Raw genomic sequence first — 53,085 nt, forward strand, 5'->3', positions numbered from 1 at the left:
CTCTTTGTCGAGAGCTTGATAGGACAAATACGGGTCATAGAAATCAATAATAACAGTATAAAAATATTTTTTTGTGGCCTAGCAAATGACATTTTAATTTTATACGGCGAAGAGGAAATTACAGTATCGCTCAGTTAAGACGTTGTTATGACAGTAAGCAGACATGTATTTATGTGTTCTTGTTATGCCAACGAGGTTTTGGTGAAACTTTATTATTGGCCTGACGTTTCGACAAACTCGTATCGAAGGCCTGAAAATGTTCCTAGGTCTTCTACTGACGAGGCACGGGTTGGTGAACCACCGCGTTCTTGCGGATTGTCACAAAGACGAGTGATATAGTAAACAGACGTTGCACTAGCAGTGGAACTAACTTGGAAATTGGCAAATCTAGTAGTAACGCGAATGCAAAAGTAACGACTGAAAGTGTCGCACACTGCATTTGTGACGTAAATGCGGCAATTTCGTTAAATCATTTAAGAAAGTCGTGTCACTTTTAGTAGCATTTTCGTACGAAGATCGATGCCAAAAACTTTACTTTGTTATTTCTACATCCAGGTTTAGACTACATGATGTTCGTCACATGCCTAATTTCCAAGTTTAAAGGCATCACTCCACGAATCTGAGGTGGTGCAGATTTTAGGTGGACTATTCGCATACGGGATAGTAGATTATGGGGAGGGGATGATTCCGTCCATTTCTTTCTAATTGCCGTAAAGATACGGCTTCGGGCACACTATTTTCTAGAAGGACTTCGACTGGAGTGCGCCAGCCTTGTGCGGCGCCGAGGTTACTATCACATGATCCCTTTTAAAAATCTATTCACTGCACATGGCTAGAGTTGTTAGTTTCCAGGTTCCGTTGACTAATATGGTCACAATTATAATTTAAGATTGTTTTTCTAGCCTCAATTCGAATATATTAGTTTCTTATGTGATACAGGAAAAATTCATGGACTAGTAGTTACAGCTTCAGTTTTCAAACATTACGTTATAGTTGCTGGTATAGTTGTTTCTTTCAGGAGGGATATGAGTTTGGTTTAGTTATATAGTTGCGTTTATTTAGCTTTTTATTTGTTCTACTCAATATTTGCATTTCATGGGCGAAATATATCAAATTGTATAAATGTATATAATAATACATATAGTGGAAAAATATGTTCCCATAATACAAATATATGTGACAATACGGAAACATGATAAATATGAAATGTACATAATGGAATATATATATATATATATATATATAATGAAAAACAGCAAACAATATGTTCTAGGTAATTGAAAATTTCAATAATTTCTCGGTAGTTACATTGATTTAAGAATTCCACTACCTGTAAATGCAATCAGTAGCACTACATAACCTTGGAAACAAGGAAAAAGTTTTTGATTTCCATGTAGTTTTTCTGGAACATTTTTTTATTTTTCTTTAGAATGACGAACACAGACCTGCAGTAGCCGAAGCAAATCTACTCTGCCTTCCACTGATTCCATATGCTATGGGACCAACAAATAAATCATGCAGTGTGTGTAGTAGTTTTCTTGAGCAGAAACCAAGATTGTTATTGATTTTGTTATTGATGTTTATTCTGGCTAAGGTCGGCGTTGTTGCCTTCTTCAGACCCTGTAAAAATCCAGACACGTGTAATCTATCACTCAGTTGCTCTTGTTTGTAATTTTCCTTAACCAAAACTTCGTTTAGTTTACTATTTCCTAACCATTTCTTTGCAGCAAATTCCGGAGATTGTGCTCGAGTTTTAAAGAATCCGAAACAGCGATATGAAATAATTACGAAGTTTTTGCAGAAAAAGTGGTCTTATCAGCTGTATTTTACAAAATCTCAGTAGAAAACTTCTTGATTGTTTTCCAATACATTGAGATTGAAAAAAGTAATTATTTTGATCAAGAGCGAGACGAGGGAAGAAATGGCACCATTGCATTTTATACTTCACATTAATACCTCTCAGATGTACCGTTTCGGAAACAGCCTCAATTGTTCTCTCACTCTATGTAATGAAGTAAGGCCAGCTATGGTTGCCACTCAATCACTCAAAAGGTCTAGTCAAAAATCCTTCGTTTACGGTGCAATATGTCGTGGGCAATCATGCACAAAAACAAAAGGTTTAAATCTGTTTTTTTCGGACTATACGTGCTTCTTCGATGACTGCACAATGACTGACTGGAACTTCAGAGCACTGAATAAAGGAATAGTAAGCAAACTGATAGGTTTCCACAGTGCAATGTGGCCGGGTGTTGATTTTCGTGCATAAGAGCATCGGAACGGTCAAACCTGTCCTTCACGCTGTTCGCTGGTTTCCGTAGCTCGTCCGACGTGCTTTTCGACCCCCATCGATTCATTTGGAGACGGTGGATGCTGAGTGCTTAGTGGAGCGTCGCTAATTGCAAAAGTAAATGTTGATGTCCTTGAATGATAGTTTTTCATTGCCTGGATATGTCGTATGTTATCCGTTCACCTTCAAATGCGATTCCTTTTTTTGGATACGAAGCTAGTGTCTCATTACCCACAAATGAGATCGCCGTTTTTAAAGGTTCGCGGCTGGCGCCTGAAATAAATTATACCGTAATCAAGCTGCTGGTGCGTTTCCGATGATATTAGATTTTTCAGAATTCCAACTACATCCTGAGAAGAAGATTTCTTTCAGGACCTATATTTTTAGGTAAAGGTGTTTAGCAGGTATTTCGACTCCTCTATCTCTACATTTTACTGGAAGATATGCAACAATTTTCACTACAGCTCCCTTACCGTGCACATTCTCAAACTTTCTACTTACTCCCCTCTTACGCTTTTCATCCCCTTTCTTTCTGCCTACGCATTCCTATGTATCCGCTATAATCCGTCGCTGTTCATGGGCGGGTTGATACAAAGGTGTTCACGATTATTCAACATAAACCTATGACGGTAATTGCCGACATTATTGCCTATTAGCGCGACCTCACCGCGATACAGTACCACGCCGTCGATGCCGTCATGCCATCACGATAGTGATTGTATTAGACGCGAACCGAGATAAAATTCTAGTTCTGATAGTTCTTCAAAAATATCGGAACACGGTATGGTTATGAAGATTTCTCTATGAATTAGGAAGTGGGATCCCCTTACAGAAAAAGAAGCGGTTTTCTTACTATTCTCCGAGATCTCACAAAACTAGCAAAAGAAAAGCACTTGTTTTCTAAGAAATCAACCTCAAGTGCCCAATTCTTCGGAATAATCAAACAAATAAATAAAGCAAGCATTTGGAAGGAGGGGCTTGTGGATATCTTGCCCTAATATTTGAAAACGAATTAATAAGTGGAAGTGAATGACAGATCACAATTACGACAAAGAATTCGCACCGGAAACGCAAAAATCTTCCCTTCCACTTCTGTTTCCAGTTTCCAGTCTGTAGTCCAGTTTCCACTTTTCAGAAGTCATTTCTTTACCACCTGCTACCCACTCATTGTTTATTAAAGTTGTCCAGAACACAGACTCAAGTGGAAACTGTGATGCTACGGTAGCTACCAAATGCCCCTATCCTCAGCTGCTGAGTTTACGTAATTTTTAATAGTCTGAATGCCATAGTTTGCACCTGCGTCAAAAATTGTATAAGAAGAGTATTATAATGAACAAGTGTAAGTGACATGCGGATATGACGAATCGATGATCCCGCTGCAAAAAAACATTTGTTTTGTGCTTGTAGTTAGAACTTATGGTGACATTACGGTAAGTTTCTCTACTACTGGCAAATCTGGATCTATTCACTTCCTGTAAGACTCTAAATAAGTGCCAAAAATTCATTCACTTCTTAGTGGGCGGTACTATCAATAGAATTTTCACTCAGAGCGCAAAACCTATTAATGTTCGACGGCGATGAGAAGACGCCGCGTGTAAAACATCAAAGGACCCTGGATTAGGAACGAGTCCATGTGCCAGACCTCGTTGAGATGTATTATACCTCCTTCACCCTCAGATTACACCAATTAGCCAGACCCTGTTGCTTCATCGCCTGGTGAGAGGAACGGCACCAGCTGCCGTGTAGCATGCCATTGGGAAAGTATGAACTTCCCGACGAATGCTGTTCTTAAAGATTTGCACTCCTTATGGGCATTTTTCCGTATGCGCAGGGTGTGATTGTTTGGACGAGAGAGAGAGAGGGAGTCATGCGCAGCTGAGTTCAATTGCGTTCGATTCAATCATTGAAACCATGTTCCCAGCAGCCTCGTGCATGTCGAGGAACAATCGAATTCTTACCGCGTGCATTCATAACTCGCTGTCCCTTCTGCTACCACATAACAACGTCCGTTCGAAATTTTCCCCCGATCAGTGAAGCATCAGCAGTCGAACTCTCTCGATGTCTCAGAATACGAGCTGTGTCCCCGTTCACCGAATTAATGGAGTTTTCGGAAGGACTAAGATTTGTTTTGTGTGAGCGTTGATTGTGTCATTGTTACTCAATTGACGGGACTTGCGAATTCGCCTCCATTCGAAGACTCAAATCCACATTGAATTGCCCCTTTCCGTTCAACAAACTAAACGACTCTAAGAAGCAGGCGACGGCGAGTCGGCCAGCTCACCCAACTTTCCGGGTGTCGTCGCCTTGTTTCTCCAATGTGACTATAGTAGTGATTCCCTTGGAATCACTCCAGATTGTGACTATAGTGGTTGTTCCTTGGAATCTTCACTGTTCTCCGGGAAAGTAACAGCGAAGAATGTAGTAGTAATAAGTGCTGGCTGCACCTTTAGGAAAAGTTTTTGATCTAGAACCGCATTTGTTTTTACACTTAACATCTTTCCGATCCTTATTCTCCGGATCCTACCCATCATGGATTCGAAAAATTTTTGTTTATGTTAACCCGCGAACTGTAGCCAGTTATGCTTGATGTTCTCCGAAAGTTTATACCCTAATTATTTGCACCAATTAATTAGTTACACCAACAGTGAATGACTGCCGATGTTAGTGCACCATCAACTCCACAATGGGAAACTAGATCCAAGCTTTTTAATTTGAGAAACTAGGTTTTTATTCTGAAGAGAGGAATTGTTTCATTCCGGTGGAGCTGGATAGAAAATTCAATCGCAGTCTAAATTTTTGTTTTCTTCCTCCAGTTTATCCCAAATTATTTCACCTAAAGTTCAATTGAATGTGCATAATTCATCTCTTACGATCACTCCTAGTCAATCGAAGATCAAAACAATCAATTTCGTGGCTTCATTTTCATATTAGGAGTTATATAAATCGCTTCTCTTCTTTTTTATGTGTATAAGCAAAAAAAAATGCGTTCCATTTTCCATCTGAAGTCTAAAAATTTCTTTAATCATCATGAGCGAAAAACTTTCCACTACCGCTGTTTTTTTAGTTTATTTCTTTTTATTTCACTTCTGTTAATGATTCAATTTAGAAATTGCTATTTTTGCGTTCTACGTAGTCATCGCACCTACAACAAAACTAATTGTTTTAAAAATAGTCAGCTTTTTAACTACGAGATTTTTTTCTAGGATCAAAGAAGATTATGCTCGTTTATCGTACACACATTGTGTCGGACGATCTGCCGATGGTCCTTATCTTTTCCTTGTTGAGCGCTGGCTGTTCTGTTGCGCTTCTCTTGGAATACTTCCCTTAGCTCAGTGTCGGGTGCTCATATCAACAATATAGTTCCCCAAAATCCTATATGGGAAGCTAGTATAGCCAGAATTTTCTGTCAATTGCTTATTCGAATATAAGCTTATCTACATTCTATCGTTGCTCTTTTTTCTTTTACGCTTGAACGTTCGAAAAACTCCTGGAATTGGAACGACTACATAGATTTGTGTTGTTTGAACGTGCGAATTTTGTGACTGGCACTAAACTCGGCCAGTTCGGCTCCCTATAACTACCACATGTGTGACATTGGCAATAACCGCTCGTCTGCTACACATATCCAACACAGAGAGCTGCGAAATAAAAGCGCCAAATCACATTCAGCTGCTGCTAGCAAACGATTGCATCATTAGCATCCTGGTCTTGTATAAACACATACGCGCACGTTTCATTTCATGAGCATTTTCAGTTTTCACAAAAAAGTGAAAGTTTTTATGAGCTAAAAATGAACTAGAGGAAATCGACAGGAAATCCTTGGATGGCCATGGATCGCTGAATGATCTTATGATTTTGGAGCAAAAAAATGGTGACGCGATCTAAAATTAGACCAGAAAGGAGACAGCCGTACCAATCAGACTTCCCACTAGTGGAACCAGAGTCTGGATTTTGAAAAAACCTCATCCCAATAAAATATAATTTCTAGCAAAGTCCATGGGCTCTTCCTATTCCTTTCAGCGTTTTTGTGGGAGAAGAAGGTGATGGCCCACTTTAAAACAACTTAATTAATTCTGAACATAAAAATTCCCCTGTCAGCACACAAAGGCATCTTGCCGAGTCAACAACAGATTAAGGAGCCAATTCTAAAATTTCTGTCAGTGGCAGGGGAATCGTTTCCAAATCTTACCAAACCTGCAGACTTGGAAAAAAGGGGCACATTAGCCGACGAAGAGCCTGAAGACGCTGTACTCTCCTGCTGGTACGACTAATGTTCTCCAATATATCGCTGGACAAACACAGAAGTAGATGGAGTGAGCTTTATCATATCAGACATTTGGGAAAATTTTTTGATTCTTTCAAATCAAGCCTGTCTTCAATTGAATAACTTTCTATTACTCTTTATTACATCTTTATTTGAAAGTCAAAGGTAAGGAGGCAAAACGTTTTTTTTTTGTTGATTTCAACATGTCCATACTGTTTTTTTCTATTAGAGAAAAATGAGTAGGACTCTTACCATTTCGTACTTTTGGTACATTGCTAATACCCATTTTCTGTGGTTAACAATCTGGTACTAAGGGAATCGTCCCGGCTAGCGGATAATCAAGCAACTTTTGAGCCTTCTCTCTCAAGGCATCATTTTTTTACGACAACCCCAAGGTATTCATAGGCGATTACCAAGGAGCTCATCTCGATGCGAACGACGCATTTTCTGTAATGTACCCTTTTCGTCCCACGGAACGAACAGCGCTAGTCTGGTTCGTCCATAACTCTTCTGCCTATTCGGAGCACCCATTTCAATTACATATTAGTAATTCGGACGCGATCGCTATGGTAATTTTTATGAGTCGCCGGTTTTCGGGCGTTCGTAATAGGTCCTTGGCTTGCCTCTGTCCTCTTCCTACCATTCACAACCTTGTGAATTAGGCGGAGAGCGCTGACCGGACAAATTTCGCCTACTTCCCGGTTGTCCTCAACTTGCTCGATTCTTATCAACGACATCTACGAACTTTTTTTTGAAGCTTTTTTGAAAATTTGACACAAACACATGCTACTAAATGTTGGTTTCTTTAATATTTGCTTTAGGTCGATTTTAACATTCATCGTCAGCTCCTTTATTTAACGATCTCAAATGCAAATTAAGGATGGAAACGGCCAGTCTGTCCGTAACCTCCAAGTTTCGTTATCCCTAATCTGTCAATTACTGTATTCCACTGAGTGATACATGAAGTGCTTTCGCTTGGCCGCCGTCACTCTTGGGCGGAGCAACCCTGTGATTGGTCGGCGTAGCCACGCCCATCTAAGACGCTTTTCGTTGATCTGCTTCCGACGTCTTTCGCTACTCTATCATCGCCTAATATTCCGTGATTTGTTATGCAGCGCGAGCGCTGCCCTACGCGGCGATTTATTACGTGTATAGGGGTCGTTACATAATTTTTTGTATACCAACCCTGTAACTATGACGTTATTGAATAACATGTGAAATACTGTGGAATTAATGTCTTTCGAAGCATTTCGCCGTGCAAATTATTAAATTGAATGATTGTCGCGTTTACGGGCAGAATTTATGATAGTTTTCTTATGGTAGGTGCTACTGCTGTTGTTGACGGATAGTTCCATTAGATTAGTTCTTACTTCGCAACGGATTATCGGCCACGAATATGATACCGCGATGCCTTCTCAGTAGTATATCAGCGCAGTGTTCTATGAGATCAAATGGATTTGTTCGTGTAGTTCAGATGCATCTATCAAGTTTATTTATTTAAAAAAATCAAAGTAAAAATCTGGTCAGTAACTATTGAAACCTTATTCATTGCTTGTTTTTCGCACCATCGAGATATTATGCAGCGTTGGTCATAAGAACAGACAGTGTACGCTGTTTCCAGGAGCTTCTAGATTTATTGCAAACTCACCGTTGTAACGGTTTTGTTACTAGACATATTGTTTGTTGCTTGCTTATTATTTCTGTCACTGCTCTAAATATAGTGATACAAAGGAGGTGAAATGCTTGTATTTTCCAGAAATCCTATAGTAAGTCTTGAAAACCGATGTCTTCGGTACAGGAACTGTTACCCTATCTGTCTAAGACTAAGTGAATAACCGACAATCTATTAAATTTTTGCAAAAATAATGGGGAACTCGCCATTATTCAAATTCGAGTAATATACTTACTTATACAATAATATCCTCTTCCTACATATGTCCACATGAGGATGTTTCAGTCATAAATATAAAATGACAAATGAGCTGACCCAATTATGTTTGCATGTGTAAAATATGGAGAAAAATGTGAAGTTTTGGATCTTCGCATCTTTTTTCTATTTCAAACGAGTAAAATCCGAAAACAACGCAATTTTCAACTCGTCAAATGCACGTGGATAGACCCATAATGATGACTGTCATTCGCATTCCTCACATCTCATTGCTTTTACCTAGTGTTCAGTCTAATTAGTTAACATTTACTACATACAAACGCTTTTTCCAACCATAATCTATGCCTCTTTACCTCATTTTCTAATAATGCCATGTCTGCGTCGTTATTATATGTTCTTGTTATTGTGCTGAGCATTAACTTAATTATCTCAAAACGTCAATTAAAGTGAAATATTGGTTAGCTTGTAATTAACTTTTTTCGCTTCGAGGATATGTTCATTGACAGAGGAGAAAATTTTTCTACCTTTGGGAAAATGAAGGAAAGTGGGCGGAGTCAACCATTTCAATTGTCTACGTCAAGAAATCCCGCTACCCAGCAGCTATGCAGCGTTCCAGCGGCATTCAACATCAACCCTTCGGACGGTGTAATCGATACATACAGTAATCCTTTGGGGTGTTATTAATCTATTTCCTGACTCATAGTACGATGCGCGGCGGTTTTCTTTATGTAATAGGCATGGAGAAGGAGCGAGATATGAATATCACAACAAAATGACGCAAAGGGGAGCAATTTCGGTGACTTGTAGGTGCAATGTGGATCGTTGCGGTTCTTCCGCAGAGCTCGGAGAGATGTGAGGCGAATCGGTTCCATTCCATCCAACAACAAGCTCATCAACGATTGCAATTCGCTGAAGCGACAAGCGTTGCCGGGAATGCTGTATGCCGCTCATGGATAAGAAGCCGCAGATATCAATGTCAATACGACTATCATTATTTTGCTATAAGCTCTATTATGCGGCTTCGGCTTCGGCTCGAACACAGCATTGCTCATTACTCGATCAAAGCAGGGTTTCAGATCAAATAGGAGGCGGAGAGAAGCTTTCTCCTGCTCTTGTCAAATTTTTTCCTCACAGAGATATTTGTTCTTTTTCTCTGAATTTTCTTGGAGTTCGGCTCCATATTTCACTCTACCTTTGTCTTCCTTTACAACAAAAATTTATGATTCTCGTGAAACCAAGTTCCGAAGTCGAAACGTATTAGTGCCCCTTATTTGGCTGTAGAAGCACAAGAAAAAAACAGCTGGATAATATTTGCAAAATTATTTCTCGATTCACGGACCGTCTAGAATAACTCGCGAGTGGAATGCCAAGAGTTCAAAAATGTATCTTAAATTTTTCAAGTCGTATGATGGCATTTGATTCACTTCAGATAACTCCACCTTATAACCACACTTTATACTTATTACACAACAAGTGCAATATGTTTATCTTTTTCTACAGTAATCCACCACTAACTTGGCTTCAATTGTTGCGATGGTTATCGATAAGAAAACACTTCTCTTTCTTTTTCACTTTACAGCGATAGAAATGTAGAAATGATAGCAAATTTCTTGCTTAAATGGTATATTTCCTTTGTGGATGCAGAAGGCCCCTAGGGAAGACTAGGTGAGTTATACATAAGGTACATAGCCTTTAGCTGAAATCTATGAAATCCTTCAAATGCTTAAATTTTCTGAACCCACTATTTTAAGGTTGTTTGTTTGTTTTTGTTTGTTTCACAAACCCTCGTTGCTCTATCAATCTAGCTCACAAATGCAGCGGTGCATACTTAGCAGCTCTTACAGGATATAACTCAGAAAATGATAGTATTTAGGAGTGAGACTGAATAACTCTACTCTGAATTTTCTGTTGCGTTGGCAAATAATCGTTAGACGGAACAGAAGATTGCTAAAGGAAAGATGACTGTGAAAACTATTACCACAGAACAGAAAGAAGGTTTTTCTTACAATAAAAATTGTCAGCAATGAGAGATAGATGCTTGTTTTTTGAAACAATTTTTGGATAAGAAATCTAACACATTTCTCATTAAGTCTCCTCAGAATTTTCTTCAGGGAAATTTTTCCAGAACTAAAGTGAGGACCTTCAAAGCACTCAGTACAATACTCTCGTAGTCGTGCTTCCTTTGCTTAACTTTTTTGAGTAGTTATTTATGAGATTATTTCAGGTTATTTTTTATCTTCACCTTCTTACTCTTCATTCTCCAGTAATTCCCCAGTCGCTCGTCGCTCAGCGGCATAGTGCTTGTAGCTCCCCTCTCTAAATGATGACGCTATGGATATTATTGCAATATATCCATAGCTAACTATGTACATCAATTAGACTCCATTCAACAGCTCAACTCTTCTTTATTTCAGTAGCTATTTGTTACTGTATCATTCGAACTCGTTCCACAATCCTCCTCCTAACCTGTGCACCCTCTATCCGGATTTGCTTCGGCCTTCCATTAGGCGGAAACAACTCTTCAACGACGATCACATAGCCTAATTAAGTGAGCTCTGCACATGTAATCAGTTCGCAATTAATGGTTGGTATCATAACTGGTGATTACTAGCATTCGCGTTCGCTTCTCACCTGCTTCAATGAGGTTATTATAGCTCCTCATCTGGCTCTATAACTAGCAACTATGTATTTCCGTTGCAAGAGACGTTCAGATGTAGGTTTTGATGGCCATTTTTTGTTCTTGAAGTGTTTGCAAGAAGCCAAGGAGATTCAAAGACCTTCACTTTCCAAAGTGTGTTCCGTACATCCTTTCCTGCTATTATGTTACTGAAATCCATGCTGGTCTTACCTCCTCTGCTCTTTGAACCTTACTCAAAACATACTTGTGTCAAGTACATATAACACTAATTATACTCTCAAAGATAAGTAACATTTTATCAAAATCAAGAAAATAATAGAAACCAAAACACTGCTTAATTCTATTCCAATCATTGGCAATTACTTCGTAAAATTTGATCTATTAAAGTGCATGAAAATGTGCTCCGGAGGCAGTTTGCACTATTCCTCAGCATAAAGAAACCTCTTTTGAGGAGTACCTCAAAAGCTATCCCGTATTCCTGAAATACTCAATGGTATATATGCGTATAGAAACTTTCTTATCAAGCTTTTACACAAAAAAAGTTTCAATCTAATTTTCCCATTCGCTTAAAAGGTTTCCCAGAACTACTCAGCACTAGTTATCATATCCGGAACATAAGACAAAAAAATTCCGGAAAATCTTACGGAACTGAAAGAATTTCTCATTGTTTCAGCATCTTGTCCACGTTCTTAAATCAGAAAAGTTTTGATTTCTTCAGCTATTTGTTCTTCACTAGCTTCTGCTGCTGGAAATATTCGGTGTAATATTTTGTGTTGAAACGCGTGTAAATACAAAATAGTTTTTTAAACAAAACAAAGGACATTATTTTTGCCTTTATTGGTAAACTAAGCCACAGAATAAAAAAAGATCTAAAAAAGGAAGATGGGTGCAAGGGACATCTTAATGAGGTTTCGCAGAGTTTTCGTACAGACCTACTTACAATTCATTAATATGAATGTATTACCTACTTCAGAAAATCCGATGAGGGGGAGGATGGGAAGGATCTTGTAGAAAAGCAGGCCTATTAAGATGGATTGTACGCTTTAATAACTGCTCAAGGCGTTATCCCTCACTGATCCCTCCTAAATATTCTCCTTGAAGGGGCGTGTGCTACTGTTCACTCTTCCTGCTGAACGTGACTCCATCATGAAGCTAAACAAGATCCCGTGAGGTCTCCAGCTCATCCACCAGTTGGACATTTCTCCTGTATGTTCCTAGACATTCTCTATGCATTGGAGCATGGAATTATCCTCCAGATTTTATTCTCTTTGTCGTTGTCAACATCAAGCATTAAGATCGCTTGCAATACAACAGCCCTCTATCCATAGAACAGAATGTTTCGCTCAATCATTCACACTGGGGCTGTTTATTGAATGGGAATCGCATTTCATCACTTTATTGCTGCTTTCAATGAAATCCTCCGAAGCTCGTGTGCTGTGCCATAGTATTCTCCGTAACACAGAACAGTAGCTCAGTTCTGAATCTGAATCTGAAGTCTGGGCATTTTTTGTGAAGATTCTCTCTTTTTTCCTCAAACCTCGTCCGATCTCCCTTAGTAGTTCGTCTTCATTTGATTTTTGAAAGAGATTCGTAATAACATAATTTATTTTGCACTGTTTCCGAATGAGCATCTTCCTCAACGGAAGTCATCTCTCGTCACCGGAAAAACCACAATTCTCTTCTGCCGCCACGTTGACCTCTTCACCAGGTCCAGTGACGGTAAGTACTATAGTGAAACGCTCATGTATTCAAGGATGGACAGCCTACATTCCGAAGCTGCCATACGATTTCTGAGCCTCTCTAAAATGTATTTTGCACGAACTATTCTGCTGTTTGTGAATTGATTTCAGGAGAGTTTTCTCATCCAAACTGTTGAAACGACGGTTTCAAGCCTTCTTTAGAGGGTGAATATAGAAAAAAATTTCAAAAAAAAGAAGACATATTGATTGGATGTTTTACACTTGAAGAAGGGACAGAAACGTTCTGTACTTTTCAAATGTTCTTCTCGTCGTATAGTTATCGACGGCAGCTCACTAAAAGGTGTTTCCACTTTGTAGCACTTTGAAGAAAAAAACATTTTTTAGTTTGACGGCTTCAAAAGATTCTAAGGGATATTTTTGCTTGTCGAAAATATTTTGATGTGCTGGGTTAGAAAATGCCTTTTCTTCGCAAAATCTTCGTTTCTCTTTGACGAATAGAACTTGAAATTTCCTCCTTAGCATTTGTTGGACGTTGTAAAGTTGTTGAGAAAATCCTTAAAACTGTCTTATTGGCACTAGAACAAGGTTGAATAGCTTTATTTTATGTGAAAACGGATTTAGAAGAATTACAGAATTTCTCTACGCCAAGTGCTTTCAAGACTCGTCAAGCGTCCGAGGATCAATCGGAGAAAAAGAGCGCCTACAGTATTTCAAACATTCTTGACAAGAAGGAGAATAGCCCAACGGCGAGGTGAGTTTCGCCGTGACTTAAAAAATCTCTTCTCCAGATTCAATAAGTAACATATAGTAGCGTTACGTTAGTCCAAAGTCAACATGGCTGCTACCTTACCGCCAAGTACTGGCTATACATTGTCAGTAATAGCGGTATCGATTGATGTCGACAAGAAATCCCCTTCGATTAAGCTGAACGATTTGACAGTATCTCATGAATATTGAACAGATCCGCACTTTTACAATGCAAGCGCAACTTTCACGTAAAAGTCTAGAAGAGTCGAGAAGAGAATTCGAAGGAGAAGTCACCAAATAGATACGATTTCAGCAGCTCGTCTGCAGCCAGTGATGATGATACCGGTTCGCCGCGGTGCGGGTCTACAGAAGAGGAGCACGGGTTGGTTGAAGTTTCTCGTTCATTTCTATGTAGGAGTACCGCCACGTACTTTTGTTACTGTACTCATACAAATTTCTAGGAAACACAATGACAACAAAAAAGGAAAAACTGGTATTGCTGAGCTTATATGAGCAAAATACGCCAGCAGTCGATAAAATTTCTGAAATAAGGAAACTTTGAAAATTTTTCCAAATACAATTAACAAGTCGGTCAAAACTAACTGCTCTCCAAAAAAATTCATGATATCCAAAAGCCAAAATTTTAATGCTTTATTATTTCTGACAAATCACTTCCAATACAAAAATTATGCAAACATTGGCCCTTTTCTGAACTTTCAAGTAACTTTATTTCCGTACTGATTTCTAGTGTTAGGAAAAATTTAAAACCATGTAATAAGAATTAGACATTGCTGTTTATTTGCGGACAGGGAAAATGTGTAGGTGTCATGCAACATAATCATAGCAGAGTTCACTTTAATCCAGATCTCCGGGTTTTCCAGGTCTATCCCATCCTACATCCACAGTGATTGGAATGGACTCCCACCAATTACATAATTACTAGAGGGGTGGATTGCCTTAAACTTTAGTAAATGCGCTTACCCATGAATCTCCTAAAATCTGACTAGGATGCCAGATTTATGTAATAACATAATCCGATTCATATCGGATATCCCTCGCATGATATTTTAAAATCCGCAAAGAATTAGTTTTTAATGCTCTATCGTGGACGACGCGATTTATAAAAACAAAAACGGAACTGATTCGCCATAATGTATTTCTCAGTATGTATGTCAAGTATGTTAAAAGATTGTGGTTAATAAAATTCTAGGGTCTTACTGGAGGGCCGACAAAGACGATTGCTCTGAAAAGATCTAGATCTCTGAACAACAGTTCTTGATGAAAACTGCTGTTTCAGCTCGACATCCGCTTCCGAAGCTCCACCTGCCTCAGTGTTCCCACATTTTTTGTTTCCTGGCTCCGCATTTCCCTCTCCATCTACAGTCTCCGAAATCTCTTCACCGTTGGTTATGCACAACTCTATCGATATATCTCCTGCGCAAATCCAGGTTCGATATTCGCTCTCTCTTCATTATACGATAGTACGCGCTTCAGTTGCTGCTGTTAATAATGAGTCGGAGTGAGACTGATTAAGCTCAGGGATTCGTTCTATGTGATGAAACCAGATCCGTCGATTAGCTATCCAATGCTCATTAAGAACTTTATGAGGCTAAGCTCGGCAACGTGCTGACATAAAAACATATGATGAGATCTGAACTAACATTCGCACTTTCAGCAAGCCTACCTCTCGTTCCTAGTCGGGCAACAATTGAACTCCGCAGCAGCAGCTGCGGCAGTGACGAATCCGTTACGTATCCTAGCACAAGACCAAGGTTTGTGTTATCATGCCGTTTTGCAGAAAAATTGGAAGTGAATTGTGTTCGCGCGTGTAGGTGTTTCAAATCGCTAAGCTGTCGAAGATTATCCCTTTGAAGAGGGGCTCACAACAAGGAAACGACTATGAGCTATAGCGCAGTATTGAAACAACAAATCTGCGGCGATAGTTAGGAGTTCCGTGAAAAGAGAAACACCACCGGTGTGGACCATCATTTTTCTCTTTCTCTTTGGTTCAGAGAGTTTTGAAAACTACTCCTTAAGATTCACAATTGAAAATTTACGTGGCTTTTGCATTTCTAATTTATGGATTAGTTTTTTGGAGTCAGATTTAGGCACTCATAAATAATCCTCATTAGGCAATTCTCAAACTGAATTTTCTGCTAAAGAATAAGAAAAGACAGCACTCAAAAGAAGGAAGAGTTTGGGAAAAGGAATACAAGTTTGAATTAAATAATGTGCAGCGCGATAATTGCATTTGGAAGCGCTCTACCCGAACTTGAAACAATTTTCGGAATAATTGAAGTACTAACAATTTTGCATTTAAGCGAAGCACTTTTGTTATCGGAAAGTTAAAGGAACGTCGACGGCTATCACAAATTTTGCATCCGTTTTTCCAGCTGAACTTGTCAAATGTAAGAAAAAGGTAGACGAGATGAACAGCATAACAGTTTCCCTTGTTCTTTTTTAGTGATTGCCTTTAGTTCTTGATTGTGATATCGACGATTCCGTATAAGAAGAGAATCAGAACAATGAGCTAATCATTGGCAGAGTTTTTAATTGGCTTAATCCGGATTTCATCTGCAGCATCTCATTTTCTACGTCCTTTCTTGGATAGTGTATTGTTCACACTGGAACATCATACATAAATTTTTCTCCTCAATAGCCAGTAGTTTCCCGAAATAATAGAATTTTAGTAAATTCTAAGCTTACTCCCATCTGGAAGAGAATCACTTTTACATCAGTTCTTCTGTGCAAAGCTGAGCGACAAATGCCCGACTTCTTAGTAATGTTCCTGAGGATTATGAAACGTACAGAATCAGGTCAATCATCTCGAAACGAATGTGAATGAGTCTCTATGCGGCTAAAAAGAACTTTAGACATCTACTTTAGTCGCCGAACGGTTCATTGCCGATTTTCATACACATTCGTGTCGTTCGTCCAATCGTAGTCTTCGTCCTTAGATGGCCACAATTACGGTCATCCAAATGTCGGCTAAATTATCGTCGAAGATACCGTATATGAGTGTAGGGCAATTAGTCAGTCAATGTTACAGTTACAGCTGCGAATAGTGCGATGTCCAGCAGTAGCAGGTGGCTAAGCGCATCATTTCACATTCTACGCAATGTCTTAGCCTATTAGCGTATTCATAACATATGATAGAGGCATAATGTATGTCGTGCCTACTTGATATGCACGTCATCCAAACACGCCATACATTGTTTCCGGTCGAAGCACAGTCATTCGAGGAACTTACACACAAACTGGCTACTCCGTCCAAAAATAGGGATGCGCTCGTAGTTTTTTCTGAGTCAAAAAGGAATGTTCTGGAGCACTACGGAAGTTTCATTCACAGTAAGATCTGGACAGAAGAAGTTCAGATGGGATTTGTGAAACCTTTTTTCTTCGCCTTTTTTTCTTCAAAAACACAATTTTTCTGATGTTTTGTGGTAAGAAGTTCCCTTCTCAAAAAATTGAGCTTGAAGTTCTTTACAGTTCTATTGGATAACCAAAATTTTAAGAAATAAGATAAAAAAATAACTTTACATAATCAGCATTTTGAGTGGAGTTTTGCATTCTGCATCAACGACCAAGACATTGCATTGGATAGTAATAATTTCACTTCTACATCAATATTCACCGAAATTCATCTTCAAATTGTCACTAGATTTTAGCTTTAAATCATTAAGAATTAGTTTGTATTCTCGTTTCTATTTATGTTATTGCAATTGCATTATACTGTACATAGGTACTATCAGGAACACTATATCAAGTTCATATTTCACTCACATTGTTCTTGAAGTTTATAATTGATTGTATGGCTCAATTAAACAACAGTTCATGGTCTGCATTGCCTTTTTAATTCTGCAAGAGGAATCGTTAAGTAGTGATCTGAAAATGTTTTCCTTAAGTGGAACGCTACAACTAAAAAATTTTTAGCCAAACGTCCTTAAGTGTTTTCCTTAAGTGCAACACTATGTGTCTATGCCTATGTTGTGTTTTGTCCAAAAATTCTATGCAAAAAGAATTTTACCTATTAGTACATATTTTCCTCATATTATGGACAACCAACATCACCGCTATCACTACATACATGTAAGCATTCCATCAGAATAAATGTTACTGCTTCTCACATCCAGGATTAAATCAACTCACTACGTCTTTTAGTCCACTCAAAAAAGCCTCTGATCCTATTTGGTGCTATTTTTAAGTGACATATATTCTACTTCTTTAGATCTTCAAAGCTTCACTGCCTTTGATCAAGAGTTTTTTTGTGTTTGATGTAGTTTTTCTGTATGTGCACCATGCTACCAATAGGCTCCAATGCTTTGAGATTTAAGACGAAAATGAACCAACTTAAGTTAACTTAGCTTAAACAACATCAGTTTGGGATTCTTTTATTCAGAAAAGAGATACATGTGTAGGTCGAGAATTTTTGGCACATGGACAAGGAGGCAAAAGGAAATAAGTGTTTTTTCTAGTTTGAGCCTAAATGTTCCGAAAGAAATCATAACGTACTATTACAACTCTAATTTACTCCAATTTTAGCCCCTTTCCAGTCATTTTTCATCATATTCATATTTACATACGTATTTTGAATATCCCAGTGAAGGTTATTCTCACCGCAATCTACTATTTGGAAGCTTTCCATGAAATCCACGCAGAATAGAGGAGTATGTTACGAGTAAATATTATCGAAAAAGCTGTATAACTGTCAATTAAGGCGTTCAAACGGTGATTGATTTCGGCATTAATACTTATATTTGCGATTACGTCCGTGCTTTGTGTGCGTGTATGCGTCTGCTGTCTGCTGTCGGCCCTCTGCTAGTGGGGCGGTTATAAACCGTACAACGTACATTGTTCAGCATACTGTAGTTTCTTGTGATGATGGCCTAATAAAATGGAAGCAACATTTGGGTTGGTGAATGGTTATGGAAACATGTAGTTTTGCGGTGGAACTAATAGCTGCAGCGGAGTGGCACTCAATGGTCGTTTTTTTTACTCTATGGAACTGTTTATCATTCGCGGAGAAATATAAACGCAACAAATATGAGAGTTCAACGCAGCGACTATGCCACTTTAAAATCTGGAGAACTTAAACAACGATTACTGTATCTTTCCAGAAGAAAGTACAAGAAAATCTTAAAGATGAAGCGCTCGGCATTGCACTGACGAGTCCGTCCAAAATGCGCTTTCGACTTCAAAACAACATCGCAATGTTTGTACACAAAAATCTGACTTTCTAAAAGGCTGATCGGGCAGGTGATGTGAAAAAATTATTTAAGCAGCTTTCACGTAGAAATTGGAATTCCACTTCAAAATGCTTCCAGTTTTGCGCTCACTGATACCTGCAGTAGTTGATAACCAGAGTTAAATATTCTGATATTCTCATACACGAATCCATGAACTTTGTTGTGTTGTGGGATTCGAAACAGTCATAAATTTTACCTCTCAATCCTAAGAAATGAAATTCATTTGCACCAGAATCTAGCATTTCTTGGTTGCTTTTTTAAATTATTTTTTCATTCATTTTCGAACAACCGCCTGAATCGTTGGCTGTTTCAAGAAAATCCTGCATTTAATTGTTTTTGGCTCAATTGAGAAACAACAAACGAAGCAAAGCAGGAACGATCTACTCTGAGAGGAAGCCAAAAATGTGATGGGGGCGAAAACTGCACACTAGAACATATTTGGAGAAATTTTCAGAAAAAAAGTAGACGTGTTTGTTACATCTCATGATCATGCATGCATTATGTGTACATCATTCGTGTATCATGCATGCATCATGCACTTCCATCACGTCATCAGCTGTTGCTTGGCTTCCACATTGAGAACAATTTATTCTAAAGCTTCGCTTCTCACTTGGAATGCCCATTTAGTGCGCTATAGCAAGTAGAGATTATATATTCGCGCTAGGAGAACAAGCTCTTGACGATGTTCTTCATTCTCCCCATGTTGCGCGTAATAAAGTGATGGGTTTCAATACGCAATAATCACGCCAGCACAAAGCGTCGACTGGAATCAAAACGAGTTATGTGAGGCTCTTTGTGATAGTTCTTTTCTTCTCCATTAGTAGACCTCGTCCTGTCAGGGACATTAAGGAACATTTACTCTTAATGAAAACTTCCCTTCTATGGTATGCAGATTCTCTTTGTGTAGGAGCAGCCGAATTTGAGTAGCTGAGGGGTCTTTGGTAGAAATAAATAAAAACTAAAAATTGCTTAGATTTGATGACGAATGGTTTGTGAAAACTTTCTCCCTCTCGAATTATCAAAGTGGTTTTCCTAAAAATATTTGCTGTGAGCTATGTAGATTTCTTCCTAATATTTAACAATGAATATTGATATTATCGGCTTACGAGGAAATGTTATTGCCTGGAAGAATCAATTTTCCGTTCCGATCAAAGCTTCAGAAATTAGACTTATATCCGTATACATATCCTTCATATCATCGTTTGTGTCTAAGGTTGGCCATTTAAAAACATTTCGAACATTCTAAATCCCAATATATATTTTGGCGGATCATTAGTTTGGTTTATACTCCTCGGATTGGTGTGCAGCTCTTACTTACTTCTTATGTTTTTTTATTTTCTTTCTAATTATTTATATATTCCTGTGTTCAAGATGCTCTTAAATTAAACAAACAGTGAAAACAAGCTGTCTAATAGTCCCTAAATGGAATACGCGATATAAAATAAGTAAATAAATAAAGCAAAAATGCGCGTTTTGGTTAAAAGTGAGTAAATTACATATGTTCTGTTACTGAGTGTGGTTGCGAGATTTCACTGGGTATGGTGGGTGGAATGACCACTGCCTACTTTCTCCACAGTCAGTTCAAAGAGGCTATTAAACGGTGAATGAAAGATTCTTAGGTGATTCTCTAGTGATTGGTCATTAACGAACTCACAATCTTAGTTTACTCCTGCCCGAAGAATTTTACGCTGAATATTTCAGCCCGAGCTGCAGCCGCACTAAACCCATTCGGAATGCTACCATTGCCGTCGCAGACTCCGCTACGAATGCCAGTTGAACTTTCTTCGAATCCATTAGCATTACATAAGAAGCAAAGCCGACCAACGTTTACTGGGCATCAAGTGAGTGAAATTTCACGCAAAATTATCGTTCAGTGACAATTTTGCGTTTATTGTCGAGAGAAGACAGCGTAGACATCGACGATTGTTTTTCAAGAACCCTATATCGGTAATGACAGCCTTTCATAACTCATGATTACTCATTATACATCACAAAAACATGGCAATCAAGACATCATTCGTAATACGCAATTCTGATATATTTTAATGATATGCCATCTTCACATAATCAGATATAGCAGCGGCAAATGTTGAGAGCGGGATTGTGTCTTTCCAGATTTTCATGTTGGAGAAGAAATTCGAGCAAACCAAGTATCTCGCGGGATCGGACCGAGCTCAGCTGGCACAGGAATTGAGCATGAGCGAAAGTCAAGTGAAGGTAAGGCACACTCATTGTTCACGTCACTGAAACTCTAAAAAGATACTTCAAAATGAGCTTCGAAACCTCATGGACAACGATGCTAATAAATCAAAATGTGATGCCAGTCGTTCACATTCGTAAGTGCGAATTTGCTTGAATTATCAACAACGATTGTGGATTCACTGGAGACCGCTTAAGCCTGCTAAGCATGAGTCGATTATGAAGCTAAGAAAGGATAAAAAGTTCGCTTCAGTGTAGCTTCTCTGGAAGGATTATTCCTTGTCTCTCCAAGTTATTACGCAAATTTTTGGAAAACAGTTTTGAAAGCACTCTTCTTGGAGAATTACATAAATTAGAGGATCGCTGATAAAGAGAACTTGGTTCCGATTTTTTTTTTCCTGAGAAAGGTCGCTTTTTTGTTTTGCCATTGATATCACTGTTCTAGTGGTAAAATGAGATGAATACGTTGAAATTTGATTCACAAAGGTGTCAAATCCTGATGCGTATGCATATTTTGTCCTCAGAGCTCGGAAAGTGATGCATTTTTCTTTGAAAGAGAAAACAGATTAAAATTAAACGATTTGAGATAGCGAACTATTTTTGGCATTCCCGGATATCTAATTCCGCTGTGTAAACATCACAAATGTTTTCTGTAACTTTAGTTGTATTAATATGTTTCTGAGAATAGTATGTAAAACATAATCCACGGCCATATCAACTTTAGGTGAGAACGTCCGATAAAGACATCCTTTCCAATTTCGAGAGTTAAAGGCATCACTCCACGAATCTGAGGTGGTACGGATTTCAGGTGGAGTATACGTATCGTATACGGGATCGTAGATTATGGAGAGAAGGGTGACTCCGTCCATTTCTTCCTAATTGCCGTAAAAAAACGGCCCGAATGATTCGGCTTCGAGCGATCCGGTGCGCTATTTTCTAAAAGGAGTTCGATTGGAGCGTGCACACGCCGAATCGTCCGGACCGTTTTTTTACGGCAATTAGGAAGAAATGGACGGAGTCACCCCCTCTCCATAATCTACTATCCCGTATAAGAATACTCCACCTGAAATCCGTACCACCTCAGATTCGTGAGGTTATGCCTTTAATTATCAAAAATTCAACTAGATAATTTCATAAGGGGGTCATTATATTTCCTCATGATCCGTCACTCGTCAACCACATCAACGAACCTATGCGAGAAATCGATTGCATAGTAACAGCACTGACTTGTCGTCCGGGTTCGCAACAATACAAAGGCTTCGATGTTTGCGCGTGAACCGTAAAACGTCAAAGCGAACAACGTGGTGAGGTGAAGGCCATAATAGCGGTCGCATTCATCGAGGACATCTTATCAAGTTCAACGCGGTATGGGACCTATTGGGAAACAGGATTCTCCAGTGTTGTTATCCTGGAAAAATGTTTTCTTAACGGAAATGCAAGTATTAACAATAAGACGAGCTGTAAGATGATTATTCTGCCGCCATACCAGCGGAGGCACGTACGCGTATCGCATACGTGCGTGCGTGGGTATGGCGGCAGGATAGTCATCTTTCAGCTCGTCCTATTGATGCGCAGACGTACCAGTCATCATAAATTTGCTATTCATGCTATGTCCATAATTCGGAATCATACGATGCAGAGTCAGTCAGCTGGCTGCGATTATGCGCATTTGCGTGCTGCCCCTCGAGACAAATTGAATTTTGAATTTGGCGCTTCAATGACCGGCAATCGACTACGGTAACTCAAGAGCAATCATAGTATCCAAACTCAAACGCAATCAACAGGGATTCAGAAAAATTCTGATGATGTTCTTTGTTGATTGGGAGTGCGCTTTTCTCACTGGTTTTTTTTTTTCACTATATGGGGGATTTGAGGTTTTTCGACTTTACTGCAAAGTTCCAGCTAATGTAGTTCCTTCATTCCTTCATTAAAATCGTCAGAATTCCAGAGAGAATGACAAAATTTAATAACTACCTGATGGTCGAGACAACACAAACAACATACATATTGGTTTTGGGGAAGAGGTCATGAAGAACTGACTCCGTAACAACCATCTGCAGTTTCCTTTCTGCCTTTCATGTATAATGGTCTTGTACACCAATATAAGCTTTGTAGATGTCAGTTTTCTTAAAGTTGAACAATTTTTGCGTAGTTTTCGAAGAAGAAGAATTTTGGAATGTTGTGAAAGGCGCTAGGCTGTACTAGTGCTTTCTCTCAGTTTTGTATATTTTGCTTTCAGGTATGGTTCCAGAACAGACGTACGAAATGGCGCAAAAAGGAAGCTGCTGACAATGCCTTGGGGAAACGTCAAGAAGACCTCAAATCGCCCGGTGAACAGATCCAATCAATCCAAAGTATCCCGTTCATAACCTCACCAAATTGAGCTCACTTTCTTGAAAAAAGCCATTTCAAGATCCTGTAACACAGCGATCTAGTAAGACTTACACTGCTCCATTGAGATCACATGTTTCATTTGAGGTTGTTGCTTTTCATCATGGAAAGCGGTGCTGGAATTGCACACTTTTACGTCCACATTATTTCCACCTAGAATGTTCCTAGGTCATAATCACTTTTAGAGGTCCAATTTGTGTGATATCAGTTTAGTCTTCATTTCTTATTTGTCAATCTAATGGTTCACAAACAGTGGGACCAAACAGGCTTTACTCAACAATACTCAAATCGTAAATTTGCCATTGTCTTGCCCCGACACTATGGGTGAGAAGTTCCGTACTTTTCCGTTATCTTTCCTTGTTCCCCCATATGTGGTCGGATATCCTTATACCAGCATACTCGACAGGCCTTTCCGACGTCCCAGCCCTTGATCTCCGTTATTTTTTTTTCGTCACGTCTTTTAAGTCTGTTCCACTTTTGCTACTTGTACACAAACTTTATACAAAATTTTATTGTGTCTTAGTTTCTTCGATATACAAAGATCATACGCTTAATAAAATTGTAACATTTGAGTTGTTATTATCAAATCGTGAAAAGAAAAGAGAAGAAAACGATATTGATTGTTGTTCAGCACGTAAGCCAGAAATGGAACTCTCGGATCACCTCGTTGTTGTAGTCGAGAACACAAAGGACTCGGATTCTCATATCACCACGAAGATATCTAAGTTAATTTAAATTTTCCTTTTGAACGCTTTTAGAGACCATATTGTGTAGTTTGTCCTACGGTATCTGCTCTGTGAAAAAAAAATAGCAGCGCAACACTTCCGTGCTAAAAAGACCGTAAAGGGCTTGAATCGTTTCAAAAAACACTGACTTTTTGTCCATATTGCATCGCCATTCCAGTCGCAGAAATGAAGCTATGACTTTTTTTTTCGAAAATAACGAATGGAGCGTAACACTCCATATTATGAGGGATAGTTAAAAAGAGACGAGTTGTAGGCTTCAAAATGTTCATTTACAATCAGAATATGAGCTGTCATCCATGACTAATATCACCAAAGCCGTCATACAAGGAACATCTTTTTCCACACACTTGCGGGCATTTGGTTAATGGCAAATAAGGAACGTCTAGGAAGATTCAAATCCAGGTCATGGACATATTAACGAAGAAAAAAGTGATTGCGAGATCAAACAGTTCAAGAACGTTTGAAAAGATGAACTAAAGTGGTGACGGTGCAACGCAGAACAAGGCATCGTTGTTAGAGAGGCAAAACAGATATTTAGAGCAAAGAAGATTAAGCATCAATCAGCATCATAAAATAGAAGTCGAGGCATTTTCTTCAAACAAATTGGCTGTCTGATATCATTGCCTGATGCAGTTGGTTGCACCTTTGCCGCCTTTGAAAATAGCCCTGCGCCCAAGAACAGTTCGCAAAAATCATCTTTCGTTGCGGTCCCACAACGCGCTTCTCGCCTCGTTTGAACCTATAAGTACCGAAAGTCCTAAGGTTTTGATAATATCCTTTCAATGTGACGATACGGACAGTCGTTGCCTACACATCCACGTTTTCTCTGGACATTCAACTTATCTGGGCTGGAATTTAGCGGTGCCCTGGATGACAGCACATTTCTTCAACATTTGCATGATCTCTGCAATATTATGGTTACATAATTTACATATTGCCGTGCTAGCGATGTGTTTAACTCGTAAGCACCTACAACTTATACTCATTTACCTTTCTGGGATAAGTGAGTGTGCTCCGGTTCCCTCAGCAGTCTATTGTTGCCTTTACTTGGATATATTACTGAGGAGATCTCATCGATTTTCGACAGCTTGCTCGTGGACGCTGCGAGGGTGGCGCGTTCCAAAACGCGACCGCGCCATGGTCGTAAACTAATTGTAATCTCCGAACTCTACATTAACCACATGAGATCCAAAGATTTGACGACAAGCGGCCATTGAGAAAATCAAAGAAAATGACAAAATTCTCAGTATTTTCATATCTCTTCGCAAAATACTGTGGTATTGAGGTGCATAATCTGCTGCAAATCCTACCTCACGCCTCAAAGCGGCGCAGCGGTGGCCCTGGCCGTCGGGCAGCTATGGTGGCGAGACTTCGTCTCGGCAGGTTCAACCATGCCACAAAGGTGTCCCGCTAGTAGCCCGGTCCTTGGGCCAAGGCTACAGGCTAGCTAAGTGAGGAGGTAGTACGACGATTCTGGATTGACGAGTGCCAGGCTGCTAGCTTGCTAGTGCGACAAGCCGACCAACGACAACACCCCCGTCGCGTCATACTGCTAATGTCTACTATGTGTTTTTCAGAAGCTAGGGCGTACCCCAGAAGCGACGCGCATTGTCCTCGCCTGGGCAATGTGGCAAATATGCGAGGGCTAGAGGACGAAGCCGGCCAAAGAAGTTAGTCTGCCATCGCCAGCAACATCCAGTGCGCTTGGCAACACTTAACGTTGGGACGCTTACTGGAAGAAGTCGTGAACTGGCAGACAGTCTCAGAAAACGCCGTGTTGACATATGTTGTGTATAGGAGACTCGCTGGAAAGGCTCCAAGGCAAGGGAATTAGGCGATGGCTACAAGCTGATCTACCACGGCACATCAAATCGCAATGGCGTTGGTATCATATTGAACGAGTCGTTTAGAAATAGCGTCACAGCGGTGGATCGACTATCGGATCGCTTGATGGCTGTAAAAGTAGATATAGAAAAAGTGGAATTGCGAGTCGTCTCTGCTTATGCGCCACAGGCGGGCTGTAGTGAAGAAGAGAAGGCAAGCTTTTGGGAGGATCTGGAGCAGTACGTCCAATCCCTGGAAAGCGAAGAAATACTTTTAATCGGAGGAGACTTCAACGGACATGTCGGTTCTCGGAAAGACGGATTCGAGAGTTGTCATGGTGGATACGGCTATGGAGCTCGTAACAACGACGGGTTGCGAATCCTGGAGTATGCTGTTGCAAGTGATTTGATCATTGCTAACACGCAGTATCGAAAAAGAAAATCGCATTTGATCACGTACACCAGCGGCGGTCGTGAGACACAAATAGATTTCTGGATGTTACCATGTCGCTGCCCAACACCATCTGCTCGTTATGGACTTGAAAATCTCCCGCCCAGGGAAGAGACATCCAAGGACTGAAACACAGCGCATCAAATGGTGGAATCTGAAGGATCGAAAGGAGGTATTTTTCGCGTCCGTGGCTCCATCTACACTTCCCCACCCTACTCGTAGTGTGGAGGAAATGTGGTCGTCTACTTCCAGCGTTATACGCTTGACCGCAGAAAACACTCTGGGAAAGACGACTCTAGGTAAGCCAAAGGTACAAAAGGCTACGTGGTTTTGGAACGAGGAAGTTCAGGCGGCAATTCGTGAGAAGAAGTCCAAGTATAAGCTCTGGTGGAGGACGCGTCAGCCTGAAGATCGGGGTGCTTACCTAGCGGCGAAGAGGGAGGCTAAGAAAGCAGTCTCCAAGGCGGCTAAGAAAGCAGTCGGACCGCTACAAGGCTGTGTACGACATGCTTGATACCAGAGAAGGCGAGCGGGCAGTGTATCGTTTAGTCAGAGTGCGTCATCGCTCAACGTTGGATATGGAGCACACCAAGCTGATGGAGCCGTTCTGCGCCGCTCTGGTCAGATCCTGGAGAGGTGGCGAGAGTACTACAATCACTTGTGTAACGAAGAGTTCTGTCATCCTCCCATCCCAACCGTTCCCAGCGTCGAGGGTCCTGTTCTACCAATTACTGCCGTCGAAGTCAGTGCTGCCCTCGCAAAAATGAAGTCGAAGAAGGCAACCGGTCCTGATGACATACCTGCTGATGTCTGGAAGCTGCTAGGAGATCGAGGGTCCGTGTGGCTCGTAACTCTATTTAACAAGATCGCTGCAGAAGGACGGACTCCAGACGTTTGGCAAACTTCTGTGACCGTGCCTGTCCGGAAAGGGAAAGGAGACATTGCTGACTGCACCTCGTACAGACCTATACGACTGCTCTGCCATACGATGAAGGTTTTTGAGCGTGTCCTAGAAGCTCGTCTGAGGAAAATTGTTAGCGTTTCACTCAACCAGTGCGGCTTTGTGAAGGACTGCAGCACTATAGATGCTATCCATGCTGTCCGAATCCTCCTGGAGAAACGAGAGAAGAACCGCAATGTGCATCTTGCTTTTCTCGATCTCGAGAAAGCTTTCGACCGTGTCCCACATGAGCTGTTATGGATGTCCATGAGGTCGCGTAGAGTACCAGAAGAATATGTGCGGTGGACGAAGCTACTTTATGCGAAGCCTACCAGCGTTGTACGATGTGCTGCTGGAACAAGCAGGCCATTCCCTGTACAAGTAGAGGTTCATCAGGGTTCATCCCTCTCACCTCTGCTGTTCATACTGTGCATGGACACGATAACGAAGGAAATCCAGAAGCAGCATCCGTGGACTCTACTCTTTGCCGACGATGTCATGCTCGCGGCGGAGTCTCGAGGGGATCTTCAGAAACAAGTACAGTCTTGGAAGGATCAACTGCAGCAATATGGATTGCACCTCAACACATCAAAAACTGAGTACATGGAGTGCGGACCAAGGATAGAGGATGGTTCAATTTGTGTCGATGGCACCGAATTAAACAAGGTGAACTGTTTCAAGTACCTTAGATCCAAAGTGACTTCCACAGGCGACATTGATCAAGAAGGTCGAGCACGTATTAATGCTGCATGGATGAAGTGGAAAATGGCAACAGGGGTACTGTGCGACAAGAAAGTCCCTGTTCGACTGAAGTCGAAGTTCTACAGGACGGTTGTGCGTCATGTTGCTTTTTACGGATGCGAGTCCTGGCCGACGACGAAAACCTTGGAAAGAGTGCTGCACGCTATGGAGATGCGGATGTTAAGGTGGACAATAGGTGTAACGCTAAAAGAGAAAGTATCCAACGACACTGTGCGCTCCATCTTCGGCGTCGTCCCGATAACTGAGAAGATGAAGGAGGCCCGATTGAGATGGTTCGGTCACGTCTTGCGGCGAGAGGAAGATTCTGTGGCCAAAACCGCACTGAAGCTCGACGTTTCAGGAGTGAGGCCGCGTGGGAGGCCAAAGATTCGCTGGTTAGACCGTGTGAAGCTGGATATGATAGATAGCACGTTTGTGTACGGCTGATGCAATGGATAGAACCAAATGGAAGACAAGAAGCAGAAAAGCGGACCCTGCAACAACGCGGGACAAACGCTAGGAAGAAGAAGAAGAAGTGAGGTGCATAATGTTTTACATTGCTAGCATATCTGTATCCCTCCCCGCCGTACAGTTCAGGATAGTACTAAGAGTTCTGCACAGCAATACGACTCAAAGCTACCCATGTCCATCCAAACCTTACGTCCCTTCGCATCCAAATTGATATCAAACCTGTCTGAGAGAATAAAGATGACTTGATACATCGGCTGGGCACTGCAAGCCATTGTAAGGGCTGCATACACATTAATGAAACCTATAACCGTTGAGATAAAGCCGGGGTCGTTGGCGCATTACAAAGTGATCGATCAACACAGCAAACTTCCGTTAAAGTTAGCACCCCTCCACTTCCTTTAAAGGAATTTTTCATCTATTTTTGCCAGAGCCGTTTAAATGCCTTGTCGATAATATGCTTGACATGATGATAATGAGTGATAAGAGCCGAAAGCTACAGTTTCGACGTCAACGCCTTCGGCGGAGCCGGAAAGGTCACAACATTTGTAAAGTTTCCTCCAGTTGCTGGTCTAGAACAAATACTCATTAGGAATCAAATCTAAAATCAGGAAAGAGTCCAAACCGCTGTACTCACTCTAGCAGCCGAGTTGCGGTTGCATTAGCGGAACACCGAGTGACAGAATTCCTCTATTAGTAATAATTACGACGCAACCCGCTTATGACTCCCTAAATTAAAATCCGCAGAGGACTTAAAGGCAGCATACCACGAATCTGAGGTGGTGCAGATTTCAGGTGGAGTATTCGTATACGGGATCGTAGATTATTGAGAGAAGGGTGATTCCGTCCATTTCTTCCTAAATGCCGTAGAAAACGGCCCGGAAGATACGGCTTCGAGCGTTCCGGCGCACTATTTTCTACAAGGACTTCGATTGGAGCCATCCTTCTGCACGTGCCGCATCTTCTGGACTGTTCTTTACGGCAATTAGGAAGAAATGGACGGAATCACACCCCTCTCCATAATCTACTATCCCGCATACGAATACTCCACCTGAAATCTGTACCATGGGATGATGCCTTATATATATATATATATATAAAATATACAAAAATAATATAAAATATATAAAAAAGTATATAAATATAAAATATAAATATATAAAAATATAAATATAAAAATTATATAAAAAGTATATAAAAGCTAGAACGTTGGTCACGGCTACACACCCTTCTCTTCTAATTATCTTGGACGTTTGAAGTGTTCCTTCCGTTTCTGTTCCGGAAGGCTTCTAAAGTTCTACAATCCATAACTCTGGGTTCATACAACAGGATGGGGCGGGTGTAGCGTGGTCGGTAAGAGTTTTCGTTGTCTACAGGATCGAACGGAGGTCAGATATTGTGCTCACCAAGTCTTCATCCCTCCGGAATCAATAAACTAATATCAGACTTGTCCGGGCGGATAAAAACACTGGCTTGACACGTCGGCAAGCCTACGCAAACCATTGTATATTGCAGTTCGTAAACCTCATGCGATTCTGAATTGAAGTGATGGTGGTGGCGGAGTGATTAACGCCAGACACCTTATACTTTATCTTTTACCCACGATAGTGACAGCTGCGCAAAAGAGAGCGTTTTCATGACATTATCTGCGATGAGCTACGAGAAGGATCGCTGCTTGCGAGTTTTTCATTCCATTCGGATTTTCTTTTATAGGAAACAAGGTGGTCACACTCACACGTGCTGTGGCCGAACCGGTGCTCTGACTTCCTTCACTTTTGGACGGTCGACGAGGGGAGCCCCTTCGCTTGAGCTGCACCCCCCTTTACCACGAGAAGAAAGAAAAGAGGAAAAGAAACGGACATGTAGCAAAGTCGAATGTTTGCAATACAGGTATTCACTCCAACGTAAGTAGGAAGCGGGCGACGGAGCAATGGAAGAAGAAGAGCTATTCATTCATAATCACTATGTAAAATAGAATAATGTAAACTGTACTAGAATAAAATCTTAGTAACTTACCTGTTTTGTGGGCACAGATACGCAATAAGCTACGAAATAAAGAGGCAGTGCTTAGAAGGAACCATCAACCAAGCGAGAATGTACAGTTAGAGCTTGTTTTTCACTGGATCGAAAATTCGCTGAAGTAATCAGCTAATATCTAGGTTCGGAGGAAGAATCGTTCGCCAGTGAAGTGTATTTCAAAATACCCGAGAAGGTAGCGAACTGAACAGTACCTAGTACATCTAATACTCTTTCGTTTCCGTCGAGAAATTAGTGTGCAATTTTAGCCATAAGAAGTCGAGTGTCTTCAGTTTCGAGCCCCCTAACTTTATTGATAGGGCATCAAACGAAAAATGGTTAGTATACGGAGATAGGACTTTTTAAAAAATTGCTACAAAACCGGACCTGACGGCTGAGATGAAAAAAATGGAGTCAAGAGTGGAGATCGAAACGTCGAAATTTATGAGTTGCTTTTTTTCTACCTATTCGAAACGAACAGGTAAGTGCTGCATACCAAAAGACATCCTCAATTCACGCTATATCAGAAAATATATGACATATTGCGGGAATTCTTTTTGACATTATGGATATGAAGGGGAAGTACGCTTAGTTGTAAGTTTTGCTGCTAGGCGGTCGAAGAAAATGGTTAAAAGCACTTGGGTAGACCATGGCAACGATGGCGCTCTACCCCTCTTCCTGAAGAAACTACGCATATTTGCAGATCAACGCAGTTACCTTAAAGGCATCACCCCACGAATCTGAGATGGTGCAGCTTTCAGGTAGGGTATTCTTATAAGGGAAATTAGATTATAGAGAGGAGGGTGATTCCTTCCATTTCTTCCTAATTGCTGTAAAAAACGGCCCGGAAGATGCGGCGCCGCACAAGGCTGGCACGCTCTAGTAGAACTCCCTGTAGAAAATAGTGCGCCAGAACGCCTGAAGCCGTATTTTCCGGGCCGCTTTTTACGGCAATTAGGAAGAAATGGACGGAGTCACCCCCTCTCCATAATCTACTATGCCGTATACTAATACTCCACCTGAAATCTGCACCACCTCAGATTCGTGGAGTGATGTCTTTAATATAGACAGAATCGTAGAGCGAATATGCACCTTTCGCTCCATTAATAGGTTTCCAGTTAAGCAAGTTATTGAGAAAAAACAGTGGTTTTGACAGCTTTTGCACTTTTTTAGTACCACAGTTATGTATTCTCTGTATAAAGTGAAGAAAGTTAGGGTAGCGATGTATCCGTCACTCTACTGTTAGGTTTCCAAAGATCTAAGTTATAGAAGAAGAAAGTTGCTAACATGAAGATTAGTAGTGTATCTGTAAATATCCCACATGACTCATTAAAGCACGCCACTAAGAACTTGCTGAAGTAATCAGCTAATATCTTGGTTCCGAGGAAGAATCGCCTGGGAGTGAGGGGTATCCGGAAATACCTCGGAACGTAGCGAATTGAGCAGAGCACAGTACATCCAATAATCTTTCGTTTTGTCGAGAAATTGGCGTCCAAAGTTAGACATAAAGAGTCAGATGTCTTCAGTTTCCAGTCCATAATTTTATTGAGAAGAAAGCGAACAAAAATGGATAGTATACAGAGTTTGTCTGCAGAGCGCGACTTGGAAGGAGTGAGTGAAACAAGAAAAGAGAAAATAGATAGCAAGTAAGGAACTCAGGAGTCTATTTCCGCACAGTCCACGAAAACAATTAATTCTGCCGTAAAAAACTCGTCTCCCAGAACTTGTTTTGGCTATTTATACCTAATGACCTTAGGTGTACTATTTTTTGATTTTACAAAGTTCGAATATATGCCTTTGTCGTCGGTGTCGTCGTACACCCTCTATTTTTGCTGATTACAGCAGCATTGACTGCTCACTTCCTCTGATATAGATCTTACGAGAATTAGCAAGATAATTGCCCGATATACTCCAAAAACTTGAAGGTGAACTACTAACCTGGTCTCCATTTGAACCACTTTATTTGGTAGGCTGAAGGGAGCCAAATATGGATGGGCAGCTTATAATATTTGATAAAATGAATAGACTTCATTTGCTTCCACAAACTGAATAAAACAAAAATATTGCACTATTCCAAACAAAAAAGAAAAAGAATTAAATTTCTTAGACGGCGGCAAGCTTTGCTGCTCCAAGCAAAGTTCCATGCTCTATTATGAATCAGTCAATATGAGCAAAGAACAGCTCAGTAGTGATTTTACTTCTGGCAATCCGCTAATTCTTTAGAGACTTAGTAGAGCTTCACAGGATGGGTTATGATTGTCTCCGAATTACATTCGTATATTTTTCTGTCGTTACGTGGGATTTTCCTGAAGCTTGGCATATTCCATCACGTTTTCACTTCTGTACTCAAGGCGTTATTTCGGCTTTTTTGTTGTTGTTGTTTTGTTTTCTATTATTACATTGCAATGAACAATTGTTGCTATATCTAACTTGTTGAGCTATGGGCATGTCATTTTACTATTGTTCCGCTTGGTTCTTTTGTTAATGTGTTTCCATCGTAGGAAGAAACGCAACATGACGGCTGAGGGAGCGCCTTCGAGTGAGCTGGACTGTTGTGAACACAGAAATAAGAAAAGCTTATTTAAGGCGAAGGTACGAGCTATAGCTTTTTAGCTTTGGGAGTGCTGCTTCACTAGAACCACGCGTACAGTTTTTTTTTTTTCCAAGAAATACCTCTATTACCTCAGTTTCATAGTTTAGGAAGTGCGGAAAAAATTGAAGACGACAAGAAGATTTTGCGAGGAGTGTGAGCGAACTGCTAAGAATGGAACTGTTCCTCAATCGTCCAATGTTCGCGCCCTTAACATGTATTTTATATGTGCTGACAGGTTTTGACCGAGAAATTTACAGGCTGACCTGTTCATTTGTGTCACATGCGGTTTTCTGACATGTTCTTCGCATGCGAAAAAGCACTGGGAAGCTGCCCGAACTGGAGAAAAACATCCTCTAATTTTCAATATGGCCACCTGCGAAGTCACGTAAGATTTCCTTAACATTGGTTTTTTCTGGATCTTCTATCGTTGGCTTCAAATCTCTGAAATTTCATTGTGGAAGATTATGTCTTCGCTTTCTTGCTTTATGTGTGTTAGAACTTGCATCAGGATAACCTTCATGTCCTCTGTTCACAAAATTTGGATGTAATTACAGTATACTAATCACTGATTTGCAACCGTTTTTGGTTTTTTTTTTACAATGAGAATTTATTCGCAGGCTTCACGTTTCTGCTGTAAATCATTGCTTTTAAATGGTTAATATCGTGTAATGCTCCTAAAGTAAAAACCTCAAACGGCAACTAAAGTGAAATGAGTGTCACGAAATGGAATTTCAAGACGAGCATTGGTAATTTTATAGAAAATAATTTCCCAACAAATCTCTATTATTCTTAGTTAAAGATAGTATACCACGGAACTGGCGATGTTGAAGTTTCGGTGAACAAATGTAGAATTTGGGGTGTAGATAATGACTGTGAACGTGGTCCCCCTCAATTCCCACTAATCGTCCTGAAAAACGACGTTTGTTAATGTGAGGTACATGAGAACGCGTCACCTTTGTGCACATCGACGTGCGGGCGGACGAGAATCAACCATTATTTCTTCTCGGCGGCCTTTTCAAGTAAAAACAATGCATAGGCTGGTGAGGGAAGTCTACCGCGTACAATGGTGTTACGTTCTAACTTATCTCTTAGAAATTTAAAGGGTTTTTAAAAGCGTTTTTCAGGACGATTAGGGAATTAGCGGGGCCCCTCTCATACTTGTAATCTACACCCTGGACCCTATCTTTACCCGCAGAGACCCAAAAATCGTCAGTTTTATAATACGCTGCATTTAAATGACTTTCTCAGGCCTCTTTCTGATTTCTCTTTTCTTTGTTTCAATCAAGCTTATACAATTCATGGCATTGATACTGCTTCAGATAACGAAAAGGTCAAGATCACTATTTTCCAATTTTCATCCTCCTCTTTGAAAATTTCAGGTGCCAAGCATGTAATTTACAACTCAATCCATTAGACGACCCCCAAGATCTCGTCAAACTATTCTGCAATGAGTATAGGTATTTTCATGACGCAATGTGTCGGTCTTCGGTTGAATTTATGAGGAGGTGGATTGCAGATCCTTCTCAAAAGCGAAGGTAGATCCCAAAGCAGTACGCAGACCTTCTGAGCAAAAGTCCTCATGTAATGGAGTTTTGCCGTCTCAGCAAACACCAAATGTTAGTATTTCTACTCACATTTTAGCGGGGGCATCATTTCCATTTGATTTCTAGGAGGAATCTCAGCAAGTGATGACCGCGAAACCATGTGAGGAGCTTTATGATGTGAAAGATGCTCGACCACGACAACTCATGAAGAGGTGTCCCAATGAAGTAATAATGAATGATACGATGATTCCGGCGAAGGTGACTGTTTTCTTCAATGTTATCGAACCTTTTTTGTGCACTGAGAATTTTGACTTCTTCAGGGCCTTGCTATTTTGACTTCTTCAGGGCCTTGCTAATCTTGGAAACACGTGTTTTTTCAACAGCGTTATGCAATGTATGATGCATACGCATCACCTCACTGATTATTTTCTTCGTTTTGGGAAGGTTACTACCTTGAACTTTCGAGAGCCACAGAGTGTCATTGTTAACGAAGAAAAGATAGAGTTAGAAGTAAGTTTTCTAGCTCGTCTTTTCTTTCTCAATAAGAAGATTAGCCGATTTCCAAATCACTCTTTTACTCTTAAAACCAAGCTATGATTCAATTTGTTTCTAACGTTTTTTTTTCAGCCGGCAGTTATTTCCGTTCCAATTGATCCCTCTCCACTCAATTCTGTGCTTCGTGGGTTCATTGCAGAATTTCACTGCGGTGCATCGCCTTCTCCCGGATCAGTTTTCTCACAGATTTCATGCAAAACACCACGCTTCAAAGGTTACCAACAACAAGATGCTCACGAATTACTTAGGTAATATCGCACATAGAACATGCGTGCATTTTTTGAGAAAGAATCTCGCTTGTTGTACAAAAGTTTTGACTTGTTAAACAACTTGGCGCCAAAAGTAAGGTTCAACAACAAATTCTCATTCTTTGACATAATCGGGAATTTACGAAAAGCCAATTGTGGTTTAATGTTTTTTATTGCAATTAAGTCATCGAGCGACGAACTGGTTGGTACTAAATTTTTCGAAGTCTTGAGATGACATTAGTTACCTTCAGCAATTGATATGTCTGAATTATTGCTGTTCGTGATCCATGTCCTAATCAGTACTACAGGTATCTTTTGGATGGCTTGCGAAGTGAGGAACTTGAGCGGTACAAGTCTGGTATTGCTTCATACTTTGGAGTTTCTCCAAAAATGAACAAGAAGAAAGTGGACTCGGAAACGATCAAGCTGGCTAAAGGTAAGTGTCTAGAAGTGTCGAGCCTAATCGTGGTCTGCAAAATGTTACCGCTGAACTTTTTTTCTTTATCTGTTGCATTCACAAGAAAAAAATTATGTGAAAAGTTATGCATAGGGCAATCGTACGGAAATTCTAGCAGAACTAATTTTAAGCTGTGACTGTTGTTCCTTCGTACTATAGTTTTGCGTATTGAAACTTGGAGGCAGCGTATCACGAACTTGGCATAGTTTGGAAACCAGACGGAAAATAGATTGCGAAGTGTACATTATGCTACCCGCAGGGATTACAGCCGTCCATGCAACCTTATGCCAATATGAGCGTAGCCGTGCCCAATTTCGCTTAAAGGCATCACACCACGAATCTGCGGAGGTAGGAGTTTGAGGCGGGTAATGCCTATGCGGGGTCCTAGATTGTGGGGAAGAGGGTGATTCCGTTCATCTCTCCCTGCATCAGTGTAAACGGACGACTCCGAAATGGTGTTTCTTACAATGGTTTCTGTTGCAATGCGCAACCTTTGCGCCCCGCACCCGCCTGCGATTCGAATGGGTTTTCGATGAATCGCAGGCGGAATGGCGCAAGGGTGGCGCGCTGCAACAGAGGACGTCGTAAGAAACAGCGTTCCGGGGTCGTCCGCTTACACTCATGCAGGGATGAACGGAATCACCCTCTTCTCGACAATCTACGACCCCGTGCAGACTTTACCCGCCTGAATCCCGTACCACCCCAGATTCGTGGTGTGATGCCTTTAATCGTCGTAAAAACGGTGCTCGTTTCTTCGAGGTGAGTTGGAACGCGCCATCTGCGCACGCGCCGCATCCATGTCTGAGCGATGAAAAACCAATGAGGTTTCCTTACTGACCTATTCAAGTGAAATTAACGAATAGGCTGTTTAACCGGAGTTTAACTGGAAAAGTGACGTGTCTTGTCTTTTAACATAGGGAAACTGCACATTTCATGAATGTGTTAGTCCTCCGCAAAATGCATTCGTGTTATTGTGATTGTTCTGGATTTATTATTAATGATTAATGGTCGGAAACTTTGTTTGTAAAATATTTGCCAAAATATTGCCACCTTTTGTCATCTGACCCTCTATAATTACTCTTATATGAATACAGGTTATCTGCAAGCGGCAGGACGACCTTTACTTGATATGGTGTTCGGTGGCACTCTTCTTCAGACAATACTTTGTTCGGAATGTGGTCATGTTAGTGAACGACATGAGCAGGTTTGCAAATTTGTCCACATCATAGTCGACATTTTCCATGTTTATCACTGCTGTTAGTTGTAATGTAATGAAAATAAGAATGACAATATTATGATAGTAGAATAATTTATCGTTTAGTTCCTTGATCTGTCTATACCTGTTTCACTGGCCGGTACAGGTCGTTTTCGGTCAGGTCGCAGCGTAACGGGCGCAAGTGATCGACGTCAGCCTCAGAATAAAAAAGTGAGGTGCAGTTAGTGTCAGCAAACCTTCCGAATTTTGAGAGTGTAGTGTTTCAGAGAGGACGTGGAAAGTGTAGAGTCTCGGCTCAGAACAGTGGTATAATCGAAGGTTTGTTCTTTCGTTCTCTCGATTTCTTCAATCTTTTTTTTTTGGATGCATTTGATTTAGACGATGTAGTCAATCGGCATGATATCGCAACACCTTACGAAGAAAATATAGGATACTCGGACGATGAAATGGAGAGATTGGTAGCGGGCGTGAACAGACTGGATTTCACCGTGAGTTCTTACTTCCTAATACCAAAACTATTTTTAGTTTTAGCTCCTATTGAAGCTTCTTGTTGATCAGCTCTCCTTGACTTTCCAAAAACATTGGCTAAGACGGTTTTTCTCGTTTGCTTTCGTTATCCAGCACTAAGGTGATTGCCTCTCTAGCATAACCTTCGAAGACAAATTTTCATAGCTACATGAATTTTGTGACTTTGTGTTCTGTGTTTCATCCCCGCCATCTTTATAAGTTGTTAGTATAAGTACTTTGGCATTGTTGCTACTTTGAGACTTTGGTCAGCATAAGAAGAATTCACTCATTGTAACGTTTTTCATCCATCTCTTCAATTAGTGGTTTAGAAAGTCTTCGTTCGTCCTCCTGAAGAGTACAGAGATGGTGTGTGCAGTATAGGATCGTGCCTTCTTGAATTCACTGCGCCTGAGCAACTCCAGGGAACAAACGCGTATGAATGTGAAAACTGCTGTGCTCCACGTAACAAAAAGGTGCCTCATCTTTCTCTTGAAGAATTGGTACGTGTTGAAAAAACTTCCTTTTCAAGGAAAATGCTATTGGAAGTCAAAAGAAACGTGTTTCTGCGTTGAAACGATATCTGATATATGAACCACCAGCTGTCCTCACTCTGCATTTAAAAAGATTCCAACAGATAGAGGGAATAACAGGTGATGCATGTTCATGTGTATGTAAATGTTCTATTCATTAATAATTATTTTGAATGTTGTGTTTCATTGAACTATTGGTATCTATTAGTACCATCAAAAAATGCTATGCATTTAGGAAGGATGTCAGCGAGGAAGTTGAGCGGACATGTTTATTTCCCTCTGATGTTCGATGTAGCACCATTTTGTTGTCGAAACGTGGAAGTATGTTTGAACTGTTTCTCCCAAACTCTGCCCTTTGTCTCTACTTGGCTAAACAATTTTCGAATAACTAATCAAGGGGTTTTGTATACTTCACTTGTATGCTCTATAATCTGGTGTTTCCACTTTCCTGAGAACTTCCTTCTTTTTTCCTCCGCTTTTGGAGTTCTCATAGACGACATGACTTTCACAAATAGAATCTTTGATTTATCCTTTCAATTCTCAAGAAATTCTTACAAACAAGATAAGTACTGTTTGTGTTCGCTCGAATAAGCCGAAAAGGTGACAGACCTTTTAAAATACTATTCATAAACTTAAAAATGTGCGCTTTCGCTAGGTTTGACATCATATTCTTTGTTACATATGGTCGATTTGAAATAAATTATTCATTATCTTTCAGCGTACAGCCCCCGGAGAAAAACGTCTGCTGTATTCACTCTATGGTGTAGTTGTACACTCAGGCAGCCTTTCGGGTGGTCACTACATCGCATATGTTAAGAGCCGCCATAGACTGAAGCAGGTGAAAATGTTACGATCATAATCATTGTTATTAAATAGTGCGTACCGCTACAACGATGTTCTGCTTCGAATTTTTATTTACTATTTCTTGCGTCCCCTGAGAGTGGATATTATTGTAGGCTCATGCGTTCCTCGAGACTGCAAGGAACACCTGTGCTGACGCATTATCTAATCCAGTCTGTACATCTTTGGAAGATCTTCCGGAAGATCTTCACTTGCTGAACGATGGCCAATGGTACTATTGTAGTGACAGCCAAATAGTGGCAGTTTCAGAAAACCGTGTTCTTTCTGCTGAAGCATACATTCTTTTTTATGAACGGGTGCTGTAATCTAGTCTCTACTTTATTGCAGCTTTAATGTTGTTTTTTTTTTTGCCCTGTTCCGACCTCCAAATAAGGTTCGGGTGTACTTGATGAAAGTCTTCGAGAGTGTGATATAATATGATTCTATTAGAAGAGTTTATAAAGATTTTACAAATAAAAGTTGCATTTTGTCATTTGATGTATTAAGAAGTTTGCCCGCAGAGGTTAGGTGGAAAATTTTGTCTTCTTAAGCTTTGTGAACTTCATCCTCGCGCAAATGTGGTCCACTTCAATATTGTTAATATTGAAATGGGCAGAAGACAAAATTAACCGCCTCTCTACTGGGCCTCTGCGCGACACGCCAGACTCCATACGAGGTGCTCAATGTGGTGACCAAGTGCCTTTGACTTGATTTGCTGATTTTTGCTTGCAACCAACGGTTTCTTAATTCCCATCGAATTTCGCATGCTAGTGTATTTTGTGTGAGTGTGAGCTAGTTTTACTTTTTTTTTACTCAATGTCCTAGCCGGTGAGTAGCATGAGAAAGGTGTGAAACCTCCAAACTTCTACAATTTGAGGTGGATGGGTTTTTCGTCGTGGTCCAGCTTGGAACAGAAAGTTTAAGAAATACATAACAATGATGTAAAACAGATGGAGGTGATTTTTTTTTAAATGTTGCTGTCATGTTAATGAAATGTGCTGTTTTTTTAACGCAGTGAACACAACGTTTTAGTGCTTCGCGTTTGTTTGCTAAAAGCCGTTTCATATTTCACAAGTTTTGTGACGAAACCTTCTGCGCCCATTGTAGATCTGTCGTTGTTGAATACACCCTTTATCTTCTAAGACGGGAAAATGTACTTACTGTTCTCCCGAAAATCCGCAATCTCGATAGAGATCCGCGCTAATAAGGAAGCGACTCTTTCTTCGGCTAAGTCGTCCTAAAGGGCTGTCCCGCGCACTACGGTTTACCTGTTTCGACCCCATCTGAATAACGCATCCTTGCCGCAATCAACCAACAGAAGGAACAGAATTCCGGCCCAAGTGGGCCACCTGCCGAGGCTGATCTGAGCTCCCCATAACAATTTGAACCGTCTGACTTCCTAGCATTATTTCTTTGATCTCGATCAAGGAACAAATGCCAGTGTCCAATGATTTCTCGATTTTCGCCAGCGATCACCGACAACGTCCTACACTAACGGTAAAGAACAGTGGAAACCAAGCACCCCAACAAACGCAGATGTTACCTTGTTCTTGGTTTACTCTCCCTACCTTTCCAGTTCTTTATAAAGCTCTCGCCAGTATTCAACTTTCCCAATAACGACAAAAGTTTCGTACATGGCACTAAGCTCTGTCGAGGATTTCATGTGAATGTAGTCAGCTAGGCCTATCTCCGCCAGAGTTCCAAAAATTCCATGCGCGAATCACGCTATCCACGAGCTGCAGCTCTACACACTGGTGCGCAATACTTGATTACTTGATTGATTCGTTACAAAACGCCTTTAAGGCAGCAGTGTCGTATCGGGCATCGTTTTTCGATAGCCCGTCGCAGCCGAGAAACGATCAATAATCCACGCACTGTTGGTTTGCCACAAGGTGTTCAATGGAACTGTTTCGCAGGAAATCTACAAATGAGTTCCTACTCACGGATATTGACAATGGCAATCTGGTACTGTCGGGAACTAACGTCAACGTCTTCCTTCGCTATCCATCTTTCCGAGATGTAAATCTCTTTGTAGGCTCAGATCACGTTGGTCAACTTTCCTTTTCTCATGCTAGGCTCGCTCAGGTAGGCCATGACTGTTGGCTTGGAAGTGGAACGACGATAACGGAATGCAACGACGTAGTTGCAGTAACTGCAGTAATAGTAGTTGACTCTCTGAAGCAGTAGCCACTCACCCAATGTGAAGTGCTTAGCACTGCACCAACACGTTAGTCGAACTGAAGTATAGTCGGGTCAATACGACATGAAGCACGGACATTTGCGCAAGCTGCTGCGCTCGAAGCGGAGCGGTGGAGCGTAACGGTTGGGATCGCGTAAGGACCTTCACTGCCGCCACTCACCTCTACAGTTCGCCATGGTCCCACCTCGATTCCACTCGACCGCACCGCTTCCCAGCGCGGTCACTTACGTAACGGTCCGTGCTTCATGTCGTTTTGACCCAACTATACCGTTAGCAATTTTGGCTCTGTGCTCCATTTAGAGCAATCCGATCTCGGAACACGGCAATTGATAATCCGTAATGTTTGTTGCCATACTATCCCCTCCTTGCCGACCATATGGCAAAGAGACGGCGCTTGTATGTTATGATGTTGCTTTTGTACTGGCCGGAGTAGGCCGATAATTTATTCTGTGCTCTTTGTTCCATTACTTCTTTTTGATAAACATTACCGCTGAACCACCGTTTTCTTTCTTGGGTATGAAATCCCGAATTATCGTGAGCTATCCAACTCACGCGCACAAAAAGGAACCGAATTCCTACACCAAGATTCAAGCAAATTCGAACTCTCCTCGAATAAGGCCATCTTGCGAGCGAATGAAAATCATACCCTTTGAAAAAGTAAAAAGGCAATAGACATTTGTGCCAGCGCGGATTCTTTGTACGAACAACTCACCAATGAAGAACTGTTCGCCGAGGTATCATAGCTACGGACCCGTCTTCGACATCACAGCTTTCCTTAGCGACGTCGGTGACAACAAATTCTGTCACTTTCCATCTAGCGATACGATAAAATAAATGAAGATGGGCAACGGAGACTATCAATAGTCGCGAAGCAAGCTGTCTTCGGAACAGAGAAGGCGTCATATAATCCTCTGGCGGACGCACGAGATCATAAGGAGTTAAGTCTCAGGCTCTAGATGCTGAGGAACATAGAGAAAAAAAATACTTCTGCAGCCTTTGAACGAAATGGACTTCATTCCATTTTTGGGTGACAAGGTATGAGCAAGCTGTAATGAACAGTAATCCATCAGGAAACTCGGGCGTGGGGTTGAAAATTTGCCACCTGCCTCAATGGTTTGAAACAAAGCATAAAACAGCACATAGAAGCACATGGTACGAAATAATACTATAGCACAGTAAGGACGCAACCCGTAGGAGAACATGAAGGGAGACAGTATAAACTATAGTCAAGCAAGCATATCTAGCGTGAACAAGAAAGATGAGTTTTTTAAAAGCAGCATTCCTAGAGGAAACATGATTCTCTAGTTATTATACAACAACTATTAACTTATAGAAATTCAATGCTCAAAAGCGCTTTATCAGGCGTGGCCGGTCTGCCGTAAGCTTCCATGCTTAACGTCAACTACGGCTAATGGATGTCCTTTTTCTTTCACTACTGTTGCTTTCTTGAAAGGAAGAGCAGCAAACACCACCGGCAGGACAATGAGACCATGACACATGCCAAGAAAGACGACCAGAACGACTACCTAGAATGTACCCGAGTGTTAAACCACCGTTTAAGAGCATTGCAGTTGTTGAGTTGGGCTGAAGTTACGTGGATGTGCACGGCTGTGTGAGACGACCACGCAGCAGAAGATTCTGTGTGCAAAGGAAACCCACCTTCACAAACACTTTCACCATATAGGCATGAACCGCTGTGAGAACGACGATAGAGATCATTGTCGAAGTACCCGATTGAAACATCGGCCAGGCAATAGAAGCCAAAGCATGTCGCAGTCTTTCTCGTTTGTTCTGAAAATGCGGAAATGATGATATCACTGAGCAAAGTCAGACAGTCAGTTTTGTCTTTAAGAAAACAGTACGCAAGAAAAACGAGCATTAGTTAGCGAGAAAATTGCGGATGCCTTTAAAAAGAAAGGAAGGAAACCATGTGTCTGAGACTTACTGGGAAATCGCCCTTGTAGTAATGCCAGGTGATGTGGGCAACAAAATCGACTGAAAAGCCGATGGCCATTAATAAAGTAGTCATTGATATGGGGTCCAAGTCGATGTTCAAATATACAAGGCAACCAAATACACCTGAAACCATTCATAATGAGTATTTTGTGATTCTATGTTGGTATTATGTGAACGATATTCGAGCAGCTTTGGAGTGCTTGATTTACTTTAAAATTAATAAGATGTTTGCGCTCATAAATTTTAATACGTATTAATTTTGTCAAGAAAGAATACTACTATTCGGTCCAACCTAGCGTCGTATAGCACTAGTACGATTCTCCACTGAGGTAATTTTTCCTTAATATAATCCTAGCAATGCGAATTGTTTCATTAGATATCGATGAACACACCTGACTGCGATAGAGCAATGTTTTTCGATATAAATTCTTGTTGCTTGGCGTTCCCACAATTTTTTTTTTCACTTTCGCCCAGGGACGCCTGGGAATACCCGAGTGCACAACGCGAAACCGACACAATCGCTTTAAATGGAATGCTTTGCATCGATTTGATGCGTAATGGATTTGCAAGAGGCCTTCAGCACCGCCGGTCCATAAGAGACAGGTGATAGCGCGATGGTGGCTAGGTGGTTTTTGCGTAGTCATGCGCTGCTTCGAAAATTTCACAGTAATCTCCGTAGGAAACCCTTTTCTTCGGTTATTGATGATTATTCTCCGGCCGATTTTTGCGGGCTGATACAATTGAATATTTGCGGTGTCGTGATGCGTTACTCTTGCTGTGGACGCTAGGAAGACACAATACCTTCTGGAAGGAGCGGAGAGGGTCCGCTTTGTACGCCCATGCGTGTTTATGTTGTCTTATACGGGAAACAAATAGAGGTTAGCATTTGCGCCGCTCAAAGTCGAACACTTTGAAATAACTTTAATTTTAAGGTTGATTCTGAGGGCTATTGGCATCGACAGTCAGTCAAGGATATTGAGACTCGTAATGATCCTATTAGGTTTAGGTGGTTTCTGCTTAATAATGATTTGGTGAGACCCAAAAAAGAAGGCACCAAATCTACAACGATTTTTATTCGAACATTAACTTCGAGTCGAGGAACTAAGCAATCCACAAATTTCTTCCCTAGCTCTGCAGAGAAATCTAGATCCACTTTTCGTGTTCTGTGTCCATCGCTACCTACCTGTTCTCCTTTCGTTGATAAATCTATGAGTTTTTACAATGCAAGCAGTCAGGTCTTGAACTTCTCGGTTAGTGACTTTGAAATCAGGAAACTTACCCAAATTGATGGACAGTACCGAACATGAGGATGTAAGGATTGTGACTGGAGAAGGTGTAAAGAGTGTGAGGACAATGAGCATGCAAACGAGGGCAAAGAACACCGTCTGCTGAGTGACGGGGACAATGGAGAGGAGCTGAAAACAGTTCGTGCTACATTTAATATTTCTAGATTAGTAAAAAAAGATCAATATATACCTGATCCGAATACATGGAGAAGTCCTCATATACTGTGAGATTAAGGTGACTGTATTCGCTTGCAATATTCCTCCACTGTTCTAGCAAGTTTAGTCGTTCGGTCCAAGTGACAGCATCGTGGAACCCAGTTGAGAAAACGAATTTTTGAAGACAAGAAGGTCGTTCAGCCAAACAATCACTGCGAAGGGTTTTTTTTTGTGAATTTCACATAAATCATCATAATTCAATGTTTGTACGCAAATACGAAAGCTCAGAATAACCTACGCATGGTCTCCGAGATTGACAAAATGACTCCATCTCCTGTATTCTTGCAACTTAAAGAATTCGGGGAGATATCGATACTTGAAGTCAATAGAACCATGCTCCTAAATATAGCCAGGAAATGGATATATTTAGATCTTGCAGTTTTGATTAAAGGCATCACCCCACGAATCTGAGGTGGTGCAGATTTCAGGTGGAGTATTCGTATACGGGATGGGAGACTACGGAGAGGGGGGTGATTCTGTCCATTTCTTCCTAATTGCCGTAAAAATTGTCCGGAAGATACGGCTTCATTCGTTTTGGCGCACCATTTTGTACAAGGGGTTCGATTGGAGCGCGCCAGTCTTGTGCGGCGCCGCATCTTCGGGCCGTTTTTTACGGCAGTTAGCAAGAAATGGACGGAATCACCTCCCTCTCCGTAGTCTCCCATCCCGTATACGAATACTCCACCTGAAATCTGCACCACCTCAGATTCGTGGGGTGATGCCTTTAAGTCGTGTTCTATTCATATGCTTGTTCAGCTCTTGCAACTCTATCACGTTTAGACTACGATTTCTAACAACACAGATACACCAAAATAAATAAGCTGTGAAAAAGAGCTCGTTATCAAATTATTAGCTGAATATTAGCTCAATTCTCGTGAAAATTCTGCTTAATTTATTCGCTTACTTGGCTGCAGTTTAAAGTTTGGTAAATTTTACATCTTTTATAACTGGACTTGAAAAGTGTATGAAGACACTACAACAAGACGATTTTTTTTGATTTGAGAATTTGTGTGGAGTTCCCCTATTCAGATAAGTATTTGAGTTCCAGGGCAACGATCGACGATCAGAGACGCTGCCGCTATTGCTCAGGAAGGAAAAATAAGGTATGCAAAATATAGTAGGGTCGAAACGACATGAAGCACGGTGCAACTCCGTACGCGGCTTCTCTCGACGCGGCGCGGTGAAGCGTAGCGGTTAGGAGCGTACTGAAACCCTTGCTAGCACCACCCATCGCTGCAGTTTGTGATGGTCCCACCTCGGTGCCAACTGCTGCTTCCACCGCGCCGTTTCGAACGTGTATGCAAAGCGAGCGTGCACCGTGCTTCAAGTCGCTTTGACCCGAGTATACGTCTTGCGCTTCATTGACAACCGTCTGATCAGAGAGTGAATGGATTTCATGAGATAAAAAAACAACCTACTGCGAGAAGACTTCCGACGCGATAGTTGGATTTTTTCAAAGAATCTTTGTTAGAAAAATGATTCTTTTGCTGTAAGCCATTGCGCAATTCCTGCACATTATAAGAACAGAAGAAAGTATTACATGCCTTCGTTCGAATAATCGAATAATTCGAACAACAACGGAAGTACACAGATGTGAAAGAAGTGGTAAGCTTCTGGCCTTAGCTCTTTTGAAACATTCTCACAAAAATATTCCCAGTGGACATGCCATTCTATTAATCTTTAGTCGCATATTGTTTCGACTTTGAAACAATTTGCAGCAGTACAACAGTAAATAACAACAAGTAGTTAAAAATGTCATCTGGTCTTCTCATTATCAGAAATCTCAAAAAAAAAAACAACAACAAGGACAGTTGTTTTTTTTTGCTCTGTTCAGTAACTCTGTACGTAGTGGAAGTGGATGCCATCAGAAACTGCGCAACAGGTGAAGTGCAAGCCGTTGTTCTCAGCAATTCGGGGTGCTGTCAGGGATTTAGAGTGATACTAAGGAGGAATTGAAAACCCATCACGTGATTTCGGCATTGCTAGCCCCATCAAGTAACTAATTGTTAGCAAGAAGCAATTTACAGTTTCTGCTTGATTTATATTGCATAGATTGAAATAAATATAATCTTGAACGCAACAACACTGCACTGAGCATACGAAAACTCCAGAAATTACCTTTTCTCCAACATAAGGGAGATACGGTAGTAGCCACATGTGTGTACTAGCTGCTCCAACGCTGTTATTGGTAGTCTCAAATCGTCGAAGAATTCTCATTATTTCAGGAACAGTTTCTGGTAGGTGCATATCGCTGGGATTGTTCACGAACACAGCAACCTAAATTAGTACAGAGTACAACATTCTTCTATTCTCGAGGAATGTTCAAGTAGTAGAAAACAGTTTCGCCCGCAGCTCTTCAACCGTTAAAGGCAGCATAGCACAAATCTGAAGTGGCGAGGGGATCCGCGCGAAAAGCTAGGGATGAGGTTGTAGATTAGGGGATCCGAGGTGATTCAGCTCATCTCTCCCTAATCGTCGTTAAAAAACGGCGTAGAAGATGCGGTTTTTTTCGCGACGATTTCAGTTGCAACGCGCCACCCTTGCGCCCAACCAAGTGCGACCGGTCGAAGGTCAGAATTGTCTTGCCACCAGTCTGTTCAAGTGAAAACAATGAAATGCTGCAGAGGGGACCGGAAAGTGTACTTATAAGCAGGCTCTAACATACTTCATAGGAACTAAAGCGGTTCCCACAAAGTTTATCATGAATTCCGTGTAGAGGGGTCCTCCTCAGTGCTTTCTGGTACCACCGCATCAATTCAACGCAGTAGGACCCGTCCCACCCCATTATAACGGTAGTTGGCGCGGTTGATCATAGTTGACCTAATCGGTTGATCCCGTCTCATTGCTTTCTGAAATTTCCACATACACACACAAACACATGTGACAGAATAAGCGCGCTATTATGTAGCATGATGATATTATGTATAGTCTCAACCCTGTGCACCACTCGTCGCCATTCGCCATTCACAAAATAGAAATTGAATGTAGTGGCATATTTCGGAATTTTAAATTTATAAATTTCTTCTAACATCGTTCTTTCGTTTCAGAAATTTAAGCATTCACGAAATGATAATGAACTGAAGTGATGATTTCATGGTCCTCTTCCTAAATTCGTGAGTACTACATTTGGAGAATATTCAAACTTGATTTTACACCTATATATATTCCTTCGATTCCGCAAAAATTGGGAAACAGAATTCCAAGCATGGGTTTTTCTTCCTTTTCTTCTCAATAATTAGCGCAGAAAAATGTGCTAACGTGGAATGGCATGTACCACCCGATAAAGATAAGATCCAATGTCAGATCATATCAACTGTTGGCTACTATTTAAGCAGCCGTTTAAGCAGACACACACACATACACACATACACACACATACACACATACACACATACACACATACACACGGAGAAATTAAATATTAAAAAAAAGTACTGCGACGTCAAAAATGACGTTGTCCATGATTTAAAAAAAACTATTTAATCCAATTCTGTTAGTCTTTATTTTATCCATACAGAGAGAGAACACTGTGATTCTCATACTTTGTTCATTCAGAAACGGGGAAATAATATCATTAACGGTTGTATACAGTTATGCAGAAAATCCGAGGGACTTGTAACAGGATTCCGACATGAAGCTGTCAAAACAAAGCAGATGTGGAACCTTTTTTTTAACGATTCGATGGTCGTAGTTCATGTATGAGAAAATATCACCTTGACCATGACGCGCACGTGAAGTTTGGGCGTTATTTTCACGACGCACAAAACATCCAGTACTTGGTAGAAAAGTCATGTGAAACAATATTCAGTTGGCAGGGACCTATGGGACCTTTTGGCGCTCGTCTCAGAAGTGCTGTAGAAGGAATCAAATCACCAACACAGCAAAAAACATTCAACTTGTAAAATACCTTCGCTTTTCGATATATTACACATTTGCTTCTAGTTCCAGGGCAGGGCTAATTATCATGTAGTTGGAATGGCCAACAACCAAAAAAGATAACAAGGAACCTGTCCGCCTTCCTTAAAGATGATGTTTGTTTGGATTCGAACGAGTTCCAGAAGCGGTGAGTCATCGAGGAATAGTTTTTCTGACGACAATCCCACCTTAATCTGTCGAACACCGTGAATCATCACTGCCCAGTATGCAAGCATTACACCTGAAAGGACAAAAATTAAGTTGAACGGGATTTTTGTGTGCTCGGACTAGTTTCTTGTTGCATATATAAATCCCTGTAGACGTGACAGTAAAGGGGAATTTGTCACCAAAGGGGCTTGCTTAGGGATTAAACAAGTTCTGGAAGCAAGGGACGCTAAGAGCAGCCAAGGCAGAATGTAAGAAAGTGTTCCTTTCAAAAGACTTCCAGTCATGAAGGGATCTCTAAGAGACACTTTGATAACTGAGCTGCTTTTCAATCGAGGCATTTTTTAATTTGCATTTTCTGAAGGATTTTGGGGAAGTCGTGAATCACACAGGAGAACATCCACATATCGAACAGAAAGATCAAATTCTTCAAAAAATAACACAGAAAATCGAACCTCCCACAATGAATTTGCTCCACAGAGACATGCTGAAGTCCACCCAAGCATCGAGAACCACAGCGAGCAACCTTGACGCCGCACGTGCGAACCAATTCGGTTTCGTTTGTTTTTCATTCTGTAAGCATTGATAGCTTACGTACTTTACAGTGTGTAACCAGTGTGAAGTTCATAACTACGCACTTTAGTTGGCGGTGGCACCGTCAAGCAACACACGTATGCGTTTCCTCTTCTAGCCTCTCTTTGCCCTCCAAGAGTTAGCACAGCAGAGAAAAAGAAAATTTGATAGATATAATCGTATATGACGGCAACTGATATGAACACACAAAACGTCTGAAATTGTGAGGAAAACTTGGTAAATTTAAGTTTTTAAACATGACTTTAGCTATGATAAATAGCTTAATTCCACCAACGTCTAGTATCACAAAGTAATGAAACGAACATAAATGGCAGGAGTATTGGTGAATACTCCAATTCCGAATGAGAGCAGATTTGTGAGTGAGGTGATAGAAATGGAGGGACCAGCGTCAGCTAATGTCTCAGCTATTCGTTCTCGAACAGAATGCCTGCAATCAATTTGTGGGATCAAAAGAGAGCAGAACTAAGAATGGAGGAGATGTGGAATGCCAGAAATTTGTACATGAATAAATAGGAGATTTCTCCGAAAATCCTACTTGTCATTGGTAAGATGAAAAGCGTGAATAAAAATGAAGACGTCATCCACTCCTATTGCAAGTATTAAGAAAGGCACCACAGTGACGATTGGCAGAAATTCAAAGCCGAACTAAAGTAGATAGATAAGCTCAGGGAAAGTGTAGCAGCATCCGAATCGAAGCTTCTTCTAAAGCAAGGTTACCCAGAACAAGTTTCCAAAGGAGGCAACCAGGGAAAGAATTGGACAAATGACTCCTAGGAATGCTTCTAGAGGGTTGCTTTTCACTGGATCCCTTCGCAGTGTCGTCGTGATTGTGAATACCATCAGGATTAAAAATGTAACTCCCATGAGTGGCATAGCCAGGATACCTGAATAATGCACAATGCACAACTTATTTCGTTGTCGACCGCTCGGAACGTACGGATTTTTACGTTACTTTTTATTCAAGACTTCGAAGAAAAGGCTTTCCGAGTTATTTAGGAAAGAATAAGAAATTTTGGACTCACAATAAAATACGTTTCGTTTTGAGTTTGATTATTCAAGCATTGAATCACCTCAGGAATGATACAGCTTTCCCAATTGCACAAATTAGAGTCTAGAAAATTTTGGAGCAGAGGCATCCGAAGTTTAGAGGAAAGGTAAAAAAAGGACTGTATAAGCTGAACGAGAGTTTTTTTTTCTGCTTAAGAAATGTTTTGTTCATTTTAGTCCTGAATGTAAAGGAATTAAACAAAATTGCATTATTTGTGTAATAACTCATTGTAAACGACCGTTTCTTTTAAAGCTTGGAATAGCTGGCGCTAAAAAGGTGGCGAGTGAATAGCTGAGCAAACCGCGTTATTGTGCGCGAAGATCCTTTACCCATTAATCACCAAATTTATCGCTTATCACTGCGTTTGATTAGTTTTCCACGACAGAATTTCATAACAGAATTCGTAATTAACTGTTCGAATTCCTGTTCGAATTATGTGATGTTTAAAAATATAACATAGGAACAAAGTAATAACTGCTGCTAGAAGTTCTTGCCTGTTCTTCTCACTTCTTCTGAAACCAGTCCTTCGCTAGTGCAGAAAACGCGAATAAGAGGGTCCTTAATTGTAGACTGCGAGTACTCGAAGACGGCCTGGAAAGCGTTACTTTGTTACGGTAGCAAACAACGGGCAACCAGTTCGTGAGTCCACCCGGATTTCGTACCTTTTCCCATTTACGCATAATAGCTACTGAGCTCTCGTTATTGTAAATCGCATGGAAGTTAATCGCCACTAAACCAGACTCCTCAACAATTTGCGATCTGAAACACTTCCATCATGAGAAAACGCTGGACAACCGTCAACCGGCCACAAATAAGCTGACTCACAGATTGTTTGTTTTTACAAGAAATATATTGTTTGCTAGATAGACGCGATGTCCGAACACATCCATCGACGGATAGGTTAGCTTCACGTGATTGGTGCCTTTTCGTTGTTGATCTCGGAACATTGTTAGAAAAATGTTGACCTAAACATGGAGATGGTACAGATATACACATATAGCGTTTATAATGAAATTTGCAACAGTAATAGTTAAAATGATTGCTGCTCGAGGCTTGCAGAGTTATCTTAATAAAAGAGCTTTCTCTGAGTTTCTACTTATAGTCGATTTCAAAACGATTTGAACTATGGTGCAATTACGTGTGCGGTAGGACCCTCGCTCACCTCTGCACTCGATCGGAGCAAGCAAAGGTCTAAATCGCTTTTACAATTGCAGCATAAATCTGGTCGTTCTAATCTGATTGCAGTAAAGGTGGATAAACTACAACACCGGTGAAACTTCCATTCCAGAGAAGTTTTGGAATTTTCCTCTTGAACACGAAAAAAGATCACTTTCTGAATTCCTAAATTCCGCTACAAAATATAATTAGTCCTACAAATTCAGAAAGTCCCTTTCCCCTTTCGGTAGTATTGCCCGTTCGAACGTTCGAATAATGACATCTTACCGCATCACTTGTTTCACATTGTGTCCCACAGAAATCAGAATATGCATAAGTTCTGTTCTCATGTTCCACCTTCAGCTTGTATTGAAGAAAATCTTCGATTTCGAGTGCTTTCTCTATATATCTGTAAAGAGTTGTTCGTTGTGATCAATAGCTGATCGATCAATAGTTCTCTTACTTCGGTCGAAGTATGTTCCCCTCGTCAGCGGCTTTCAATGCAACAACAACATGGAAAGGGCTGCCGAGCTCTTGGAAGAACTCCCGAGCTACAGCAAACTCATATCTTGATGGAGAGTCTGCGGCACTGAAATGAAAGAAAAATCATTTCCAAAAAAGAAGCGTCCTGTGGCAGGTGTGTGGAAATGTTCAAAATCATGGTGCGGCGTCTGTAGCAAACAACCAAGGCTGCTTTAAGAGAGTAGAACTTCTGTTCGAGAGACTGCAGGTCGCAAAAAGAAAGTGACAACAAGCCGTAATGACGAACTCACCTAAAATGATCTCGAACATTGTTGACTTCCTTGAACCGCAAAACACCTCCGCACATCAGCAACGCCCATAGCACACTACAAATGCGGAATTCAGCAAGATTGTAGCCCTGATTGGTGTGATTGATTGACGGGTGGTTTGATTGTTTTGGCTTAGTTTTCGTCCTTTTGGTGAGAAACGCCATCTTTAGGATATCATTTTGTCACTTAAATGTCTCCTCAACACCATGATAGTGTGGGTCCTCAGAAGCAAATCACTGAGAATTTTATCCATCAGCAGAAACACAAAAGCTGGTTCCTAAGGTTTTCAGAGTCTCTCATCCTTGACGTTCTGCTTCACCGTTCATCAATGTTGCCCATGACAGTCGTTAATTCGTTGACGGCAATATGATCCATGGTTGAGTCGGTCGTATTTAGGCATATGGGGCAATGCGTGATTACGTACGTAATCGTATTCATGCGTCATCATACGTGAGAAAAAAAAGAAAATCCACCAAAAAACATTAAGAAAGAGTAAGCAGAAAACATTGCCATCAGGGACAACACGGATCATTAGGAATCGTTGGTAAAAGATCAAGGATAAGCTTATGGTCTCGTATCCAACGAAAACTAATGAGCAGTTCTAGAAATTTCTATGGTCATTTTTTTCATTGCTTAATGATAATAGTAAAATTGAATCCAAGCGTTGAGACAACAAAGAGTCTTTTGTAACTATTGCTGTACCAAGCTTCCCATGAAATAATAT

General features: G+C 40.8%; 6 protein-coding genes across 10 annotated transcripts; 4 read left to right on the top strand and 2 right to left on the bottom strand.

The window, feature by feature from the left end:
• Nucleotides 1-9,251: 9,251 nt before the first annotated feature.
• Nucleotides 9,252-9,524, top strand: RB195_017997 (uncharacterized protein; the record flags this gene model as incomplete). Its single annotated transcript, XM_013440998.2, has 1 exon — nt 9,252-9,524. The coding sequence occupies one exon, from the start codon at nt 9,252-9,254 to the stop codon at nt 9,522-9,524; it is 273 nt and encodes a 90-aa protein (XP_013296452.2).
• Nucleotides 9,525-12,700: 3,176 nt separating this feature from the next.
• Nucleotides 12,701-26,509, top strand: RB195_017998 (uncharacterized protein; the record flags this gene model as incomplete). Of its 3 annotated transcripts, XM_064185223.1 has the most annotated exons (9): nt 12,701-12,796; nt 13,410-13,528; nt 14,822-14,972; nt 15,200-15,296; nt 20,472-20,611; nt 20,886-20,987; nt 23,209-23,299; nt 23,383-23,447; nt 25,904-26,509. In XM_064185223.1, the coding sequence occupies 9 exons, from the start codon at nt 12,701-12,703 to the stop codon at nt 26,507-26,509; spliced, it is 1,467 nt and encodes a 488-aa protein (XP_064041104.1). The 3 variants fall into 3 exon arrangements, with proteins under 3 accessions (XP_064041104.1, XP_064041105.1, XP_064041106.1); XM_064185224.1 differs by lacking the exons at nt 23,383-23,447; nt 25,904-26,509 and adding an exon at nt 13,838-13,906 and having other exon boundaries at nt 23,209-23,352; XM_064185225.1 differs by lacking the exons at nt 12,701-12,796; nt 13,410-13,528; nt 14,822-14,972; ... (3 more) ...; nt 23,209-23,299; nt 23,383-23,447 and adding an exon at nt 25,464-25,508.
• A 103-nt stretch (nt 26,510-26,612) lies between these two features.
• Nucleotides 26,613-28,508, top strand: RB195_017999 (uncharacterized protein; the record flags this gene model as incomplete). 2 transcript variants are annotated; one of them, XM_064185227.1, is made up of 2 exons in its annotated part: nt 26,613-26,879; nt 26,934-28,508. In XM_064185227.1, the coding sequence occupies 2 exons, from the start codon at nt 26,613-26,615 to the stop codon at nt 28,506-28,508; spliced, it is 1,842 nt and encodes a 613-aa protein (XP_064041107.1). The 2 variants fall into 2 exon arrangements, with proteins under 2 accessions (XP_064041107.1, XP_064041108.1); XM_064185226.1 differs by lacking the exon at nt 26,613-26,879 and having other exon boundaries at nt 27,144-28,508.
• Nucleotides 28,509-33,059: 4,551 nt separating this feature from the next.
• Nucleotides 33,060-41,124, top strand: RB195_018000 (uncharacterized protein; the record flags this gene model as incomplete). 2 transcript variants are annotated; one of them, XM_064185229.1, is made up of 20 exons in its annotated part: nt 33,060-33,137; nt 33,246-33,335; nt 33,396-33,523; nt 34,518-34,595; nt 34,655-34,754; nt 34,809-34,940; nt 35,028-35,192; nt 35,310-35,485; nt 35,794-35,921; nt 37,037-37,146; nt 37,264-37,368; nt 37,425-37,476; nt 37,537-37,646; nt 37,995-38,138; nt 38,195-38,315; nt 38,431-38,516; nt 38,914-39,033; nt 39,152-39,267; nt 40,952-41,000; nt 41,071-41,124. In XM_064185229.1, 20 exons carry the CDS (start codon nt 33,060-33,062, stop codon nt 41,122-41,124), a joined length of 2,142 nt encoding a protein of 713 aa, XP_064041109.1. The 2 variants fall into 2 exon arrangements, with proteins under 2 accessions (XP_064041109.1, XP_064041110.1); XM_064185228.1 differs by lacking the exons at nt 40,952-41,000; nt 41,071-41,124 and having other exon boundaries at nt 39,152-39,361.
• RB195_018001 (uncharacterized protein) lies at nt 41,073-42,302 on the bottom strand (the record flags this gene model as incomplete). The annotated part of the gene is made up of 3 exons (XM_064185230.1): nt 41,073-41,187; nt 41,948-42,049; nt 42,247-42,302. The coding sequence occupies 3 exons, from the start codon at nt 42,300-42,302 to the stop codon at nt 41,073-41,075; spliced, it is 273 nt and encodes a 90-aa protein (XP_064041111.1).
• Nucleotides 42,303-42,593: 291 nt separating this feature from the next.
• RB195_018002 (uncharacterized protein) lies at nt 42,594-52,525 on the bottom strand (the record flags this gene model as incomplete). The annotated part of the gene is made up of 19 exons (XM_064185231.1): nt 42,594-42,761; nt 42,895-43,026; nt 43,181-43,314; nt 44,471-44,606; nt 44,668-44,845; nt 44,932-45,032; nt 46,812-46,970; nt 48,701-48,849; nt 49,229-49,346; nt 49,412-49,561; nt 49,671-49,794; nt 49,903-50,012; nt 50,085-50,251; nt 50,910-51,006; nt 51,078-51,174; nt 51,241-51,380; nt 51,859-51,979; nt 52,034-52,159; nt 52,344-52,525. 19 exons carry the CDS (start codon nt 52,523-52,525, stop codon nt 42,594-42,596), a joined length of 2,589 nt encoding a protein of 862 aa, XP_064041112.1.
• Nucleotides 52,526-53,085: the final 560 nt, after the last annotated feature.

This window comes from Necator americanus, chromosome II (assembly GCF_031761385.1).
Source record: "Necator americanus strain Aroian chromosome II, whole genome shotgun sequence".
NCBI classification, from domain to species: domain Eukaryota; kingdom Metazoa; phylum Nematoda; class Chromadorea; order Rhabditida; family Ancylostomatidae; genus Necator; species Necator americanus.